Raw genomic sequence first — 72,089 nt, 5'->3', positions numbered from 1 at the left:
TTAAAAAAAAGTATTTAGGGAAATGAAGGCAATTAATGAAGACGATGACAGTTTAAGGTAATATCCAACTGGAGCACAATATCTTTTTCCTGCATTACTATGTGTTATAAACATCCCAATAATATGTCTTTCAACTAAACTCTCAGTAATTCACTATTTATGTATTGCCTGTAAACAGATTGTTGAAACATTAACATTTAATAAAGGTTTAACATTTTCAGATCATCTTACCTTTCCCATTTTGAGTAATGAGTTGATTTGCTCAAGCAAGTTGTGCTGTTACACTTAGGACAAAGGACCTTTATATACCATTAATCTTGCTGATGCTTACATCCACTGAAAGCAATGCTGAGCTGTTTTCTTTCTGCCACTAAGTAGAATGTATAGCTATTGTTTTCTTTATTGTGTTTGACACAATCATGCATTTCTATATGACTGCTGTTTGTATACTTGCTGGCACCTGCATTTCATTGCTCCTCTTATAGAGCTTTTCGATATCGTCACCAAACCTGTACTGAGCATGTTTGAATAGGGATATATTTCTCTATTCACTTACAGACACGTGTCAGGCTATTTTTTTAATTATTATTTTATTTTATCTTATTTCATAAAAATGTAGGCATTGGAACCAGTGGTTGCTGGTATTGTATAATAATCTTTTATTTTTCAATATAGAAACATACAAGTTACCTTTTACTGGATAACTTAATAATGCTCAACATTTATTGTAAAATTACTGTTTTAAAAGCACTAACAAAATCTTTTTATTTTTTTTATTCAATTTTTATATAGAATGTAGTTGTAATAGTTGAAATGTTAAAGTTTTAACAAATTGTGTGTAATCCACCAGTATGCTGGTAAATACAGATCAAGTCCAGAAAAAGGAAAAACATATTTTAAAAGTAATTTCATGCATTGCATAATATGCCAATGCCCCCTCTCTCTCTCTAATTTCTATAATGAAACTAGCCCAAAACAACCCAGAGTTCCACTCTTTGAGAAGTTCTGTGGTCTGCATTGGAATGGGGGGAGACAACCCCCCACAATTGCTCATATATTCAGCTAGTAGTGTTCAGGGCCAGATTCACATGTCTGAATTCTAAGGCATTCCCGTGTCCATGACATCACAGCACACAATGTCACCTGATTTTAAGAAAAATCTCAGGGAGTGACATAAGAGAAAAAAAAATATTTGTTTTTTGTGTACATATAGCAATGTGTGTATACTGTTAGAGCATGTATATAGCAGTGTGTATACTGTTAGTGTGTATATACCAGTATGTCACTAAGTGCGTGTATAGAATTCATCAACAAGTGAAGCCGTTTTTTTTTTATCACCACATTTTGATCTTAGAGCTGCTGTTTCTATTTTTGAATAATCTGGATAAAAAAATCCAAAAGTTAAAAAGGTTACTGCTGATATAAGTGAGGTGACCTCACTTATATCAGCAGTAACCTTTTTAACTTTTGGATTTTTTATATTTTTTGCAAGTTTTTATTATATTTTTTTATACTTTTCAATACAAATATTATTGGTTTTTTTTTATATTTATTTGATAATTTTTCTCTTAGAGAGGGATATGTAACCAGTATCTTACATTACCTACAGTTTTGATACAATTTACATGCAATGCTATAAAAGGGTTTTTCACCATTTAGTTGCTTAACCCCGGTTGTGTTCACATCTACTTTCCCTTTGGACTGCAACATGCTGCATTTGTATTCATTCAACTGTTGCAGTTTTTGGGAAGTATATGTTATAAATCAATGTTAGAATTGGATACCTTGTTTATTTAGTGTGTTATATGTCCCACCTAAGAGTTATTAAATATATCTAGGGTAATTATTTTGCATTGTTTTAGCTATTATTTTTTATTAAAGGTATATATCTTTTATAGGGACGTTTCTTTCCTCTAATTATTTGTGGAGCGCACATGCTATATATTTTTAGTTATTTTTCCTATTTGCCAAGTTGCTTGCTGGTATGTAGCTGCCCAAATTTATTATCTATCTTGGTTACTACCCCCTTGTTTACATGTATAGCATCATATCCTTGTTTAATAGTGTGTATAACAGTTTGTGCATACTGTGTTTAAATGTGTGTGCCAGTGTGTGTATATTGCGAGTGTGTTTCATTTTGTGTTTACTATGTCTGTGTGTGTGTATCATTGTTTGAATACAGATAGGTCTGTACCTTTAACCCCTTAAGGACAGAGCTTCAGAAGCTTGTCTTTCACTTAATGACAACGGCATTTTTTGCATTTTTTGCTGTTTGCGTTCAACTGCAATTAGCATTTTACTAATTTATTGCACCGACGCATATTATATACCGTTTTTAAAAGGACAGAAAGGGCTTTAATTTTATGTAACATATATATACATAAATGCTTATTTATTATTAAAAAAAAATACAGAAAAATGCAAAAAAAAATTAAAAATTTAGATTTTTTTGCAGTTTTTGCAATAATAATGTGTGCACAATTAGTGCAGGTTAAGGAAAGTAATTAAAAATAAATTCATTTAGTTGTTCTCATTTACAGAATATATAATGTGTCTGGGATTTTAAGTTTTGTTTGGTAGTTACAGGTCACAAAGCACAAGGAGTAAAATAAACTTTTAATGTGGAGCGATTTTAGAATTTGGTATGTTTGTCTTGTAAGCTTAATAGTCATAAAAGAAAACAAAATTGCCACACAAAAGTATATATTTATATAAAGTAGACACCCCAGGCTATTTACCTAAGGTTGTTTTGACACTTTCTACGTAGCAATTTTACCGCCAACCTCTGCTAAATATTGGAGTAAAATTGTATTTTTGGGGGGTTTTTGCACACAAACTTATAACAAAGAACTTCTCATGTGTATTTTGTAAAGTTGGTGTGTGCTTTTCCTGTACAAAGTTTTATTTTGTGTTCAGTTACTTCTGCTGAGTACAACGCTACCCCCATTGTATGTCTTTGGCACTATTTCGTGAAGCTACAGTGCCATATAGGAGACCTGTCCTTTTCAGTATTCACAGTAGAATTTTGAGAGACGGATTTAATGAGCCAGGGTATCTCATAAGGTGCATATTGTGCCTTAACATGCCCCCATTTTTTTACCATTACATGCCAAAGTATGTGGTAAAAAATAATTTTGTGCATTTTTTTTACATACAGATTGCATTTTTGCTGGGCATTTTGTATATTTCATATGTGCCACTAAGTTCAAAACCTCCAAATTATGCTCAGTTAAGTCTTCTGAGTAAAATGACATCCCCAATGAATGTCTTTGGCACTATTTTGTGAAGCTACAGTGCCATATTTGAGACCAAGCCATATCAGTTGTTACAGAACTTTGAATTTTGACGCTGGGCGTATGTGCAATTTCCAAGCATCTTCACAGGTTTTAAATTCAAACTACCCCACAAAGGCTTACCATTTCTTAAAGTAGACACCCCAGGGTATTTCAAAAGGCATATTTTGAACCTTAGCGTGGGATAATCTTTCCGATAGCTTGTACCAGGTGTAGTGGTAATAAGTGTTTTTCTGACACACAAAGTGAGTTTTTGACTTTTTGGCACACAAAGTGAGTTTGCACAGTATGTTTTGGAAACCTTATGTGTACTACCACTGTAATACTTCATATGTTGCTCAGCTATGTCTGCTGAGTACAAAAATACCCCCGTATGTACCTTTGCCAGGTATATGTGGACATCGGAGGGGCACATTTGGGACACAGCCATTCCATTTTTTTCAAACTTTAAATTTTTACGTTGTGCCCATGTCCCATTTTAGAGTATTTTACCAGGCTATATAATCCAAATACCCCACAAAGCCATACCATTTCTTAAAGAAGACATCCCAGGGTATTTCAAAAGGCATATTTTGAACCTTAGCGTGGGATCATTTTTCCACTAGCTTGTACCAGGTGTAGTGGTAATGAGCGTTATTAAATGTATTTTTTAACTTTTTAAAACTTTTTTCACTTTTTGAAACTATTTTTTAAACTTTTGTTTTGCTCATTAATTTTTTTAAAGTTTCCTAAACTTTCTTAAAACTTTTTTTTACAGATTTAAAATTTTTCTAAGCTTTTTTTTTTTTACCTTTAACCCCTAACTAGCAGTAAGCAGCACTAACCGTAAATTCCCCATTTTCCCATAACTCTCACCCACCCCACCTAGAAAAAAAATATTTAATTATACAATATTTAAATTAGTTAATTAAATAAATTGAACCCTTGAGGATTAAAAAATAAATAAAAGTTAATCGTCAGGGGTTAAAAAAAATTAGATCACAGTATAATACTGTGATCTGTGTTTTGATCACTGTAGGCAGTGATCGACTGTCAGGGAAGGGGTTAATTTTTATTTGGACTGGGTAAAGGGGTGTGCTTTTTTTCTTTTTTTTTAGTTAAACGTTATTAAAACTTTTTTTAACTTAATTTTTAACTTTTTAAAGCTTATTTTAAAACTTTTTAACGTTAACCCCTAGTTAGCCTAACACCAAATCCCCCAATTCCCCACTAACTTCCACCCTCCCCAGCTAGCTAAATATATAATTTTAAAATACTTAAATTAATTAATAAAATATATTTAACCCCTGAGGGTTAAAAAAAAAAGGAATTAACCCTCAGGGGTTAAAAAAAAATCAGATCATATTAAAATGTAATCCCTGCCAATTGATCACTGTAGTCAGTGATCAATTGGCATGGAAGGGGTTAATTTTTATTAAAATCGGTAAAGGGGGGTGGGATTTTAATTGTACTTTGTTTTTTTTACACCAGGGGGCAGGATCAGCACTGATCCGTCTCCCTGCACTTCACAGTGAACCCGGAAGTGCAGGGAGGCGGAGGTAAGTATACAGAGCACATGTGCTCGCTCTGACATGCTGTCAGAGCGGGCACATGTGCTGGGGCAGCACTATCGGATGCTCCCGGTCTGCCTCTAATACAGAGGCAGACCGGAGCACCATTAACCCCCCGATCGCCGCGGACCCCACGATCGCCGTGGATATTATGGCTCCATTTCTCTCATCACTCTTCTAGAGTCTGTTGAGAGAAAAATATTGGCCATTAAAATACTAGAACCAGCCAGGGAGCCCAAAATACCGGATGTGCCAATAATATACCGGCCATGTGACAACCCCATTGGGAAGGGTTAAATTACGGGTATGGAAAAAAATATGTTTACGGTATATGGAGTTTGAATGGGTATTTTCAAAGTACTCACTATTCCTTAGTTCTGTTTGCCTGCTAGTATTGATACATATAGAGCAAAGACTCATTTGCTTCACTCAGCACTGTCCTTGCTCCTCCTTTAAGGCACTTTTAGTGTGAGCAGTTGCTTGTGGGCAGATGAAAAAAAAAATACTTCCACTTCCTGTTCAGCCTTACACAAAGACACTAGAGAGGCTGAGATAGCAGTGTTACACCCTCCATAACAGTTCCTGCAGTTATCTCTCCCCATAAGCCCATTTGAGCTCCAAAAAGGCACTGCCACAACACAAATGTACCCAATTCCTGGTCATATACTGTAACTAAACCCCCAATATTTATTGCCTATGTGAGGTGTTTTTAAATAAAACAATTACATTCTGTGAGACTGGCAATTGCTGTTTAGTGATTGAGCGAGTGCGCTGGATTTTGTATTTTGTATGTTGTATAATTCGGGATTATTCTAGCTCCTAGTGACCGAATAATCTAAATTTTATTAAAGACAGGAGGCGAATATTTGCTTATCTTTCTTTACTGAAACTCCCAGCAGCAAAGAAACAGTTAACAGCAGTGTAAAAAAGTTTAACCAATCAGAGTGCATCACAGCAATATAAACTGTCATCAGGCTCCTCCCAATTCCTCTTTCTTGATGTAGCCGATCAGCTGTAGAGTCAACCATGTAAAAGTAGTCATTAAAACGATGAACAGGTAACGGTGAAGGTATCTTTAAGGATGAAGGTAGTGATCAACCCGCAGGTAGAGTCAAGGCAGAAGGCAAGCGATCTTCACACTAGGAGGAAGGAGAAACATCGTGAAAGTATGGTCTCTTTGGCAAAAGAAAAACCAAATAAATGCAGTGAACTGACTTCCAATTTAGTGCAAGCTCTAACTATGGTAATAACAGAGTGGTATAACAGTAAATGACCATCTAGAATTTAATGAACTAAATATAATATAAAAAACGGGTTATAATAATAACGACCTAATGAGGCTAGGTAGCGAAAGAGAGGATGTAAGTCATAGTTAGAAATTGGAGGTAGTACAGGATACTTACCTAGAAGGGTGGGAAGAGAAAACTAGGGTGGGAAATATTCGCCTCCTGTCTTTAATAAAATTTAGATTATTCGGTCACTAGGAGCTAGAATAATCCCGAATTTTATGGCAAGACAGGAGGCTTCATATTTGCTATTTTAACGCACAGATAGCAAGGACAGAGAAACGTGAGGAGAGTGTCTAAAATAAAAGGTACGGAAGGTGGATTCTCTAGACCAATCAGCGGAGGATAGAATTTCCGCTAAGGAACCTCTAGCTAAGAGTGCTGAAGAGGCGGCTGCGCCTCTAACTGAGTGAGCCCCGAAAGATGCATCAATGCCAGCCAGGGCTAGGAGCCATTTAATCCAGCGTGCAATGGTAGGGCACGAAACTGGTTTGTGAGGCCGTACATAGGATACCAGGAGGGGCCCGGTAGGTGCTCTGAGAAGGGTAGTGCGAGCGATATAGTGTCTTATGCACCGGGCTACGCATAGGAGTGGTCTCTCCGAGAAGTAAGGGTAGCTCACGGTAGATGAGTTGGTCTTAGTGCGTCTAGTGATGTGAAAGTGTACCCCCTCTGGTGTGAAATCGAGGGCGTGAAAGTCGAAAGCCCTGATGTCGGAAACTCTTCGGAAGGAGACCAAGCAGAGGAGGAGAGCTAATTTGGCTGATAATTGGCGTAGGGAAAGCGCTTCGTTGTCCGGCCAAGCTTCCAAGAACGTGAGCATGACGGCAACGTCCCAGAATTGATTATATTTGGGATTCGGGGGTCTAGCGATGCGGATGCCCCGCAAAAGTCTGCAGACAGACGGGTGTTTGCCCACCGAAGAGCCTTCTATAGGAACGTGCGCTGCAGAAATAGCAGACCGAAACACGTTAATGGTCCGGTAGGATTTACCCTGGTCGAATAGAGACGATAGGAAGTTAATAATATTAATTATAGGTGTTGAAAAGGGATCAAGGTTCCTTTCCAAGCACCAGCAACTCCATAGGCGCCATGCAGAGATGTAAGAGCGTCTGGTTCCTGGGGCCCATGAGTCCCAAAGGAGTCCCTGAGCAGTTGTCGAAAGGCCTGAGACATTCCACGATCCCCTGAAATGGTCCAAGCCACTAGTTGGAGATGGTCTTGGATCGCCAATGGGTGAAAGTTGCCTATCGAGTCTCTGAGGAGGTCGTGGGTGCAGGGTAGCAGCAGGGGAAAGTCCACTGACATTTCCAGTAGGTAAGGGTACCATGGTTGGGCCCGCCATAGCGGGGTCACTAGAGTTATCTTGACACCTTGAGTTCTGAGAAGTTGTAGCGTGCGTGGAATCATGGAGAATGGAGGGAACGCATATGCTCCTGACATCGGCCACTTCTGTAGGAAGGCATCGACTGCAAGGCACGCTGGGTCCGGTAACCAGCTGTAAAAAGCGTCTGTCTGCCTGTTGAGGCGAGATGCAAAGAGGTCCAGGTTGAATGGTCCCCGACAAATCTGGAGATGCTGAAATATTTGTGGGTTCAGTTGCCAATCGCTGGAGTCCCTCCAGTGGCGGGAGAACCAGTCTGCGACGAGGTTGTCTGTTCCCGGCAGATATTCCGCTCGCAGGGAGATATTCCTGTCTAGGCAGAACTGATATAATTCCTTGGTCAGGTCTGAGAGCATCTTTGATTTGGAACCTCCTAGATGATTCACGTAGCGGACTGCGGACACGTTGTCCATCTTCAGCACAACTGAACAGTTGTAGACATCTTTGGCGAAGCTGCGGATTGCAAATGAGCCTGCAATCAGTTCGAGGCAGTTGATGTGAAGTGCGCGTTCTGAGTGGGACCAGAGTCCTCCTGTAGAGGTTTCCGAGCAGGTTGCGCCCCATCCGAGCAAACTTGCATCTGATTCCAGGATGAAGTCTGGTTGGGATCCGAAAATGGCTCTTCCATTCCAGGCATCCATATGTTGTAGCCACCAATGGAGCTCGAGCCGGACCTCGTCCGTGAGTGTGATCTGTTGGTCGTAAGATGTCGACTGGTGTAGGTATTGGGTCTTTAACCGTTGCAGTGCCCGGTAGTGCAGTGGGGCAGGGAATATAGCCTGTATTGAGGCGGAGAGCAAGCCGATGGTGCGGGCTAGATCCCGTAGGCGAAGGTGTGGTGATATCAGTAACTTCCGAATGTCTCTTTTTATGGATTTTATTCTGGGTGCCGGAAGTTGAAGGACTGCTTGAACGGAGTCTATCTGGAATCCCAGGAATTGTATAGTCTGGGATGGTGTTAGAGATGATTTCTGGTGATTGATCACGAAGCCAAGATTCTGAAATAGGGCGGAGGTCATGTTTGTATGATGGAGGAGGGTTTCCTGGTCCTGTGCCATGAGAAGGATATCGTCCAGATAGATTATGGAGCGGATTCCTTGGGACCGCAGTAAGGCCATCACTGGTTTCATTAGTTTGGTAAAGCACCAGGGTGCGGAAGATAGGCCGAAGGGGAGGCAGGTGAACTGCCATAGTGTCTGTTCCCAACGAAACTGAAGGAGGCAGTGGTGTGCTGGTGTTACCGGCACCGTGAGGTATGCATCCTTTAGGTCGAAGCGAGAGAACCAATCTCCCTCGGAGAGTAGGTCTCTCAATAAATGGATCCCTTCCATTATGAATTGACGATATACGATGAAATTGTTCAGATCTTTCAGGTTGATGACTGGTCGTAGACCCCCTGATTTTTTCTTTACCAGAAACATGTTGCTTACGAAGACCTGTGGGCCCACAACTCGTTCGATCGCACCTTTGGTGCATAGATCGTTGAGTTCGCTCCGTAGAGTCGACTCGTCTAGCAAAGACATTTTTATTGGGGTAGGAAGGGAATTTTGAATTGGTTCGACTGAAAAATCCAGGTGGAACCCGGACACCGTTTGAAGGATCCAAGGATCCTGAGTTAGTTGAGACCACTGTTGGGAAAAAAGGGTTAACCGGCCTGCAATAGGAATAAGAGAATAAGGAAGGTCCATTACCTGTAGCAGAGCGACCGCGTAGGGAAGCGGATCCACGTCCTCGGATTGCTCCGCGAGAGGGAAAAAATTGTCTGTGTTGGAATCGGGTATTGCCCAAATTCCAGGTGTCTGAAGGTCGAGGCCTGTAGCCTGTGAAGGCGGCTCTGCCAGTCGCTCGGCCTCTATAGCGACCAGCTCTTCCAGAAAAACGCTGAGAGCGAAATACCTTGCGAATAGAGGATTGTGCCTTTGTCAGTGTTGTAAAAACAGAGACGTGTTTACTCAGTTCTTTTATGAACTTGTCTCCAAATAACATGCCTTGAGCTTCTGGACCAAGTTCTTTGGTGCCTAGTTCGGCAAGTTTAGCATCAATTTTATAAAGGACGGCTTTCCGCCGCTCTGTTGATATTGCCACATTGGCATTGCCTAAAAGGCATAAGGCCCTTTGTGCCCACTCTCGCACCATATGTGCGTCAAATGTGCCACCTGATAAAGCCTCGTCTGCAATAATGAAGATTTGTGTGAGCGGGCCCGCCACACCCGATTCCAACACAGACAATTTTTTCCCTCTCGCGGAGCAATCCGAGGACGTGGATCCGCTTCCCTACGCGGTCGCTCTGCTACAGGTAATGGACCTTCCTTATTCTCTTATTCCTATTGCAGGCCGGTTAACCCTTTTTTCCCAACAGTGGTCTCAACTAACTCAACTTGTCTTGAGCAGTTTTAAGACCCTGTTCTAGACCTTTACGGGGGTCTTTCCCTGACTTGGTTAGAAAGGTCACAAGGAAGGGGTCGAATTCTGGTGTATTGGCCACCTTGTCTGGGATGGTGGGGCGTGGGCATTCAGCCCTTAATTTGGCTCTCACCTCTTTTTCTAAAGGCCGACGGAGCCACATTCTACAGTATTTGGCAATGTGGTCTGGGGGTGTCCATTCGGCCGATCTAGGGTGCTTAATGCACCTGGGGTCAAATAGAGGGCGTCCAGAGGTGTCAAATAAGGTATCTATGGGGTCAGACTCCGATTGGAGTTCCTCTAGAGGTATGAGGGGTTCATTAGTTGCAGAATCGGATGGATAAAGGTCTCGGAATGTCTTATGAGGCGGGGCCTCAGTATCAGAGTGTTCTGCGTAGTATTCGTCTAATACTTGGAGGTTAAAATCAGAGGTAGAACCCTCAAAAGCGTCAAATTTATCATGTTTGGGTTTTGAATAGGGCACTTTAGGGTGTTTAGCGGGCGCTTTGCCTTTACCGGCGGTGGCGCTATCGCCCTTCCAAGGGCGTTTGCGAGGGGCTCCTTCATGTTCCGAAGTGTGAGAATCTTCGGAATCTGAGAGTTGGGTAATGGCCGCCGTAGGGGCTGGTATTGTCTGCTCGCTGAAAGCCGCTAAAGCTTTAGGAATAGATTCAGTGATGGCATTGAATAGCCAAGCCTTAAGTTCGGCAGAAACTGCTGGTTCTGGCACATCAGACATAATGTCAATAACAGTGGGGTCACCACAAAGAGAATGATATAATATACAATATATATATATAGTTAAAAGTTTTTTTTGTTTTTTTTTGTTTGTTTTTTAAATTTTTATTATTTTAATTATTTTTTAATTTTGGTATGCAGACAAACTAATTACAATGAGGCGGTGGACTTATACAGAAAGTAATTTTTGTAACAGTGGGGTTCATCCACAATATATCAATGGGGTTCACCCAGAGAGGAAGGACAATGAAATGTCCAAAATCAAATAACAGGTATGTGCCTGTGTCATCAAATAGGGATTACCCTGTATAGAGGCAGAAAAAAGGGGGTCACCCTTGAAAGGAAGGCTAGAGGGGGTCACCCTCTGAATAAAGGCTTGTGGGGGTCACCCTCAGTATCAAGCAAGGATTTTTTAAGTTGAAAAAACCTGTCAAGAAAAAGGGAAATTTTGAGTATGTAACCTTAATGATTTAAAATAAAATGTCTGGGGCTTTAAGGGATAAAAAGTACTTACCGAACAGCTGGGTCGTGTTCTGCAGTGGGAGCTGAAATGCGTGTGAACCGCCGCGCATAAAATTTCCGCAAGATGGCGCTGAGAGGAAGCCCGGGAAAAAGTAGTAGAAATGGCCGCGGAAAGAAAAGGGCGGGAAACGTCTCTATGGAGACGCAAGGCAACACACGAAGTGTGTGAGGGAAAAAAACTGAGCGGAGCGGACCGGCAAAATGCCGGGCGCTGCGGGGAAAGTGTGTCAGATAAACAGACAGTATAAGAATACAAGTATGGTAGAAAAAAATAAGAGAGGCAATTGTGATTATAGGTTGACTGGGGAGTCAGCCCATGTCACCTAAGCAGTGTGTAAAAGCACAGAGAGGCTGAGAAAAATACTAGAATAAGTAAATGAATAAATATATATAATATTAAAGCAATATACTCATATAAATATATATAAAAATTGAGCATAAATTAGGAGTATAATTAGAATAGACTCACCTGGGAGGCTAAGCAGCAAAGAAAGAGGAATTGGGAGGAGCCTGATGACAGTTTATATTGCTGTGATGCACTCTGATTGGTTAAACTTTTTTACACTGCTGTTAACTGTTTCTTTGCTGCTGGGAGTTTCAGTAAAGAAAGATAAGCAAATATGAAGCCTCCTGTCTTGCCATAAAATTTGGCCTCAGCAGCACCCTACAATGTATGCATGTTTAAGTGAGTGCAGACTTCTTGGTTTATTTATATATTTGGGATTCAGGCCAACTCCTTGGTTTTGCACCCCTCCGTGTCACAGGTGTCTCACTGCCAGCCCTATTTAGTCTTGACCTGCAGAGAGTCCTATGAGGATAGATTTCACAAGCAAGTGGATTAATCTCATAAGAGCAGGCATTAGGCTGCTAGAGCAGGAACTGCTGAGAATCGGGTACATTGATGTTGTGGCAGGCTTATGCAATGCACTGTTGTATGTAGCCCAAGGAAAACTAGGCATTTGCCTTGGGCAGCACTAACCAGAGGGTGGCAAAAAATGCTGCCCCCAAAAGCCCACTCGTGCTTCCCTGGTGTTTCCCCTGTCCCTGGGGTGAAGCTGTGTGTATGTATGTAAGAATGTATGCATGTATGTGTGTGTTTGTAAGTGAGTGTTTGTCAAATCAGTGAGAGTCGGTTTGTCATTGACTTTAAGTGTGTGTGTGTGTGTGTGTGTGCGACTATCAGTGTGTCTGTCAATGAGTGTCTGTCAGTGTTTGTGTATCTGTTAATGAGTGAGTGTGTGTCAGTGAATGTGTGTCAAATCAGTGAGTTTGTGTCTGTCAGTGGCGTCTATGTATTTGGCATTGAGTTACATAGCTGAAAAGAGACTTTCGTCCATCAATTTCAGCCTTCCTCACATTTGTTTTTTACTGTTGCTCAAAAGAAGCTAAAAAAGAAAACAGTTTGAAGAATTTCCAATTTTGCAACAAACTAGAAAAATTCATTCTTGACTCCAGAATGGCAACCTAGGTGAAGCGTTTTTAAATAAATCTGTGAGATTTGAAAACATTGTTTAGTGAATAAGCGAGTGTGCTGGATTGTGTATTTTGCATGTTGTATATATTGGCCCTTAAAGCACCCTATCATTTTATTCATGTTCAGGTGAGTGTAGCCTTAGCCATCTTTGGTTTCATTTACTTATATTTGCTAGTCCAGGCTAACTTCTTGGTTTTGCACCCCTCCCTGTCACAGGTGCCTCATTTCAGGATTCTATTCCTGCAGAGAGTCCCAGGAGGAAGTATTTTCCAAGTAAATGTATTAATCTCATAAGAGCAGGCATTAGGCTGCTAGAATAGGACATGCCAAGAATGGGGTACATTGACATTGTGGCAATCCTATGCAATATATGATCATATAATGTAACTAAACCCCCATTATTTTTTGCCAAGGTGAGGTGTTTTTAAATAAAACTATTACAATCTGTGAGATTTGAAAACATTGTTTAGTGAATAAGCGAGAGCGCTGGGCCAGTTGTCGAGGCTTTGCCTCAGCAACAAAGGAGAGATAGACAGGTTACAACCAGGCCAATGGGAACTCCTCTCCAGTTAGGAACAGTTTGTTACAGCTTTTTTCTATTCTTTGTTTCAGTTTGTTACAGCTTCTTACTGATCATATACAGTAATTTTTTCTTTTTTGTACAATGGGTGTCTCACGTCAGCTTACCGTAACACCTCCGGTGTTGGGACTGTTTTCCTACTGCCATGACCTAGTTCAAAGGCACACCTTACTGGATTGGGACTAGCAACATGATTTTTGGAAATTCTTACTCAAGCACATACATTGTCTTTACTTGTTGTGCACCAAGTGTCTCACACATGAAGGTTGGACGTCTCCTGGGGCTTGAGATCATTCACCTAACTTCCTAGGTTAAGCCAACATGCGCAGGAAAATAGATTTTGTCCAGGCACTCAAGATAAGTAAAGTAGCAGTGTGACGGGTCCCCTGAGCCCCAACTGAGCACACCCGTCCAAACAGCTTCTTCTCACCGCCAAACCACAGATGTCAGCCCTTTCACGAAGATCCAGTCACCTAACACCTCTCCCCCAAGAACAGAAGACACACACAGTTTGTCAAAACTTGCAATATCATTGGCATTGTTCTGTGTGATAAAATTGCACTTTTTAGAGTGGCTTTTTATTGTGACCAGCCTAAGGCACACCTGTGCAATAAGCATGCTGTCTAATCAGCATCTTAATATGCCACACCTGTGAGGTGGATGGATTATCTCGGCAAAGGAGAAGTGCTCACTCACACAGATTTAGACAGATTTGTGAACAATATTTGAGAGAAATAAGCCTTTTAGAAAAAATCTTAGATCTTTGAGTTCAGCTCATGAAAAATGGGGGCAAAAACAAAAGTGTTGCATTTATAATTTTGCTCAATGTAGATCAATAAACAAAAGGCAACTACAATATATATTTGTCATGATATCTAGTGACCCAACATGCAGTGAATATGATAATAGATTAGGTAACGATTACTGGTCCCTAGAATGGATGGGTTATACATTATTAGAATAGAGAATGGTCAGGGGCAAGCCAAGTCAGGGAAGCCAGAAATCAGGGAAGCGAAAAACCAATAGCCGAGTCAGGGAGAACAGAGCGGAGAATAGTCAGAGAAAAGCCGAGATCAAAGTTTCCAAAATATACACAGAAATACAATGCATTCTTGGGAACTGGAAACATAAACCACAACAGGGCAATTATTGATACCCTGAATGTCCTTTTCATATCTTACATCTTTAATTGATAGCCACACCCCTAAAACCTTTGAATTCAAATGTTGTGGCGGGCCGTGACGTTATCAGCATCATCACGTACATGCCGCGTCATAAAAAGGGCCATCAGAATTATTGGAAAAATGAGAGGGACTGTGGGCAGGGTCCCTCTTCCCTTCCTGGACCTCTCCAGGCAAGGTACAGTGACAATATTGCAATCATACATGCACACACACACCTGAAGATATATAAAATATGCCTAAACAAATTCACAACATTGGGATCTATACCCATATATGAATATTATATGAAGATGGAATTAAAACATAAGCAATTGCCCAAACGTTACCACTGACCATTTCAGTTTTTCAGTTAGAATTTTGATGGATGCATTAGATGGGCCTATGTCTCATTTTGGGACATTATAGCAGTTCAAATATCTGAATTACCCAACAGAGGCCATAATTTATGAAAGAAGATACTCTCGGGTATCACATAAAGTATAATATATGTTGTTCCGTAATGTGCCACCCTTTTTTTTTTACCAGTTTATGTTCACAATTGTGATATTTTTTTCTCTTAGCACTTATTAAATAAACATTGCATATTTTTCTGGGCATTTTGTAAGTATGATATGTGCCACTATGTTCAAGCCCCCATATTATACTCAGCTAAGTGTTCAGTGTGAAACAATAGCCCCAATGGATGCATTTGTCACTATCTTGTGAAGCTATAGAAACATATAAGAGACATGACTATTTATTTTGATACATGGATTTAATGAGTCTATGTTTCATTTTTTGGGGGCAATATAGCAGTTTGACTGTTCAAATTACCCTAAAAAGGACTATGGGTTGTAAAAGTAGACACTTCAGTGTATCTTGTATGGTGTATATAGTGCCTTAACAATTTTTTTCACAGATCTATGTCGAAGTTTGTGGTCATTCTCCCCCCCCCCCCTTTTTTTTTCAAATACCCATTGCATTTTGCTGGGCATGGGTCACTATGCTCAAACCCCCAAATTATGCTCATACGCCTCTAGTAAAGCAATATCCCCACCCCAATGTATGCCTTTGCCACTATCTTGTAAAGGCATAATGCGTTATGACAGACCTGACTATTTTACTTTTTGCAGTTAGAATTTTAATACATGGAATTGATGGATATAGGTCTCATTTTGGGACATTGTAGCAGTTTAACACTTCAAACTACCCCATAAATACATACCTTTTGCAAAACTAGACTCTGCGGGGCATGTCGCATGGCATCTATTAAGTAATATCTTACAAACATGTTTGCATCAATTTATTTTAAAATATATGGTATTAGAGGCTGGCAGTATCACTTGATACCTAGGGCTCCCCTATTACCATTGGTTGTTACCATTGAAACATTGGATGTCAGTAGCTAAACAATAATTTACTGACAGAAGAGAAGTAATTAATTATATGAAATGACCAATTTGCGCATTAATCAACTAAATTAATAATTATTTACTTCTGGAATAAAAGGGAATCATGACATGTGTAATATTTATATGAATACAAAAACACAGAAAGAAAAGAGGTTTCTTTACTTTATTTAATGGAAACCAATATTGAAGTTTTGTTTCACTTAGATTAATGGAAATGGTGAACTCTTCTAAAAGAGCCAATTTTTGGATTTGAAGCACCCCAGTCAGTATATCTTCTATACTCTCCAGGTCTCAAGTAATACTGACGTCCTCTATAGTTGGGCTCCTCATAGAACATCCAGTAACCATCAAACACATGGCAGGAGTGGATGTCATTGTAACGGAATCTCTCGTAGACATTGGGACAATCTTCAGTGACCTCCATCGTCTGACCTTTGAAATCTTCCCTTTCATAGATCTTCATTCTAAAGGACCCTTGGTGCTGTAAAAATAATGATAATGTCAGTTGTTATGTTATACTTCTTGACTTTTTCACACTTACAAATAAAAACATGATTTTGTGATTCTTGCTGAATGTAAGATCAAACAAAATTTCTCCTTTTCATTATAGGCTAGTCAATGCATTATAACTGGAAAATGGCCACAAATTAAATATTTAAAGGAAATCATATAACTGGAGGAAAAATACATTGAATATTTAAATAGTGCAGCTAGAAAAGAGGAGTAAATTATAAAGATTTATTTGTCCTGACCACAACAGGGCAATTATTGATACCCTGAATGTCCTTTTCATATCTTACATCTTTAATTGATAGCCACACCCCTAAAACCTTTGAATTCAAACGTTGTGGCGGGCCGTGACGTTATCAGCATCACCACGTACATGCCGCGTCATAAAAAGGGCCATCAGAATTATTGGAAAAATGAGAGGGACCGTGGGCAGGGTCCCTCTTCCCTTCCTGGACCTCTCCAGGCAAGGTACAGTGACAATATTGCAATCATACATGCACACACACACCATAATGTATGCATCATACACACACAGCACTGCATCTATACCATGCATCAGATGTGTTATACTGCAGTACAAACTTTGAATGTGAGCCCGGTATCAATGAGAAAGATGCTTCATGTGTAGACAATGATACCATAACTAATGCTGCTCTCTGCATGTGTTTTGATTAAATGGAGGCAAGGAACAGGTAATGAGCTGATTAGAACTGATTGGCTCCCAAAGAAGCTAGTAAGTATTTTTCCTTTTAATCCCAGTGCTCATATTGGACTTTCATCATTTTTATTCTCAGCCATGGCAAAACTTTCTTTCCTCCTCTAAGGGCAGTTGTTTGTGATTGTCCTGACACAAAACTCAGTGTGAATGCATACAAATCCCTATCTCATGGTGATCTGGAAGCAGGTGGGAAAATTCTATTTGTTGGTTTAGTCTTTGTAGTATAGGAATATGTTTAGGTGCTTTTTTTCATTGACTTATTATGGGCTTTTTTTTTTCCCTTTCCCTGTTTTTAAAGGAGCATCATAACTAACGACTACAAAAAAGTGGCCCCCAGCACTCAATCAAAAATAGATGCATCAGATTCCTGGAGAGTTCCTAGCTCCCAATTTTTCACACAAAATAGAACAAATAGGATAATGCACACTCAAAACTCTGAATTTGCAGACTTTTGAAAGGTTCAAAATGTACTGTGAAGAAATTATCTTTCAAGGAAATAAATGTGTGCATACTTTCCGAGGGAGACACACTCACCCAATGTGACAAAACCACAAAATAAATCATATATGACAATTTAAAAGCACCCCCTATAGACACGGAATTATTCCTTTTCCTGGGACATCAGAATGCAAGGAGTTAATAAATGCCGTAATTACCAAACTATTAGCTAGGCACAACTGATAGCTGGATAACACTACTGTTTATATTTGTAACTATTGAGATAATCTCATAAATAAAGTAATGCCTGGATTAGGCAATTAAACAGTCCATGTGTCAATAGTGACCATATATCTGAGAAGACAAAAAGTAAAGTCCATATAACTTTTTGGTATGGTTTTTCAAAAGTCAAAAAGCCAAATTCCTTGTCAAATTATTCCCGTCTGGAAACAATTCAGGAAAAATAGCTACTGAGGTTGCCTGTTAAGCTAAAAACACAAAATGAAATTACTAAAACATTCATAATACACCTGGTTTCAAAGAAATGTATTTATGTATATTGTTTTCATACATACATGGGGACTTAGACGGCATGATCTAACAGAATCATTAAATCCCATCCACTGCTGAAAATCAGGATATTCTCCTCTATTGAGATAGTACTGGTGTCCTCTGTAGTTGGGGAACTCATATAGAATCCAGTTCCCACTTTCCACACAAATGGAATTGCAGCGGCTGAAATATGAGGTCATATCAGGACATTCTGAGTTGCACTCATACGAGCGACCCTGAAAGTTCCGATCTTCATAGAAGATAATCTGTGAAAAAGTTTTACAATTTAATTAGATATTTGTCCAAGAACTGTGTCATCTTAGGCCTGGTAATGTAATCTCAGTTCATGTTTCTGTAGTTTCTAATAACTTTGCAGTCTATGACACTGCCTTGGGTCAAATAAAATAATAGATGCTGGTTAATTAATCATTTTTCAATCAAAAGTCAGTTGTTAACTGGCATTTATCATTGTTATTAGATGTTTTTATATTTGCAAACATATAAATGTCATATTTGTAATGTAACAAATTCAGTACAACGTGTATTACATTAATAGCTGTATTTATTTAAATCAAATATTTACTGGTTTATTATATACATTTATGGTGTATAGTTTATATCCTAAAATAAAAATCTAAGAAATACAAATAAAAAATAGCCCATCCATCAGAAAAGCTACATAAAATGTATCAAATATATAAATTATTCTGAAGAAATAGATACATACAATTTTTGTTCTGTTGTGTAAGGCAGTGTATTATAATATATTTTAAAATATATATTTAATTAATATACACAAAGTAATTGCTAAATTACTAAATCAGTAATTATATATTACAGTATATGCATATGTATTAAAGCTTATTAAAAGCAAAATTGATCTATAACAATAATGGTTGTTTTATCTTACCTTTCCCATTTTTTTTTTAGATACCGAGGCAACGACCTAGAAAATCAGTGCTGTGAATGGATGAAAGCTACAGGCCTTTATATGTACACGTCCTCCTGCTGATGTCTGCATACATAGAATATAAACCTGCCTGTTTTTTCTGTTGAGTAAGGACAATGTATAGCTTGTGTATACTGTTATTGTGCTAAAGATTATTCTGTATTTGTATGTTTCTTTTGTTTTGTAGTTGCGTATGCCTATTCCCATACTATAGAAACCTAGTTTTCCTTTGTAGTAAAACAAAAACACCCCATTTTACTTAATCTTCAGTCCAGAAAGAAGGTCTAAATAGGCACTAATCTAAAAGTGGATTTAACAAAAAAAGTACTATATGTTAATTCTTAAAGTGCCAAATACATAAAAAGTGTGAGGTGACATTTTAGTGCAATATAAATGCTATTTCATGCAGTTGACCTCACATTCAAAATATTAACACAAAAACTGCACACAAAAAAATAATAATAAAAAAAAAATATATATATATATATATATCTTGTAAGTTTCGTTATCACCTGAAAATGAAAAAGTAATACAAAAAAATAGTGCAATAAGGTTCCCTTAGATACCCTTAGATACCCTCTGTGCCACTCAAAATGCCAGACAGTGGGCGTATCAGCACATTTGTGAGCACTGGATCCAAAGTAATGTACAGACTCTTCAATTAATAAGGACAGCAGCATCACCAGACTCTAGTATCACAACTTGTATTTCCATAAAAAAGGCTTTCAAAAACAGCTGGTGTGCATAGCAGCAGCCAAGACCCGAGATATTTCATAATGTAGGATGCTTAAAAATGGCAAACGTAAACATGACAGAAAGCAGTATCAGACCGTGGCTCTTACTCTTGCCATCTCCCATAGATAGATATTTTGTATGTATAGATATTTAAGATTTTTCTTCAATTCATTTGATTTAAAGGCAATTAAAGGAACACTCCAAAAACCTAAAGCTCTTTAGCTTGCAGATATGCTTTATGTGTAAAGAGTGCATCCTCTTTTTTTAATTTAAAACACAGTGCAGATTTCAATAGTCACTGGAATTTTTATAAATAAGCCTTGTGTGGCGGATCGTCTGGTACCCTACATAGTTACATAGTTACATAGTTACATAGTTACATAGTTAGATAGCTGAAAAGAGACTTGCGTCCATCAAGTTCAGCCTTCCTCACAGCCTTCCTCACACCCAGTTTGAAGCACAATTTTGCAACAAGCTAGGACAAAAAATTCCTTCTTGACCCCAGAATGGCAGTCAGATTTATCCTTGAATCAAGCAGTTATTACCCTACATTGAAAGATTATATCCTTGAATATTCTGTCTTTGCAAGTATGCATCTAGTAGCTGTTTGAACATCTGTATGGACTCTGATAAAACCACTTCTTCAGGCAGAGAATTCCACATCCTGATTGTTCTTACAGTAAAAAAACCTTTCCTTTGCCTTAGACGAAATCTTCTTTCTTCCAGTCTAAACGCATGGCCTCGTGTCCTATGTAAAGTCAGGTTTGTGAATAGATTTCCACACAATGGTTTGTATTGGCCCCGAATATATTTGTATAATGTTATCATATCCCCTCTCAGGCGACGTTTTTCTAAACTAAATAGGTTTAAATTTGTTAACCTTTCTTCATAGCTGATATGTTCCATTCCTTTTATTAATTTTGTAGCCCGCCTCTGCACTTTTTCTAGTGCCATGATATCCTTCTTTAGAACAGGTGCCCAAAATTGCACAGCATATTCAATATGTGGTCTTACCAGTGATTTATAGGGAGGCAAAATGATATTCTCGTCCCGAGAATGAATGTCCTTTTTCATGCATGACAATACCTTACTGGCCTTGGCCACTGCTGATTGACATTGCACATTGTTGCATAGTTTGTTGTCTATAACAATTCCCAAGTCCTTTTCGTGTGTTGTTATCCCTAATTCGCTTCCATTAAGGGTATACGTTGCTTGTGTATTCTTTACGCCGAAGTGCATAACTTTGCATTTTTCAACATTAAATTTCATCTGCCATTTGAGTGCCCAGTCCTCCAGTCTATCTAAATCCATCTGCAGCAAAGTAATATCTTGCTCACATTGTATTATTTTACAAAGTTTTGTGTCATCTGCAAACACTGAAACATGACTTTCAATGCTGTCTTCAAGATCATTTATAAAAATGTTAAATAGAAGGGGTCCCAGAACAGACCCCTGAGGGACACCACTTGCCACCTCTGTCCAGCTTGAAAATTTACCATTAACGACAACTCTTTGTATTCTGTTTTTAAGCCAATGTTCTACCCAAGAACAAGCATTTTCATCGAGACCGATTTCCTTGAGTTTGAACACTAATCTTTTGTGTGGAACTGTATCAAATGCCTTGGCAAAATCCAAATAGATCACATCCACTGCAACACCCTGATCTATACTTCTACTTACTTCTTCGTAGAACGCAATCAAGTTAGTTTGACATGACCTGTGCTTCATAAAACCGTGCTGATTTTTGCTGATAACCATATTCTTCTCAAGGAATTCTTGAATATTATCCCTTAATAACCTTTCAAATATTTTACCAGCCACAGAAGTTAAGTTCACAGGTCTATAATTTCCAGGCAAGGATTTTGAACCCTTTTTGAATATAGGGACCACATCTGCCTTCCTCCAATCCTCCGGAACACTTCCTGAAAGAAAAGAATCTTGAAAGATTAAAAACAGAGGTTCACTTATTTCTACACTTAGTTCCTTAAGTACACGTGGATGGATACCGTCAGGCCCTGGAGCTTTGTTTATATTAACTTTCTTTAGTTGCTGCAGCACATTGTCTTGAGTTAACCAATTACAATTATTCTGCAAGTTTTTAGTAGCAATCATTTGCACATCTATTGCCATGGGTTCTTCTTTAATATATACGGAGGAGAAATAGTTATTTAGAATTCCTGCCTTTTCTTGGTCTTCATTAACTAACACCCCCGTTTCAGTTTTAAGTGTACCTATACTTTCATTTTTGGGTTTTTTGGAATTTATGTACTTAAAAAATGCTTTGGGGTTGGTTTTGCTCTCTTTAGCTATCATTTTTTTCATTTTGAAGTTTAGCAAGTTTAATTGCCTTTTTGCACGCATTATTTGCTTTCTTATATCTTTTATAAGATGCATCTGATTTGTCTGATTTAAATGCTTTAAATGCCCTTTTCTTATTTTTAATCTCTTGTTTTACTTCTCTACTAAGCCACATTGGTTTTAATTTGTTTCTTTTATACTTATTTCCCAATGGTACATACTGAGAAATGTACCTTTCTAATATTTGTTGGAAGATGATCCATTTATCCTCAGTGTTCTTTTCACTAAAGAGTTTATGCCAGTCAATATATTGTAAAGCTTCCCTTATCTTATTGAAATTGGCCTTTTTAAAATTATATGTTTTAGTATACCCCATGTGCTTTTGTTTTTTTGAGTTTATTTCAAAGGACACTATATTGTGATCACTATTTCCCAAGTGCTCACCTACTTGAATGTTGGTCAAAAGATCAACGTTGTTTGTTAAAACCAGGTCCAGACAAGCGTCCATTCTAGTTGGTGCTTGTACAAGTTGTGACATGAAGTTGTCATTTAACAAGTTTAAAAACCTAATTCCCTTTGCTGAGCTACTAGTCCCTATGTCCCAATTTATGTCTGGGTAATTAAAATCTCCAATAATTAAAGTGTTACCAAGATTTGCAGCTTTCTCAATTTGCTCAAACAGCTGTTGTTCCTCGTCAATATTAACATTAGGTGGTTTATAACATATCCCAACCAATAGTTGGTTTCCCTTCTTTTCCCCCAAGCAGATATTTACCCATAAAGCTTCCACATTTTCCTCATCGCATTCAATTTGCTTAAGATTTGGCTTTAAATCATGGTTGACATACAAACATACCCCACCACCCTTCTTGTTTTTCCTATCCTTCCTAAATAATGTGTACCCATTTAAGTTAACTGCCCAGTCATGTGTCTCATCCCACCATGTTTCAGTTATGCCTATTATATCATATTGTTTAGTGTATGCTAATGCCTCTAGTTCCCCCATTTTGTTATTTAGGCTCCTTGCATTAGTAAGCATACATTTAATATCATGCGTCTCTTGTTTATTTTGTGAATTACCAACATTACATAGCTTCTCTGTTCTGAGCTTGCCCCTCCCCCCGTCTCCACCCTCCTTATACTGTTCTAAAGCCCATCTCCTTTCTGTCCTATCTCCATTTTGTAGATTGCTATGACCCTCCCCCCCTACTACTAGTTTAAAATCTCCTCCAACCTTCTAGCCATCCTATCCCCCAGCACTGCAGACCCCCTTCCGTTTAGGTGCAATCCATCACTACTATATAGGTTGTACCCAATCGCAAAGTCGGCCCAGTGCTCTAAAAACCCAAAACCCTCCTTCCTGCACCAAGACTTCAGCCACGCATTAACCTCTCTAATCTCCCGCTGCCTTTCCACTGTAGCACGTGGCACAGGTAATATCTCAGAGAATACCACCTTGGAGGTCCTTTTCTTGAGTTTGCTACCTAATTCCCTGAAATCATTCTTTAGGACCTTCCATCTTCCTCTTACTTTGTCATTGGTACCAATATGGACCATGACCGCTGGGTCATCCCCAGCCCCTCCCAATAATCCATCCACTCTGTCAGCAACATGCCGGACCCGAGCACCCGGGAGACAGCAAACTGTCCGGTTGAGCCGATCAGAGTGGCAGATTGCCCTATCTGCTCTCCTAATGATAGAGTCCCCTACCACCACAACCTGTCTTGCCTTCCTTACATTTTGATCCCCACCCGTACTAGAGGGGCTGTCACCTCGGCTGTTAGAAGTAACAGCTTCCTCTAATACAGCTACTCCTGAGCTGATGCTCCCAACATCTTCCCTCAAACGGGCAAATCTGCTAGGTTGCACCAAATCAGGACTAGCTAGCCCTTTCCTCTTCCCTCCCCCCCTGCTTCCTCGCCCCACTGTCACCCAGCTACATGCCTGTTCCCCATCTGTCATATCTCCTCCCTCTCCACTACCTGTCCCCACTAAACTCTGCTCAGTCAGCAGCAGACTCCTCTCAAGATTGTCGATCTCCCTCAAAGTTGCGATTTGCTTCTCAAGATCTCCAATCTGAGCTTCCAGAGAAGCCACTCGCACTAACCATCACAGAGGTATGGACCATGGACGGGTACATCCAGGCATCCATACATGCAACAAGATGTGCATTGAGTTAAACTAACAATCTTGCTAACACTCATTTCCCCAGATACAGATGATAAAAAAAAATAAGTAAAAAATAAAATATATATATATATAAATAAAAAAAAATTAAAAATTACCTTGATAGTTTAAACTCCTGGTTTTTTAACTCCTACTTAATAGAGTCTGCTTCCAAATAATGTGAGCAAGCTCAGTGAGTTAGGGGTGTGCCTTTATAGGGATACAAATCCCACACAGGTGCAATTAATAAACACTCCCCCCAATCAATCAAGCAGCAGCAGCACAAAAGAGGGGGAAAAACCAGAACACCAGGAAAAAAAAACAAAAAAAAAAACAAAAACTTTTTTTTTTTTAAACTTTACAGACTGAACCAATTAAACAAAAATACAATACAAACCACTCTCCACAGTATACAAACCACTCCAAGCAACTCCTGGTTTTTTAACTCCTACTTGAAAGAGTCTACTTGATAGAGTCTGCTTCCAGATAATGTGAGCAAGCTCAGTGAGTTAGGGGTGTGCCTTTATAGGGATACAAATCCCACACAGGTGCAATTAATAAACACTCCCCCCAATCAATCAAGCACCCTGACTGAGTACCTCCGCCAAACACACTCTCTAACTACCGCTGGGACACAATCAGCACTCCAGCCCCTAGCCAGGATCTTGCCATCACTTCCCACACTGGAACAGGGTCCTGGATCCAGCTTCTAGTGATTATTAAAGCTCTCCTGCTGAGAGTATAGCTGTTTTAGCTGGTACACCCAAACACTAGTTAAGACTGAATGAAGGGTTTAAAGGAACTGGTTTATTATGTCCTAGTTGCCTGCTTTTATACACAGCCCCCAGCAGGAGGTCTCCATTCAACGCAAGACAAGCCTTTCCCATAAATCTCTGAGCCTAGGAGATAATTGCGTTAAAGGCCGGTATGCTAATTATCTTCCAGGAACAGATAGGCAAACATAAAATATAAAAACACCCCAAAACATCATAAAAACCTAAAATAACCCCACAAATAATACATCCCACAAATAGCCCTGATCTGAGCACCCAAGTTCTCCAAATAGCACTCAGATCTAGTGATGTCGCGAACACAAAATTTTCGGTTCGCGAACGGCGAACGGGAACTTACGCAAACGTTCGCGAACGGGCGAACCGCCATTGACTTCAATGGGCAGGCGAATTCTAAAACCCACAGGGACTGTTTCTGGCCACAAAAGTGATGGAAAAGTTGTTTGAAGGGGACTAACACCTTGAATGTGGCATGCCGGAGGGGGATCCATGGCAAAACTCCCACGGAAAATTACACAGTTGATGCAGAGTCTGGTTTTAATCCATAAAGGGCAGAAATCACCTAACATTCCTAAATCGCAATGGATATGGATTGACACCTGACATATGACATATTGACACCTTGACATATGGATTGACACCTTGACATATGGATTGACACATGTCCTCAGAGACCCTGATACACACTGACACAGAGCAGAATATGGACTGTTACCCTTATATTGGGTCACTTGGCAGGTATGGATTGACACCTGTCCTCAAAGCCCCTGATACACACTGACACAGAGCAGAATAGGGACTGTTCCCCCTACATAGGGTCACTTGGCAGATATGGATTGACACCTGTCCTCAAAGCCCCTGATACACACTGACACAGAGCAGAATAGAGACTGTTCCCCATCCTCAAAGCCCCTGATACACACTGACAAAGCAGAATAGATACTGTTCCCCCTGCATAGGGTCACTTGGCAGGTATGGATTGACACCTGTCCTCAAAGCCCCTGATACACACTGACACAGAGCAGAATAGAGACTGTTCCCCATCCTCAGAGACCATGATACACACTGACACAGAGCAGAATAGAGACTGTTCCCCCTACATAGGGTCACTTGGCAGATATTGATTGACACCTATCCTCAAAGCCCCTGATACACACTGACACAGAGTAGAATAGAGACTGGGGGTCTAGTCGTTCTCCTTCAGCACAGGTCGTTTTCCTTCAGCCTTTTTATATGAGGGTCCCTCAACAGGCACGACAGCATGAAAGACCCCATTTGCACAAGGTTGGATGCCGAGCTACTCATTTCCCGTTCCTCCTCCTCACACAGAGCAGAATAGGGACTCTACCCCATCCTCAAAGCCCCTGATACACACTGACAAAGAGCAGAATAGAGACTGTTCCCCGTCCTCAAAGCCCCTGATACACACTGACAAAGAGCAGAATAGAGACTGTTCCCCCTACATAGGGTCACTTGGCAGATATGGATTCACACCTGTCCTCAGAGACCATGATACACACTGACACACAGCAGAATAGGGATGTGGAATAGCACCTGGGGAGCTGGGGGGGTGCCGTTGATGTGGAGCAAGATGCAGCAGTAGAAGAGGACTCAGCCGAGGAGGTTATGGAAGAGGATGGAGTAGGAGGAGTAGAGTAGGTGGCAGCAGGCCTGCCTGCAAGTCGTGGTGGTGTCACCAACTCCTCTGCAGAGCCACACATTCCATGCTTGGCAGCCGTCAGCAGGTTTACCCAATGCGCAGTGTAGGTGATATACCTGCCCTGACCATGCTTTGCAGACCAGGTATCAGTGGTCAGATGGACCCTTGCCCAACACTGTGTGCCAGACATGCCATTACTTCCTTTTGCACAATCGAGTACAGGTTGGGGATTGCCTTTTTTGAAAAGAAATTTTGTCCGGGTACCTTCCACTGCGGTGTCCCAATAGCTACACATTTTTTGAACGCCTCAGACTCCACCAGCTTGTATGGTAAAAGCTGGCGGGCTAGGGGGGCGTGTCCTAACTACTGAAGCGAGAAGTCACCATGCTTACGCCAGGCATACCGTACGCAACATGCAGGAGGCAGAGGGAATCCTGGGGCAACTGGGTCTCCCCCCGGACTCGCTACTCACATCGAAGCCTCCAACAAACTCCACGCTCCCTCCATATTGGGGCAACGCCGAGGCTCCAACATTTGTCCCTGGAAACCTAGCCGGAACATCATGCACAACTTGAATGGAAACCGGGACTAACAGGTCAACCCTGCTTACGGAGACTCTCAGGTCATTGATCGTGTCAAGAGGAGGAGAACAACTTCAAAAATAGATTCCTGGCAAATTCCTAAAAAAAACATGCAAACATGAATCCGGAAAGTACAGAAAGTACAGTGCTTAATCGTATTGGTGTACTAATTTCCAGTATATCTAAAAATGTTTTACATATTTTCTGATTTTAATTGTCATGTGTATCTTTCGTATGCCCATGTGAAACATTTTACCATTTAGGGCTCGAGTGGGGTCATTTAAACAGATCATACCTCGAGTGCAGAGTGTGTTTAATCCGACTCGTTAATGTTAGTTATTCACTAAGCTTAAAGATGTTTTCGATTCAAGTTCTTGTGCCCCACAGTTCAAATTAACATTCAAATGACAATTCATGACAGATCACACAAGTGAATAGCCCTGCCAACGTCGTCTCAGAATTTTTTTGTTATCTAAGAAGAAATAGAAATGCATATCAACGAAAAATGCTGGCGGGCTAATAGTTCGGACAAGCCAACTGTCAGATGCTGGGCAAGGGGGTGACTTTGTGACATTGGCTTCTTACGCTCAAACATGTCCTTGACAGACACCTGACTGTGGGCAGATGAGCAGGAACTGCTCAAGGCGAGAGACGGAGTGGCGGATGGTTGAGAGGGGGCAAGGAGGACAGCAGTGGTTGACGTGGCTGAAGATGCTGGACCATGAGGAGGATGGCGGCTTTGAGTTTGTGTGCTGCTTGTACTCATGTGTTGATCCCATAGGCGTTTGTGATGTGCGATCATGTGCCTACGCAAAGCAGTTGTACCTAGGTGGTTGTTGGACTTCCCACGACTCAGTTTCTTTTGGCACAGGTTGCAAATGGCATCGCTGTTGTCAGAGGCAGACTGTCAGGGTGGCCGTCCGGTGCCCGGGACCCAGACACTTTCCAGGCAGCGGTGCACGACCGGGACCCAGTATGCCTGATGTTCAGAGTAGGAGTCACAGTGTGGAGGTGGATTAGCAGGGTCTGGTGCAGGGTAACCGCACGCCCCCTGGTGTTGAGCACCAGCGTTTGTGCAGCCACATACCAAGACCCTGAATCAGCTTCAGCGGATACCAGGAACTAGGAGCATGGAAATTAGCAGACCTCCCAGGAGCTGAATAGGGAGGCTCTGCAGCAAGATTGTATCCAGTACTAGAAACAAGGCAAGACTAGAGATAGGCACCAAACATGAAAACAAGACAGAACTAGTAGAACCCAGACCCAGAGAAGGATAGTAAGCTAAACCCAGAACATATACACAAGACATGAGGAAAACATGAACATAACTTGGGCAAGACTGGACAGGACTGTACATAGACTGGGTATACAAACTAAGACATGACAAGATAACATAGGCAAAACAAGATGAAAAATAACTAAGTACTACATATGGAAATCATGGGGGTTTAGTCACACTATATGATCATACATTGCATAAGCCTGCCAACAACGCCAATGTACCCCATATCTGGCAGGTCCTACACTGCCTAATGTATGCTAAAACAACCACAGATTCAGAACACATATATAGCACTTACCTGCAAGAAAGTGCAGAAGCTTTGAACAGCTACCTGCAGGAACTCTGTCACATAATGAAAGCTGGAAACATACGGGTGTGGCAAATAAAACAAAAATTTAAAGGAAACCTGGAGACTGGGAAATCCAGGGACGAACTATAGGAATGAACCCAGAAATCCCAGCATAAAGAAAACCAGACAGACTAGAAAACCAAGCAAACTAAGCAAGAACAGCAAAAAGAGTACTGGATACCAGAAGCCATTGCCAGACATCTTCACAGAACAGGGCAGGACGTTACACAGACACACAAAAAAATGCCACACTGCTGAGCTCTGCAATGACGGCATTCTGGTGGTGGACACAGCATGCGTTGATTGGCGTGCTGTCGGGCTGACCCCGGGTGCCGATGCATGCTGTCTGACTATGCCACTAGCTCCTTGCGACTACCTCCCCCTGCTTCCAACTCGTCTCCTCCTCCACTCTGTCTCCCCATCTGAACTTTCCCCCTGTTCTTCTTCTCTTCTAGCGGGCACCCACGTGACATCCATGGACACATCGTCATCATCAACTGCTTCACTTGTATCTGACAACTCAGCAAAGGAAGCAGCAGCGGGTACAATATCATCATCATCATCACACCGTACGTCCAATTGTGTAATGCTGCCTGCCTGAGACATAGACCAGATATGAGTGGCACTGTGCAGTGGCAGAGGTTGGCAGAGTACACGCTGTAGGCCTGACACACCCGCTTGAAGACAACTAACTGCTATTCAATCTATAACAGTGAAAAAAGTTTTTGGGTTTTAAATGCACGCTATTCTGACACCAGATATGAGTGGCAAATTACACTTGCTCAGGTTGGCAGAGCACACGCTGAAGGAAGGCCTGACACACCCGCTTTAAGGACACTGACTGCTATTAGCTTAAACTGGAAACCTTTTTTTCGTTGTAAAAGCATGCTACAGAGACACCAGATATGAGTGGCAACTGTCAAAGTACACTGGCAGGGGTCTGCAGGGCACACGCTGAAGGAAGGCCTGACACACCCGCTTTAAGGACACTGACTGCTATTAGCTAACACTGGAAAACTTTTTTTCTTTGTAAAAGCATGCTATAGAGACACCAGATATGAGTGGCAACTGTCAAAGTACACTGGCAGGGTTCTGCAGGGCACACGCTGAAGGAAGGCCTGACACACCCGCTTTAAGGACACTGACTGCTATTAGCTTACACTGGAAAACTTTTTTTCTTTGTAAAAGCACGCTATAGAGACACCAGATATGAGTGGCAACTGTCAAATTACACTGGCAGGGGCCTGCAGGGCACACGCTGAAGGAAGGCCTGACACACCCACTTTAAGGACACTGACTGCTATTAGCTTACACTGGAAAACTTTTTTTCTTTGTAAAAGCATGCTATAGAGACACCAGATATGAGTGGCAACTGTCAAAGTATACTGGCAGGGGTCTGCAGGGCACACGCTGAAGGCCTGAAACACCCGCTTTAAGGACACTGACTGCTATTAGCTTACACTGGAAAACTTGTTTTCTTTGTAAAAGCACGCTACAGAGACACCAGATATGAGTGGCAACTGTCAAAGTAAACTGGCAGGGGTCTGCAGGGCACACGCTGAAGGCCTGAAACACCCGCTTTAAGGACACTGACTGCTATTAGCTTAAACTGGAAAACTTTTTTTCTTTGTAAAAGCACGCTACAGAGACACCAGATATGAGTGGCAACTGTCAAAGTACACTGGCAGGGGTCTGCAGGGCACACGCTGAATGCCTGAAACACCCGCTTTAAGGACACTGACTGCTATTTGCTTAAACTGGAAAACTTTTTTTCTTTGTAAAAGCACGCTACAGAGACACCAGATATGAGTGCCAACTGTCAAAGTACACTGGCAGGGGTCTGCAGGGCACACGCTGAAGGAAGGCCTGACACACCCGCTTTAAGGACACTGACTGCTATTAGCTTACACTGGAAAACTTTTTTTCTTTGTAAAAGCACGCTATAGAGACACCAGATATGAGTGGCAACTGTCAAAGTACACTGGCAGGGGTCTGCAGGGCACATGCTGAAGGAAGGCCTGACACACCCGCTTTAAGGAGACTGACTGCTATTAGCTTACACTGGAAAACTTTTTTTCTTTGTAAAAGCACACTATAGAGACACCAGATATGAGTGGCAACTGTCAAAGTACACTGGCAGGGGTCTGCAGGGCACACTCTGAAGGCCTGAAACACCCGCTTTAAGGACACTGACTGCTATTAGCTTACACTGGAAAACTTTTTTTCTTTGTAAAAGCACGCTACAGAGACACCAGATATGAGTGGCAACTGTCAAAGTAAACTGGCAGGGGTCTGCCGGGCACACGCTGAAGGCCTGAAACACCCGCTTTAAGGACACTGACTGCTATTAGCTTAAACTGGAAAACTTTTTTTCTTTGTAAAAGCACACTACAGAGACACCAGATATGAGTGGCAACTGTCAAAGTACACTGGCAGGGGTCTGCAGGGCACACGCTGAAGGCCTGAAACACCCGCTTTAAGGACACTGACTGCTATTAGCTTAAACTGGAAAACTTTTTTCTTTGTAAAAGCACGCTACAAAGACACCAGATATGAGTGGCAACTGTCAAAGTACACTGGCAGGGGTCTGCAGGGCACATGCTGAAGGAAGGCCTGACACACCCGCTTTAAGGAGACTGACTGCTATTAGCTTACACTGGAAAACTTGTTTTCTTTGTAAAAGCACGCTATAGAGACACCAGATATGAGTGGCAACTGTCAAAGTACACTGGCAGGGGTCTGCAGGGCACACGCTGAAGGAAGGCCTGACACACCCGCTTTAAGGACACTGACTGCTATTAGCTTACACTGGAAAACTTTTTTTCTCTGTAAAAGCACGCTACAGAGACACCAGATATGAGTGGCAACTGTCAAAGTTCACTGGCAGGGGTCTGCAGGGCACACGCTGAAGGCCTGAAACACCCGCTTTAAGGACACTGACTGCTATTAGCTTACACTGGAAAACTTGTTTTCTTTGTAAAAGCACGCTATAGAGACACCAGATATGAGTGGCAACTGTCAAAGTACACTGGCAGGGGTCTGCAGGGCACACGCTGAAGGAAGGCCTGACACACCCGCTTTAAGGACACTGACTGCTATTAGCTTACACTGGAAAACTTTTTTTCTCTGTAAAAGCACGCTACAGAGACACCAGATATGAGTGGCAACTGTCAAAGTACACTGGCAGGGGTCTGCAGGGCACACGCTGAAGGCCTGAAACACCCGCTTTAAGGACACTGACTGCTATTAGCTTACACTGGAAAACTTTTTTTCTTTGTAAAAGCATGCTACAGAGACACCAGATATGAGTGGCAACTGTCAAAGTACACTGGCAGGGGTCTGCAGGGCACACGCTGAAGGCCTGAAACACCCGCTTTAAGGACACTGACTGCTATTAGCTGACACTGGAAAACTTTTTTTCTTTGTAAAAGTATGCTACAGAGACACCAGATATGAGTGGCAACTGTCAAAGTACACTGGCAGGGGTCTGCAGGGCACATGCTGAAGGCCTGATACACCCGCTTTAAGGACACTGACTGCTATTAGCTTACACTGGAAAACTTTTTTGCTTTGTAAAAGCATGCTACAGAGACACCAGATATGAGTGGTTGCACTGACTGGGCAAATGGGCACAGTATCCACTGTGAGCCTGACACAGAAGCTGGCAGGCAACTAACTGCTATTCAATCTATTACAGTGAAAAAATATATATTTTTTTTTAAATGTCAAGCATAAGCTATTGTGAAAACAGATATGAGTGGTGGCACTGGGCAAATGGGCACAGTATCCACTGAGCCTGACACAGAAGCTGGCAGACAACTAACTGCTCTTCTTCAATCTATTACAGTGAAAAACTTTTTTTGGTTTTAAATGCAAGCTTAAGCTATTGTGACACCAGCAGTGAGTGAGTGGTGGCACTGGGCAAATGGGCACAGTATGCACTTTGAGCCTGACACAGAAGCTGGCAGGCAGGCAGGCAACTGCAATTACATTACACAAAAAAAAAAAGCAGACTGATGTTCTAGCCCTAAAAAGGGCTTTTTTGGGGTGCTGTCCTTACAGCAGAGACCAGATGAGTCCTTCAGGATTGTAGTGGACACTGAATACCCTAGCCTAGCTATCCATTTCCCTATCTAATCAGCAGCAGCTTCACTTTCCCTCCTCTCACTAAGCATGCAGCTTCAGAATGAATCTAAAATGGATGCTGGGAGGGTCTGCTGCTGATTTGCTAGAATGTGTCTGCTGACCGTGAGGCACAGGGTCAAAGTTTGCTCAATGATGACAAATAGGGGGCGGATCAAACCGCCCATGTGTTCGCCCACGGCGGCGAACGCGAACACGCTATGTTCACCGTGAACTATTCGCAAGCGAACAGTTCGGTACATCACTAAAGTAAACCCATGTTGTCTCTGATCTTGAATTCCATGTGATTTTAGATATTCAACAATCCTATCCTTTAACATGGTTTCCCCACTACTGAAATAAGGCTTAATGGCCTATAGTTACCCGACTCCTCCCTACTACCTTTCTTGTGAATGGGCACAACATTCGCTAATTTCCAATCTTCTGGAATGACTCGTTTTAACAATGATTGGTTAAATAAATCTGTTAATGGTTTTGCTAGTACACCATTAAGCCCTTTAATAACTTTGGGTGTATTTTATCAGGTCCCATTGACTTATTTGTCTTTACTTTGACAGTTGGAATAGAACATCTTGCTCTGTAAACTTTCCTCCATTTTCATCTGTAAATATTGAACAAAAATATTAATTTACGCAGTCAGTTAGACCTTTATCCTTTTACACGTACCTTCCTTCTTTCTTTCTTTTTTAAAAAATCTTTCTTTAATTGAGACTTTAGGATTAGAGGGTACAGAATGAAAAGAAGGAGTTAGGGGGTTGACATTACGTATGGGTTACTCAGCTTAAAAAATCAAACTCTAAGAGTAAACAGTCTCATTTTGTTAAAGTACCGTATATACTCGAGTATAAGCCGACCCGAATATAAGCCGAGGCCAGTAACTTTACCCAAAAAAACTGGGAAAATGTATTGACTCGAGTATAAGACTAGGGTGGGAAATGCAGCAGCTACTGGTAAATTTCTAAATAAAATTAGATCCTAAAAAAATTATATTAATTGAATATTTATTTACAGTGTGTGTATATAATGAATGCAGTCTGTGTATGAATGCAGTGTGTGTATATAAGTGCAGTGTGTGTATGAATGCAGTGTGTGTGTATGAGTGCAGTGTGTGTGTATTAATGCAGTGTGTGTGTGTGTGTGTGTGTTGCAGAGCCTTGGTGGGGGGTGGGCATTTTTCTTATTATTTTTTAAAAATTATTTTAATAATATTTTTTTTGTTATATTATTTGTTATTTTCTTATTATTTTTAAAATATTATTATTAATATTTTATTATTTATATATATTTTTTTCCATCCCCCTCCCTGCTTGATACATGGCAGGGAGGGGGGCTCTCAATCCCTGGTGGTCCAGTGGCATTGGCAGTTCAGTGGAGGGGGCTGGCAGGAAGCACTTACCTCTCCTGCAGCTCCTGTCAGCTCCCTCCTCCTCCGCGCCGGTCCGGTCAGCACCCTGTCAGCTCACACTGTAAGTCTCGCGAGAGCCGCACTATGACACCCCGGCTCTCGCGAGACTTACACTGGGAGCTAACAGAGGTGCTGACCGGACCAGCGTGGAGGAGAAGGGAGCTGACAGGATCTGCAGGAGAGGTAAGTAAATGCTCTCTGCAGCCCCCACAGCCCCATTGTCTGTATTATGGCAATGTAAGTTGCCATAATACAGACATTGACTCGAGTGTGGCCTCGCCACGTCTCCTTGGAGGGGGCTGCTTGCCCGCCTCTTGCCTTTGGACTATGGACCAGACTTTATGTGAATGTGTTAACCCAGATAGCTATGCCATGGAGCCCATTCGTGTAGTTAAAGACTTCGGCTCCATGGCAATTGAATTGTGTGAATAGGATCTGCGCGCTATTCGGTAGTTTTGTGCGCTCAGATCCCAGCTATCTGGGGATATGTGAAATGTCTTTGTGTTATGTGTAAAAGGTGACTTTATGTATTTTAAAGTGTTTTACTGTCTTTGTGTCCCCATGTGCTCAATGGAGTCTGTCTCTGTCCTGGGAGGTAATTAGATTACTTCTACCTTGTCTCCAGGAGAGAGGGCTCTGTAAAACTGGTCTGAACCGGAAAAACAATCTGTCAGGGGTTTTAAAAGATACTTTACTAACTTTTGAACCCCTGGTCTGATTCATGCCATATATGTTGTTCCCCTGAATGGATTGATTGTGGATATGTATTTTTATGTGAATGTGATGTATGGTTTTAGAGTTATGAAAGTTGTGTAGAAAGTATGTTTTAACTGTATGTATAATTGAGTTTCCTCTCAGGATAAGGGGAGGGAATATGTGGGATGTAACTGTGATGTGATTGGTTGTTTTATACCTCCCTGTGGGTGGACCTGTATTTGTAACAACTGCAATAAAAACCAGGCTGGGTGTGCCAGCACCTCAGATTCTGCATGACGACCGATGTGTCGTCTCGTTTTTGGGGGAATTGGATTGTATGCTGACTGCCAGGAGTGTAAGCGGATTGTATGCTTTTCCTGTTCGGCTGATTCCAGGGTTCGTGTGTTTCCAGTTCGGGAGTTTCCAGAATTCGTACAGTTTGCAGTTCGGGAGATTGGTGCTTGCAGTAGTTGCTGGTCTAGGAAAAAGGGGATTATCGCCTAAAGATTTTTATCCCTTTTTGAGCAAAACGGTCCGTTACAGCGAGTATAAGTCGAGTTGGGGTTTTTCAGCACAAAAAATGTGCTGAACAACTCGACTTATACTCGAGTATATACGGTAACTTACAATAAGATTTATCTTAGAGGCATACATATTGATAATATTGCATGGCATGATGAGACAGTGCTCTCTCTTACTCATAAAAGTTAAACACAGTCAGGCTAGGTGCTTGAGCAGTCAACACATGCTTAATGTTAAAGAGGTACATGTTTAGTGTATCTACTGCGTGGGTTCACATAACAATGCTTAAACCCACCTTTACGGGACGCACAAAGCTTAGTGTATAGGGACTCATGGTTACAATGTGAGCGTAGTGACTTTAACGAAAAAAACTATTCAACTGAGGTTACAGCTCACAACTTGGATGTTATGATTACTGGCGGCCTGTGCCATTAAAAGGGTGAATGTGGTGTCACGCAGGTAGAACGCACAGTGAGCCCAGAATCTATTATATCAGACCCGGGTTATGTATGTTAACGTCCCTGGCACCTGGAGCACCCTTATATGCGCTAGACTGAGTGAGTAGAATAGTAGGTCTTTAATGTTGTATAGGGGATGGAATGTTGGTCAGTGTGCTTCTTACGGTTGAAAGACATACATGCTTGAATTATAGAGAGTCAGGTTCAGTATGAGTAGAGGAAATTATGATGCTGAACTGAAGTTAGATTCTCCTGAAATGGCACACTCTGGACCCAGTCCTCCGATCATGTTGTCAGCCGATCCCCTTGTTTGGCAGGCTGGAGGTGGATGCTAGTGAGTCTCGGAGAGTGAAGACAAGCTGTGGGCAGATAGAGGCCTCTTCCCAGCCCCAGGCTTGGTACAAGGTCAGCATTTGTTTCCTGTGGACCAGGGAGCTCCGGGAGACCAGATCTCTCCCAGTACAGTTGCCCTGAAAGGTCCTGTTCTTCCTCCGCTGCCAGTGGTGGACGGCCCTCCGCCGATGAATGCTCCTAGTGCTTACCGAGGGTTCCAAACAATTCTCCATACACCATAAGTACTGCAGACCCCACGAACCGCCACAGCTTGGTTGGAGTCTCGCCATCTCCTAACCACCCTGGACCTACGACAAGGCTCCAGGTTCTGGTGGGTGAACCTCTCTTCCTTCAGAGATTGTAGCAGGAACAGCTCTTACACGAGCTAGTGATTATCCAAGGGAGCATGGTGATCATAGCAATCCCTTGTAGTGATATAGCAATTACCACAAATAAGAGAAAAGATTCTAGATTGAGGGTAAAGAAGAACTGCTGCTTACGTTCATGTGAACAAGATGGCCACCACCTCTTCATTTTTCATAGGAATCGCGGCCACCCAGACAAACAATTAGAACACTGCAGTGAAAAACGTTCCAAGTTGTTAATAGGTGTTAACAAGCTCTCATGTGGTCTATGTTCGTGCGGTTGTTTGGTAAACGAACCATATAGTCCCAATTGCACGAACAGAGCCTGTTTAAAGTGTACTAACCAGTTCTATTGAAGGGGCCATAGTCCCAGGGTAAAAGGCTGGCAAGTAGTCCCCACCAAAAAACAGTGGCGAAATCACTTCTGCAATTGCTTGGGATATCCAGGCCTTCCAATCCTTTTGAGGGAATGTCTTTTACTGCTCTCTTCAGCAACCTCAGTTAGGCATTTGATGCATAAATTCAAACCTTCAGGTGCTATCTGCGCACACACCGATTACTCTTCTCCTTATATTTCCTTGGATACCTTTCCCAGCTTCTACTTGGGTTGTAACAACATAAAAAGGCCATGCATACTATGTGGGGGCCTAAAGTTTGCAGGGATCTTAATCCCCCCAGAAATAGGATATATTGGCTCACCTCAGGTTTCTGGATATAGAGTATCTGGAGGTAGAAGGAGATGTCATACTATAAAAGGTAAAAAGGAACAAAAAAAATTGAAAAAAAAGAAAAAATAAGAAGCCTAAAATTGAAAAAAGCGACTATGGAAGAAACTCACCTGGATGATAGTATTATATTGCTGGGCAGACACAAACGAAAACGAATTTTAAAATGAATACAACTGAAATTAAATGAACTGCACTTAGAATTATTTTAGCTAGTGAATTGACTAGACTTAGGCAAAGGAGTCCCTGAATTTATTAACCGAATGCATGCGCGTTCATAAGAACAAGACACCAATGCTTTTGCTCCAATTTTGCATGAACAGCCATAAAATCCCACGAACTGAGCCAGCCAGTATACTAAGAAAGCCTCTATTGAAAGGAGCCCATATAAAGTAAGACCCTATGAATTCGGTAGAAAAAAGGTATGAATAGATATGAATAGAGAGGACTAACATAGCAAATTACAGACACTCATAGTTGGGGGATAGAGAGTGACTTACACTTTTTATGCACTGTGATTAGAAAATTTCTTCTAGATGTAAATGTTCACAAAATATAGAAACTTCCACAAAACACTTAAAAGGACATAATAATAATCCCACAAAGCAGTTCAAATATCTAATTTTGAACCTACCCCAGTTAGTCCTATTCACAAACAGGCTGCTTACTGGGGGCTTCAGAACAAAGAGAGGCTTAACTTTGTCTGGAAGACCCATGGTACACATGGGAAGGTGGCCAAAAAATAAAAAGGTTAAAAATGTTAGGAAATTCCTGTCTGTCTGAGGACAGAAAAAAAGACTGGTGTGTGAAGAGATGAGGGACCCTTTATACCCTTTGGTCTCATTTGAATTCTAGTTCCTGTCCTGTTCTGGTCCTGAGGGTGGAGCTACCTGTAGTGGAGCTCCATGTACCTTGACTGGGTGCCTCCGTTAGCGGGGTTGCTTCCTAGCTGGGATCAAGGAAACCGGGTAGGGAAACTAGCTCTCTTAGTCCTTACAAGGATTTCCCCATTGCATCTCCCTGCAAGCTGGAACAGCAGACACAGTGGTTAAATCTTACTGCCCTTTAGTAACCAAACGCCACACAGTTCTGGAGGTTAAATCCCTGCAAAAAGTGGGACGATCGGATGTACAGAGCCTGAGAAATCATTTTATAAAGTCTGGGACTCACGGCTCTGTACATCCCTGAAAAGAGTTCCATGAAGTTGTTTAGTTGAGTCTGGCAAATTCAAACTATGCGCCTAAACCAAGCAACAACCAATCAGCTGAAAGGTGCGAAACCAAATCGCGCAATCAGCTAGCCGGGAGGAGAGGAGTTTTGACAACCAATCAGGCGAAAGGGTGCGTTTGAAGTGTACTAACCAGTTCTATTACACCAATCGGCACTCGGGGAGGAGAGGGGTTTCACTGCTCAATCAGAAGAAAGGACGCAAAACCTGGTTTCACCAATTGGCAGTAGGGGAGGAGAGGGGTTTCGCCGCCCAATCAGGAGAAAGGACATAAAATCCCCATTTGAATGGGCGCTCCTTCTCTGACTGGTCGCCTGCGCCCTGCAGCGACAAATCAGCGCTCACTTGGGCCAATGTACCAGGAGAGTGGAACAGAAAGGTCACAGCAAACAAGACCCAGTGGAGCGCTAATCTAAATAACTTGACTCACCCTTATATTAAGGGGTATGCAATACGAGAAAATCTAAAGGGAAAAAAATATAATGGAAACAATAGTGTAGTATATCTGGACTTCGTATTCTTAGAGAGAAGAGCTGTATATATAACAAACTCACATGGTTCAGAGCCTGAGAGGGATAGGCTCAGATCATAAACGCAGAGGTATTTTAAAGCAAATACCAAGCTTCTTCAATAACTGTATGGTAATCCTCAAAGAAAGGGAGAGAAAGGGAACAATGGACCAGAGTCCTAGTGTGTTATCTTCAACCCAATGTGGCAGTAAAACAAGTACAAGTGCTTGCTCACCTTTGAGAGAGCCAATCCAAACTGGACTCTCAGTGTAATGGGTAATGTGCCTTTAAGAGGGCACTACTCTTCTTTGTTTGCATGAGAATAGATGCAGGTCGTAGGCTCATATAAACAATATAAAACTAATTTATTGTAAAACACTTACATAAAATACAAAATAAAAGTCCCATAAAATAATGGTGAAGAGATGAGTCCTCGTCCGAGACACATTTCGCCTTGTAGAAAGGCTTTTTCAATCGGTATCCTGCTTGTATAATCCCACCGGTTTAAATAGCCAGAAAGTCCTTTCCTATTGGTGCTTGTTGTCTTCCGGATCACCAAATAAGGAGAGGGGTGTTCCCATCATCTGTTGTAAATGTTCATAATTCCGGAAGTGACGTATCATACTTGCCGCAACGTCACTTCCGTTTTGTTCGTAACCGCCATTTTTATTATTGGCAAACATGTAGTCTTCAAGCATATTTCCATAGCATTTGTATGCTCGGTATTGCATATAAAATGTGGACATAGAAGAGAAGGAAAGGGGGGGTCAATGTAATATCTTAACTCCATGGACATTAAAATCCAAAATAAATAGAAACAAAGAGATGTCACTTCATTATAACGAACAGCAGTTCATATTCTCTATGTAAGGCAACTTGTCCTATTCACCTTATGTGTAGGGTACATGAATACATAACTAAGTAGATAGGTGGTGGTCAAAGGGCCCAGGCAGGCACATGAACACCGGTAAAGATTCTGTGATTCTACCCTTGGCGAACAGAAAATAAAAAACACCTTTATTGTAGGGTATAAATTCCCTGAGAAAATAAAGGAAACTTATAACTAATAACCACATCTAACAAAAAAAGGGGGAGATAGTGCTATATCAATATGAGATAGGAGTGGATAGTATGGTAGTTCGTGATAATGTCATCAGACCCTTAGGATATAGTTATGATCTGCATGCGGGGTGACTGATGCATATTGATCATGGTCTAAGGATCTTGTATAGAATGGTGGACGTTGTCCCCTGTATAGAGAACCCTTGCTTAGTCTATGATAGGTGAGGGGATTATTGCATTTGGAATGCCTCAGTGTTGACAACAAAGTGTCAATTGTACTTGATGACTCCCAAAATCCTATCCGTACGTAATGGATTACCCGACAGGGGAGTATCTAGACCACACACTCTGTAGACTTGTTAATAATAGACTTATCTAGAGCTTACTGTCGGACAATATATGACCGTTTATGACAGATAACGCCTAGAAGAAAGTCTATCCCAATTCACCTAGCAGTGAGACTGATCGTGAGTCGCTTAATTTAGTGGGATAAGAGGTTACTGCTGTATGGACACCTAGAGCGTTGCTAGACTGTCCATTTAATACCGGCAGACCCTCTGGATCCTCTTTGGAATAAGCGTGGAGCAGACCGTACTCCTATTCAGTAGCCTCTAAGCAGAGCAGTGTCGGTGAGCTGCGGTACACTGTAGTAAACAGATAGACGCTGCAGGACAGATATAAAGTCTATTTGTCGTACTATTCATCAGGTGTACAACATATTGAGGAATCTGTAATATAGTCTTTACAGCCTATGTCTACACCGCTGAACCCTAAGGGTTACTGCTGCTCACACTGTTGCAAAGTACGCTAAATACAAAGTATCATGCTGAACTGACTGCTAGAACTGAGAGTAGTAAATAACTGACTATTAGAACTCCAAAAAACTCCAACCTAGTAGAAACTTAAACTTCTCTGTAAATCTCCTGTTTATCTCAAGAATCTCCCCCCACCTAGTGAACACACAAAAGTGCTAGTGAAAAAATAATAAAAGCATAACCTAACGCACGTTTCGGCGCTATGCAAGCGCCTTTCTCAAAGGTCTTTTACCTTTGAGAAAGGCGCTTGCATAGCGCCGAAACGTGCGTTAGGTTATGCTTTTATTCTTTTTTTATTTTTTTTTTTATTTTTCTCCCCCTTTTTTCGTTAGATGTGGTTATTAGTTATAAGTTTCCTTTATTTTCTCAGGGAATTTATACCCTACAATAAAGGTGTTTTTTTATTTTCTGTTCGCCAAGGGTAGAATCACAGAATCTTTACCGGTGTTCATGTGCCTGCCTGGGCCCTTTGACCACCACCTATCTACTTAGTTATCTTATACTGAAGGGTTATCCCCTACCAAAGATTCTGTGGACACATTTAGATCCTGCTTGTCGGGTATCTTACCATTTGCTATTTACATGAATACATAAAAGAGTCTTCAATAGCATTACTCCCTTAAAGAGACACACATCTAATTAATGATTTTACAAAATATAGAGATAAACTCAGGCTCGTATGGTCCATATGGAGCAATTTGCCCTATCAACCATATGTATGGGGTACATAAGTACACAAATTAATCTTTAATGAAGTTATTACCTTAAAGAGGTACATGACCGATTAATTATAAGTAAAATGCATAGATAGATTAAATTACAAGCATCTTGGTTCATCACAGTGAAAACAATGTGCAAAGGCTGAGAGGAAAGGGAAAAAAAAAAGGAAATATATAATTTATAAAAAATGACAAAGTTCAAAATCATAATTAAGACCTCTAGGATGTAGAGTGTCTAATTCAAAAATCCATTTCATCTCAGCCTTGCTTATTTTTCTCACCAAATCATCACCTCTCCAGTCTGTAACAACTTTCTGAATGCCTATAAATTGCATACCTTTTGGATCACTATTATGTGTGTTTTTAAAATGAAGTGATACATTTGCATGTTATTGTGTTAAGGTTTGGAGGTACCTACACGTGTGTGAGCTGCTTAGTGGAATCAGGTTCTTCACTGTACTATATTCTGAGCGCCTACATAGCACGGTTTATTTGTTATTACTTCAATGTACCAGGAGAATGGCGAGCGTGGAAAACACTGGGAAGCTCTGTAATAATCTTTCCACTTCTCTAAAAGTTGTCAGCCTTGCTAGTTTTTTTTCCTATTATTTGCTTTTAAAGTCTATTGAAAATAATAACTACTATGTTTTATGCAATTAAATTCTTGCTCCACAAACAAAATTCCTCTTATGGCTTTGCAAAACGCAGTAGGCGCTATAGACTTGCTACTCTTACTAGAGGAGATGACATATAGTGGCAACCAAACTTAAGGGCTCCTCTAACCCCTACCTAGAGTCAGACCTTGCAAAACCCAAGTTATGTATTACGATCCACACAAAATTAAGCCCTGTGCTCAGCCTCCCACTACTCCTGGGTGGCAGCAATGACATCAGCCCTAATACATACAACAAATGCCATAGAAAAGAGTTACTTGCGCACTATCCCAAATCTCTTTTTAAAAAAAGTGGAGGTATTTTAGTATCACTCCAATGGTAATTCAAGTGTAAGCTTACCTACTACATCAAGACAAAACCTTTTAGGTGAGTCCTACACTAACCATTCACCTTGCTGCTTTCAGCTGTAAGGTAAAATCTTAGTGATGCAAGTAACTTTTTTCTTTGGTTTTTATTGTATGTTTTGTGATGTACTGGTTAAAAAGCATTGTCTCTATGTGCTTCTTGTGTGAGATTCTACTTGTTTATGACCATGTTTTTACTGTATCCTGGTACTGCACGTTTTGAGATTGATAACCATTGTCAAGATGTTGCCTATTCTCGACTTCACTTTTCTCTAATTATTCAGTATGATATACCAGTTATCCTCAGATGATATATACTGGAAACAAGATTGATAATTGCAGGTGTTTGTACATTAGTTATAAACTGAAATTGAAACATTTCAGTATACATCTGTAAATCTCCTGTACAATGCTATGGGTCTATCATTTTTTTTATTATTATAAAAAAGCATAGACACAAAGGCAAACTTTTTAGATTTTATTAGATACTCATTTTAAAAAAAGACATCTGTCTTTTAATTTAGAATAGATGGTGGACACGTCTAAATGACCCAATTTTGGAATTCATGGCTCCCCAGTCAGTATATCTTTTGTACTCTCCAGGTCTCAGGTAATACTGACGTCCCTTGTAGTTGGGCTCTTCATAGAACATCCAGTGACCATCAGATACATTACATGAGTGGATGTCATTGTAACGGAATCTCTCGTAGACCTGAGGACAGTCTTCAGAGAACTCCATCATTTGACCTTTGAAATCTCCTTTTTCATAGATCCTAAGTTTATATGGACCATGGTGCTGGGAAAAAAAAAACAACAAAAAATTAAATTTGTTTAATGCAAATTAAAAAAAAAAAACTTTTCTATTCATTATCTTATAAAGTTGTTCTTAAAATTCTCAATATTGATAAGTAATAAAAACATAGGTCCCTCTTATATAATTGGCACAATAATGCAACAGGTTTTTTTGTGTGTTGATTCTGGTTTGTAACTTTAATGTTGGGAGTCTGATCTTAACCCCTTAAGGACAGAGGCAATTGTTCCGGTTCTGAACCAAAACTAATACTAGAAGTTGAACCTTATGTCTGTTCAACCATAATATACCTCTTTCATATTACGTACACCCACACTTATTATAGATCATTTTGTTCAGGAGAAATAGGGCTTTCATTTGACATCATGAATTTATATATGAAACATAATTTAATACAGGTGTCATGGGTTTTGGAAAGTTACAGGGTCAAATATAGGGCTTGCAAATTAAATTATCTGATGTATGTGCTGTGCTGTTATAAATTATGGTATTTTTAATATATAAATATAATTTTATTCTAAGAGTGATTTTATATATATATTTTGATATATAAAATTATATATGATCATTTTATTAATTATATATTGGTTGACCTGCCTGTCTACTGAGGCATTACCTGTGCAGCCAACAGGGGCAGGCTGGGAAGGGGGGCAGGGAGGCAATTGCCCCCCAGGCCGCCCTAAACCCAGGGGCCAGGGCTGCCCACATCCAGCAAAAAAGGAAAATCTGAATCCCCTGCCTCTGGCCCTGGCCCTGCCTCTGGCTGGGGACTCGGATTTTTCAACTTACCTCACTCTTCCTGTAGCCTGCAGCCAGTGGAGTCAGCCGGCCTCTCCTGATGATGTCAGGAGTAGGGGGCATGACTTTTACTGCTCTTCTCCCAGGACCGCTGGGGAGTCTGGGAGAAGAGCAGAGGAAGCCACGCCCCCTCCTCCTGACATCATCAGGAGAGGCCGGCCGACTCCACTGACTGCAGGCTCCAGACTTCACTGACTGTTGCTGTATGCTGGCTGCTGCCCACCCCTCCCTGGCTTAAGGTAAGACTCGGGGAGGGGGAAATACACTTTAGGTTTTTTTTTATTCCCCTCCTCAGCCCTGCCCCCCCTTCCTCCCTCCTCAGCCCTGCCCCCTCTCTTCCCCCCCTCCTCAGCACCTGTCTCCTCCTCAGCCCTGCCCCCTCTCTTCCCCCCTCCTCAGCACCTGTCCCCTCCTCAGCACCTGTCCCCTCCTCAGCCCTGCCCCCTCTCTTCCCCCCTCCTCAGCACCTGTCCCCTCCTCAGCACCTGTCCCCTCTCTTCCCCCCTCCTCAGCCCCTGTCCCCTCCTCAGCCCTGCCCCCTCTCTTCCCCCCTCCTCAGCCCTGCCCCCCTCCTCTTCCCTCCTCCTCAGCCCCTGCCCCCTCTCTTCCCCCCTCCTCAGCCCTGCCCCCCTCCTCAGCCCTGCCCCCTCTCTCCCCCCCTCCTCAGCCCTGCCCCCCCTCCTCAGCCCCTGTCCCCGCCTCAGCCCCTGTCCCCTCCTCAGCCCCTACTCCCCCTCCTCAGCCCCATGTCCCCTCCTCAGCCCTGCCCCCCTCCTCAGCCCCTGCCCCCCTACTCAGCCCCAGTCCCCCTCCTCAGCCCCCTCCCCCCTCCTCAATCCCTGTCCTCAGCCATCCCCTGTCCCTTAGTCAGGCACTGGTCCCTTAGTAAGGCTCTGTCCCACCCTTTCCCTGCTCCTTTTTCCCCCTATCAGCTCCTGCCCCCTTTCTCAGCCCCATGCCTCCCACTACAGCCCCATAACATCCCCACTACAGCTCCTCTTCCCGCAATTGCAACCCATATCACCCACACCACAACCCCTTTCCTAAATTGTAGCCATCAACCTACTTAAGCCCCTATCCCCCCTACATTTCCTAAACCCCCCAATTACAGTTTATACCGTCCACTACAGCCCCTGTCCCCCCACTACAGCCCTGTCCCTTTACCCAGCCACTGTCTACTGGTTTTAAAAGTGTAAAGTTTGGGTGTTTGTGTGTGTCAGTATGTCTGTGTGTGTGTGTGCGTGCCAGTATGTCTGTGTGTGCGTGCAAGTATGTCTCTGTGTGTGCCAGTTTGTGTGTGTATGTCAGCCAGTATGCCTGTGTGTGTGTGTGTGTCAGTATGCCTATGACAGTGTGTCTTTCTGTGTGTGTCTGTGTGCCTGTCAGTGAGTGTGTGCGTGTGCCTGTTAGTGAGTTTGTGTTTTTTAGTGTGCGCCAAATCAGCAAGTGTGTGTGTGCTTGTCATTGAGTGTCTGTTTAGGTGACTGCTACCCCCACCCCCTCTTTCAATCACATGGGAAAGGTGTTTTTACTCTCCTCTTGGTGCAATGGGCCACTTGACTGGATTTGCCCCCCAGGCCATAGGCTGCCAGCCCTCCCCTGGCAGCCAATACATGACTCAGATCGACTGGATTGGCTGCAATTGGACTGCCTCAGTTGTCAGGGAGCTACGGTAAGTATATGGGTCAAGGATAGGCAAGACTGTTAGGGTGTGCTATGTTGCCCTAATTGCATTAAAGACCTCCTTTTGTAGGACAGCATAGCATGCCCTAACGTAGAGATTGGGTTACAGCAGAAGCATTTTTTTTCCCCTTTCAATCTTTTCTTACTTAGACCCTTGTACCTTAATGATTATACTCTATCTTTCCTTTTGCCTTTATTTCTATCTTTTATTTCTATTCATTATCCTTTCTTCTTTACTCTGGATCTCAATAGCTGTGCACTGCCATTTTGTTCTGATCTGTCTATGATACCTGCAGTGTGCCTTTCTGTGGGATTGTTTAAAATTATTCCTTGTAGATAAATTAGCACAGCAACTGAAATTGATCAGTGCTTAAGGTTTGCCATTTATCAAATTTTGCCAAAGATCCTGCTTCTTAAATTGAGTCCCTATTTTTTTCTTTTATAATACAAAACATTTGAGAAGAATAACAACCAACAATACATAAATACAAACAGGATTATTCATTGAAATGAAAACTTTCAAAATAAATTTCAAATTTAAGGTCAAAATAGCCGAGCTGGAAAACTTCTACAAGTCAGCTAGTCTTTTAGTTCCTTTACATTGGCATTAAATTTGAAATTCACTTTGAATTCGATTTGAATTCCCAACAATTCTCACTTTAGTGAATAAACCTGAAAGTGAACAAGAATGCGAAAAAAAAGGATTACTGTGAATACAGAATTCTGCAAAGTGATGGTACCACTTTAACAATAGTTATTTTAACATTAATTCAACGTGTCTCATAATTTATATTTTTAACAATGACTTGATCATATATTTTTTTATTTAGGTGCAATTCTTACTTGAGGTGTCAAGCGGCAGGATCTAATGGAGTCATTGTAGCCCATCCATTGGTGGAAGTCAGGATATTCTCCGCGCCATAGGTAATATTGATGTCCCTTGTAATTAGGGTGCTCATAGAGTATCCAGTTTCCATTTTCCACTCTAATAGAGTTACAGCGATTGAAATATGATGACATATCAGAACAGTCAGAGCTGCACTCATAGCAGCGTCCTTGGAAGTTTCTGTCCTCGTAGAAGAAAATCTAAAAGCAATTATATTAACCGTGTGAGTGTCTCAAAGTCACTATTTAGTAGATATATCCCCAAAGAAAACATGTATGTATTTTTCAGCAATTTTTCTTTGGATGTATATGGAAAGGTAGCTTGTAAAAATGGCAGATCTGGTGTTTACAGCCTTTGTGGGCTCTACTCTTTGTCCCGAGCACAGACTTTCAGCCTAGGGAGGCAGATCCTGTAAAAACCAAAGATAAGTGGTAGTCACAAAATACTTTAATTAAAAACAAAGTAAAAATAGTGTATTTTTACTTTGTTTTTAATTAAAGTATTTTGTGACTACCACTTATCTTTGGTTAGTACATTTACTTTATAAGTTGCTGTTTTATCCTGGCTGATTTTTTTTAAACAAGATCCAGTACTTCAAAAGAAATCCCTGGTGGGGATTATTCCACCCACGCTTGGTTCATAGAGCAGTGTGGCTGCTCTGAACACTGTAAGTACGTTTCTTTTTTATTCCACTGTCATTTTATATATGGAAAACACTATGGGCCCTCTCTTGTGATTTTATTTTCATAAGACCGGCACTGCAATCATCATTAGAGGAATATCCTACACGTGGGGAGTTAAAATACCACTGTATGCTGTTTTACTCAGAGCTGGTCATAGCTCTTTAAATTGTAAGTTGGCACTCTTAGGACCTCAGTGTTGTCTGTTGTTGCAGTATTACCAAAGTTATTGCACCATTGGGTTTTTCCATCTTTTATATATTTTATATGCTGACGTCTGTCTGGGATGGTGTAAAGAATCTTGTGAAAACACCTCCAATTGTCCGGCAATATCCTACATGTGGGGAGTACTAAATACCACTGTATGCTGTTTTACCTAGAGCTGGGCTTAGCTCTTTAAATTGTAAGTTTGCACTTCTCCACGTCTGTGTTGTTCGTGATCCTTTCCGCATTACGGTTTTGCACTATTGGTCTCCCCTCTCTGCTTTTGTATTCCATATTCGACTACTGAGATCCCAAAGAAAGAACCTAAGAACACTCACTCAAGGTCCACATTGTACCTAAAGACTTTTTCATCTCCCTTTATTTTATTTAGCGCACCCTATTTGTTGTCTTTTGTTCTCTCCATTCTTTGAAGGGTTTGAGGGTTACCCTTCCTTTCAGGTGTGCAGCTCTATCCCCCCTTGTGATCAGTACTGTAGCGCTGTTCCCCTCCCTTTCTATTTACTACATTGCGATTTATTAGCCGGTGAGCTCTAGCCAAGTTTGCTTGCCACTAATGGAGCTGGAAGAAAACCTGCCCAGCAGCCCGGTTGACAGATGCAGAGGTGTTTCAGTGCCCATATATAAATGTATCAATTTCTATTAAAATCAGCACTTTAATCCATTTTAAAAATGGCAGACTCCAGATACATAAAGCACCTCAGCAAACTGAAGCTCTTAAAAATTACATAGTTAGATAAAGAGACTTGCATCCATTAATGTCAGCCTTTCTTACCTGGTTTTGCTGTTGATCCAAAAGAAGACAAAACAAAAGTCTTGAATCACTTTCTAATTTTGCTACAAACTATGAAAACTTTCCTTTTTCATCCCAGAATTGCAAATAAGAAATAAGTTATCCCATATATTAAAAATGATTTCCCTGTAATTATATATTTACAAGTGTTCATCCAGTTGCTATTTAAACATCTAGATAAAACAACCTCTTTAGGCAGAGAATTCCACATCCGTATTGTTCTTACTGTAAAGAATACTTATCTTTATGTGTTTGAAATGTTCCTTCAATTTCTATAAAGTTCAATTTTTTGGGGGGGTCTTAATATTAGAGATATTTAATGGTAAATTGACAATGTGGATGATTAGGCCTTCGTAAGATCGGATGCAATAGGGATAGTAATATTGTTGCTGTGTTACATATAACTAAATATTCAAGTATTTCCCTTTTTTGAGGTTTAACTTTTCAGAACTTATCATCTAATTTGACCAACATTATCATCTATTCATCTGTACAAAATCTATACATATTTTTCCTTTTCATATTGAATTTTGACTACTATATACTGTCATACTATAGTAAATTATAATATTAAAAACATACAGAATTGCATAAAAAAATGTATATTAGGAAAAGTTAACAAACCATTCACATACCTTTCCCATGTTGAATGTGATTTAGATGTGACAGTTCAGTGCCTGCTGACTAGTGAACATGACATAGCCTTTATATAGGCCATATAATGCTGATGCCTGTGTACTGTACATTTAAATAGATTGTGATATTTCTGTCTACTAAGAAGAATGTATAGCTTTTATTTGGTCATGTGGTTCTGTAGTTTTACTAAAAGCTTTGGTTCATTGTTATACGTATAGAAATAAAGAATTGCCTGAATAAGCTAATGTATTTATAAACTGTTTGTTCCCTGCAGTATTAATTGAACGGTTTACAAAGACCATTGTGTAAAATATGATACATATATTTTTAATATAGTAAATAGTTTAATAGTTGAATTTCATTTTGTTGACATTCAATAAAAAAATGTTTGCAACACTGCATGTAAAAAAATTAAAATAAAACAGAGATACCGGTATCTAGAACATTGTTGTTGCAGTAGATGCTTTTTCAAAACATTGCTTGTATCATTAGTTATCTTGACATTTTATTAATAACTATTATTAGAAAATGTTTCATTGGAAGGAAGTATATGACTACACATCGGCACTTTGCGGAAAAGCTTTTGACATATTTATAACTTCACTGTGTGAGTGTATGCACGTGTATCTATATTGCCACAGCTGGTGATGGACAGCTTTTATGAACCCAAAAACATTTATACCAAACAACTTACCGGAAATACTCCAAAATGTTTACAGCATCATTCATTCATGTGCAAATTGTTAGGAATAAAAATAATTGAAAGATAATTTGTCTGTTTTGCCAGAAATGTAAATGTTTACTTCTAGATAATTTTGAGTTTCCAGCAATTCCCACATTGGCAAATAATTCTGTATGATTGTGTTAAATAAAATGTGTTAGTACTACAATTTCTTAATTGCCCCAATAGACTTACCTAGAATTATAATGGAAAAAAGGAAAATAATAGGCGCTCACTATAGTAATCAGGCAACAGTATACAGAAACAAGGATTCCCCAACCTTGTGAGTTATAGAGAAGCAAGAAAGAGGGCGTATACCGCGCCTAGTAGTTTATATATGAAAAAAATACATACATGTATCCTTGAATATTCCAATTAATCGTAACCTCGGAAAAGAATTAAGATAAAAAATAATAGTGCGATACAGTAAATTTTATCTTAAAAACAAATAATTAATAGCTATGTACAGTCACCTCACATTGAGATGAGCTATAAAAGAGCTCTGCTGTGGAGACGGGGATTGTACCGTCCAAGCGCTCCACAGCAGAGCTCTGTTATAGCTCATCTCAATGTGAGTGGACTGTACATAGCTATTAATTATTTGTTTTTAAGATAAAATTTACTGTATTGCACTATTATTTTTTATCTTAATTATTTTCTGAGGTAACGATTAATTGGAATATTCAAGGATACATGTATGTATTTTTTTCATATATAAACTACTAGGCGCGGTATACGCCCTCTTTCTTGCTTCTAGAATTATAATGGATTCTAGAGATGTCGTGAACATAAAATTTTCCGTTCGCGAACGTCGAACGCAAATTTCCGCAAATGTTCGCGAACGGGCGAACCGGGCGAACCGCCATAGACTTCAATAGGCAGGCGAATTTTAAAACCCACAGGGACTCTTTCTGGCCACAATAGTGATGAAAAAGTTGTTTCAAGGCGACTAACACCTGGACTGTGGCATGCCGGAAGGGGATCTATGGCAAAACTCCCATGGAAAATTACATAGTTGATGCAGAGTCTGGTTTTAATCCATAAAGGGCATAAATCACCTAACATTCCTAAATTGTTTGGAATAACGTGCTTTAAAATATCAGGTATGATGTTGTATCGATCAGGTAGTGTAAGGGTTACGCCCGCTTCACAGTGACCGACCAAACTCCCCATTTAACCACAGCAAACAACCGCAAACTGTCCATTTGCACAACCGCAAACTCCCCATTTGCACAAGGTTGGATACCAAGCTAGCCATGTCCTGTTCCTTGTCCTCACTGATGTCATTAAAGGTCTCTTCCTCCACCCAGCCACGTACAACACCAAGGGTCCCCGAAAGGTGACAACAAGCCCCCTGGGACGCCTGCTGTGTTTTGTCTTCCACCTCCTCAAAGCCACCTTCCTCCTCTGAATCCTCTTCTTCAGACTCCTCTCTCTGCGTTGCCTCTCTCTGCATTATTATAAGGTGTGTTAAGTAGTACTATTCCTATCAGTTTAATCCCTGTTACGTCCCCTATCAGGGGACGTGTATATGGCATCGATTTTAGGAACCGGGAGATGGAAAAAGATGCTTGGTTGGTCCTCCTACTTCAAATTTGGGGCACTGCGTGTGTAATCTAATGTGCCACCAGATAGGAGTGGTGTGTTAAGTAGTACTATTCTTATCAGTTTAATCCCTGTTACGACCCCCTCATCCGGCCTTTTTTAGTCGAATGTATCACCCACTGTCAGTCCCTTTGGAATCCATCCCTCATTCATCTTAATAAAGGTGAGGTAATCTAGAATTTTTTGACCTAGGCAACTTCTCTTCTCAGTGACAATACCTCCTGCTGCACTGAAGCTCCTTTCTGACAGGACACTTGAAGTGGGGCAGGCCAGAAGTTCTATCGCAAATTGGGATAGCTCAGGCCACAGGTCAAGCCTGCACACCCAGTAGTCAAGGGGTTTATTGCTCCTCAGAGTGTTGATATCTGCAGTTAAGGCGAGGTAGTCTGCTACCTGTCAGCCGAGACGTTCTCTGAGGGTGGACACCGAAGGGCTATGGCGATGTGTAGGACTTAAAAAGCTCCGCATGTCCTCCATCAACAACACGTCTGTAAAGCATCCTGTCCTTGCCGGCGTGGTCGTGGGAGGAGGAGGATTACTTTCACCTCTTCCCCTTTTAGATTCCCGTTGTGCTGTGACATCACCCTTGTACGCTGTGTAAAGCATACTTTTTAATTGATTTTGGAACTGCTGCATCCTTTCCGAATTCCGGTAATTCGGTAACATTTCAGGCACTTTCTGCTTATACCGGGGGTCTAGTGGCATAGACACCCTGTACAGGTCGTTCTCCTTCAGCCTTTTTATATGAGGGTCCCTCAACAGGCACGCCAGCATGAAAGACCCCATTTGCACAAGGTTGGATGCCGAGCTACTCATGTCCCGTTCCTCGTCCTCAGTGATCTCACTGAAAGTATGTTCTTCCCCCTAGCCACGTACAACACCACGGGTACCAGATAGGTGACAACGAGCACCCTGGGATGCCTGTTGTGGTTGGTCTTCCTCCTCCTCCTCAAAGCCACATTCCTCCTCTGACTCCTCTTCCTCACAATCCTCTTCCAGCGTTGCCGCAGGTCCAGCAAGCGATGCTGATAAGGCTGTTTCTGGTGGTGATGGTGACCACAACTCTTCCTCTTCCTCTTCACACTCATCTACGGCCTGATCCAGCACTCTTCGCAGGGCATGCTCCAGGAAGAAAACAAATGGTAAGATATCGCTGATGGGGCCTTCGGTGCGACTGACTAGGTTTGTCACCTCCTCAAAAGGACGCATTAGCCTACAGGCATTGCGCATGAGCGTCCAGTAACGTGGCAAAAAAATTCCAAGCTCCGCAGAGGCTGTCCTAGCACCCCGGTCATACAAATAGTCGTTAACGGCTTTTTCTTGTTGGAGCAGGCGGTCGAACATTAGGAGTGTTGAATTCCAACGTGTCGGGCTGTCACAAATCAAGCGCCTCACTGGCATGTTGTTTCACCGCTGGATATCTGAAAAGTGCGCCATGGCCGTTTAGGAATGCCTGAACTGGCTACACACCTTCCTGGCCTGCTCCAGGACGTCCTGTAAGCCTGGGTACTTATGCACAAAGCGTTGTACGATCAGATTACACACATGTGCCATGCACATGTGTCAACTTGCCCAAATTCAATGCCGCCAACAAATTTCTTCCGTTGTCACAAACCACTTTGCCGATCTCCAGTTGGTGCGGAGTCAGCAACTGATCCACCTGTGCGTTGAGGGAGGACAGGAGTGCAGGTCCGGTGTGACTCTCTGCTTTCAGGCAAGTCAACCCCAAGACGGCGTGACACTGCCGTATCCGCGATGTGGAATAGTACCTGGGGAGCTGGGGGGGTGCAGCAGCAGAAGAGGACTCAGCCGAGGAGGTTATAGAAGTGGATGGAGTAGGAGGAGTAGAGGAGGTGGCAGCAGGCCTTCCTGCAAGTCGTAGCGGTGTCACCAACTCCTCTGCAGAGCCACGCATTCCATGCTTGGCAGCCGTCAGCAGGTTTACCCAATGCAGGTGTAGTTGATATACCTGCCCTGACCATGCTTTTCAGACCAGGTATCAGTGGTCAGATGGACCCTTGCCCCAACACTGTGTGCCAGACATGCCATTACTTCCTTTTGCACAATCGAGTACATGTTGGGGATTGCCTTTTGTGCAAAGAAATTTCGGCCGGGTATCCTTCCACTGCGTTGTCCCAATAGCTACAAAGTTTTGGAATGCCTCAGACTCCACCAGCTTGTATGGTAAAAGCTGGCGGGCTAAGAGTTTAGACAAGCCAGCTGTCGGATGCCGGGCAAGGGGGTGACTTTGTGACATTGGCTTCTTACACTCAAACATGTCCTTGACAGACACTTGACTGTGGGCAGATGAGCAGGAACTGCTCAAGGCGAGAGACGGAGTGGCGGATGGTTGAGAGGGGGCAAGGAGGACAGCAGTGGTTGACTTTGCTAAAGATGCTGGACCAGGAAGGATGGCGGCTTTGAGTTTGTGTGCTGCTTGTACTCATGTGTTGATCCCATAGGCGTTTGTGATGTGCGATCATGTGCCTTCGCAAAGCAGTTGTACTTAGGTGGGTGTTGACTCAGTTTCTTTTGGCACAGGTTGCAAATGGCATTGCTGTTGTCAGAGGCAGACACACAAAAAAAAATGCCACACTGCTGAGTTCTGCAATGACGGCATTTTGGTGGTGGCAACAGCATGCGTTGATTGGCGTGCTGTCTGGCTGACCCCGGGTGCCGATGCATGATGTCTGACTGTGCCACTAGCTTCTTGCGACGACCTCCCCCTGCTTCCAACTCGTCTCCTCCTCCTCTCTGTCTCCCCATCTTAACTTTCCCCCTGTTCTTCTTCTCTTCTAGCGGGCACCCACGTGACATCCACGGACGCATCGTCATCATCAACCACTTCACTTGTATCTGACAACTCAGCAAAGGAAGCAGCAGCGGGTACAACATCATCATCATCACACCGTACGTCCATGTGTGTAATGCTGCCTGACTGAGACATATCCTTGTTATCTACATCCTCTGTCAATAATGGTTGCTCATCACTCATTTCTTCCAACTGATGTGTAAATAACTCCTCTGACAGATCAATTGAAGTGGCTGTGGTGCTAGTGTTGGTGGTGGCGGCAGGCGGGGGAGTGGTAACTTGAGAGGTGCCTGAAGCTAAGCTGGGGGAGGATTGTGCGTCAAGGTTCCGAGCAGAAGCTGTAGAAGATTGGGTGTCCTGTGTTAGGCAGTCAACTATGTCCTCAGAACTTTTCGAGTTCAGGGTACGTGGCCTCTGAACACTGTGCATTATTCTAGGGTCAAAGGGAATCACAGCACCACGACCACGACGGCCCCTGCAGGGTGGCCTGCCTCTGCCTGTCATATTTTTTTCGATTAGTGGTACTATGCGTGCAAGCTACTGTGACAACAGATATGAGTGGCACTGTGCACTGGCAGAAGTTGGCAAAGTAGACGCTGTAGGACTGACACACGCTTGCAGTCAACTAACTGCTATTCAATCTATTACAGTCAAAATTGGATATATTTTTTTAAATGTACACTACTGTTAGACCAGATATGAGTTGCACTGGTGTGACACTGTGCCCTGGCAGGCCCTGAAACGCACACGTGTGAAGGAAACTGACTGCTATTATTTCACAGTCAAATTTCTAGGTTTTTTTTTAATGCACACTACTGTTACACCAGATATGAGTTGCACTGGTGTGACACTGTGCCCTGGCAGGCCCTGAAACGCACACGCGTGAAGGAAACTGACTGCTATTATTTCACAGTCAAAAAAGTTTTTTTTTTTTTGTTTTTTTAAATGTACACTACTGTTACACCAGATATGAGTTGCACTGGTGTGACACTGTGCCCTGGCAGGCCCTGAAACGCACACATGTGAAGGAAACTGACTGCTATTTTTTCACAGTCAAAAAAGTGTTTTTTTTTTCTTTTAAATGTACACTACTGTTACACCAGATATGAGTTGCACTGGTGTGGCACTGTGCCCTGGCAGGCCCTGAAACGCACACGTGTGAAGGAAACTGATTGCTATTTTTTCACAGTCAAAAAAGTGTTTTTTTTTCTTTTAAATGTACACTACTGTTACACCAGATATGAGTTGCACTGGTGTGACACTGTGCCCTGGCAGGCCCTGAAACGCACACGTGTGAAGGAAACTGACTGCTATTATTTCACAGTCAAAAAAGTGTTTTGTTTTTTTTAAATGTAAACTACTGTTACACCAGATATGAGTTGCACTGGTGTGACACTGTGCCCTGGCAGGCCCTGAAACGCACACGTGTGAAGGAAACTGACTACTATTATTTCACAGTCAAAAAAGTGTTTGGGTTTTTTTAAATGTACACTACTGTTATACCAGATATGAGTTGCACTGGTGTGACACTGTGCCCTGGCAGGCCCTGAAATGCGTACGTGTGAAGGAAATTGACTGCTATTATTTCACAGTCAAAAAAGTGTTGTTGTTTTTTTTAAATGTACACTACTGTTACAGCAGATATGAGTTGCACTGGTGTGACACTGTGCCCTGGCAGGCCCTGAAACGCACACGTGTGAAGGAAACTGACTGCTATTATATTACAGTCAAGAAAGTTTTTTTTTTTAAATGCAAGCTATTGTGACACCAGATATGAGTGGTGGCACTGGGCAAGTGGGCACAGTATACGCTGTGAGCCTGACACACACGCTGGCAGGCAGGCAACTGCAATTAGATTACACAGGGAAAAAAAAAAAAGACTGATGTTCTAGCCCTAAAAAGGGCTTTTTTGGGTGCAGTCCTTACAGCAGAGATCAGATGAGTCCTTCAGGACTGTAGTGGACACTGAATACACTAGCCTAGCTATCGATTTCCCTATTAAATCAGCAGCAGCTACACTGTCCCTCCTCTCACTAAGAATGCAGCTTCCGAATGAATCTAAAATGGATGCTGTCCAGGAGGTGGGAGGGTCTGGGCGGGAGGGTCTGCTGCTAATTGGCTGGAATGTGTCTGATGACTGTGAGGTACAGGGTCAAAGTTTATTCAATGATGACAAATAGGGGGCGGACCGAACATCGCATATGTGTGTTTGTATATGGGAGTGTCATGCATTTAACCATTGTTGTTACTGGTTTGTGACTTGGTGCTGCTACTTCACACATAAGGTCTGATATTTTGAGACAGAATAGTCTCTCAAACAGTCAAAAAGCATCTAAAGTCTCCTTGCCACGACATGCAATTGTGCACATGTGTTAAATGTGTTGCATTATTGCTGCTCAGACATTTTGAATAAATAAGGATGAAAGACTATATAACTTTTTTATTTTGTGAGGACACAGTTCATCAGTCGACAAACTGAATTTATACTCTAAGCCCCAAAAAATCATGACAAAACAGGCACACACATTTTTTAATTACACCTTATGAAATGTAAGACTGTAGATTAACTCTGTATAATCCTGACTAATATATATATATTTATATATATATGTAGAAAGGCCATTAGGCCTGAATTTGTGGGAGGAGTAAGTCCCCTACTTAAACTCCCAGCCCCTACTTACCTCTGATGTTCGAGTTCAAGTGTTCCTTGATCTACTTCCGGTTCGCATGTCGTCAGGTTCGCGTCACTTCCGGTCCGGGTGTCTGGGGTTTTGGCTGCACGGCTGAAATCCTACGGTACTTCGGCGGTCCGGCTTGCTGGCTAGCTAACTGTGAGTTTAAAAAATGCGTTAAGTTCCGGTCCCCACCACACCGCACTGTGGTCTTAGCGGGGGGCCGGAACGCACATATCGGCAATTACTACCGGGGACAATCCACGGTCCCCTCACGTCGGCATATAGGTGGCTCTTTCGTTCACCCGTCTGGGGGGTCCTACACCTCCCCTCACCCCCTCACGGATCTAAATATTACGGTACAAACGTTAAGCTAGATATCAGTATACATATAAATCCTTTTGGGGGATTATCTCATGCTGGTACAAAGGCTATACTTTCATACTATGTGGGAAAGGGATGCCACATTTTTTTTATTTATTTTTTACTATAAACAAGACATTGGTTGCTAAAATTTCATTCATACTTTCCATTGTATTTTCTTGTATCAGTTCACATACCCAGTTTTTGGCTGTTATCGCCACATGTTTTCTATGGTATTTTCTGAGAAAAGAAGCGAACTAGTAGAGCCACATTAGATACACACCTGAGTGGGGGGTAACCCCAAATAGAAATAGAAAGGACAAGAGATTATGTATCTAATGTTTAAAGTAAAGTATATACATAGCAGCTAGGAGTAGCGAAACGCGCGCGTCAGAGGATTAGCGTGCACTGCACTTTTGGATCCATGGTGTAGTGCGCAGATCGCTAGGAGTAGCGAAACGCGCGCGTCAGAGGATTACCGTGCACTGCACTTTTGGATCCATGGTGTAGTGCGCAGATCGGCGACCGCACTCTTTGATTCAACCTAATTATTTGCAACCAATGATCTTTATTTTATTTTCATCTACGATACTTACTGTTTTTAGCGATAGATATTCTGGTGGTTGGGGTTAGGTGCCCTTGAAGGCACGGGACACATTACTAAAGAGGGTTGTTAGATTTTCAACAGCCTTCAGAACACATAGTGCGTTATTTCGTATGGACACTTTGTAACTTTGTCCACTATGACTTTGTCCCCCTCCCCCTCCCTTGTATTGTCTAGCTGTACACCATTTGTATAACTATCAGTTCTTACTGCTGGCAGATGTTTGGTATACTCACTTAACGCTCTGTATGTCAGTTCAAACGTCAGTCCAATCACTTAGTGTATCATTTCCCTGCTACTATCTATCTTTATATCTATCTACTAAATCGATATGTGGCAGTAATATGGAGACTACGTCCAACTTATCAAATATTAGACTGCCGTTTTGAACAGGACTACCTTACAGATTATCTAGCTACCAGACTAAGATTATATTTTCAATTTACCCCGTAACAGTGACGGTTCTCTCGTCCTTTGGGTTACCAACATTTTAGTGATTTGCTGACAGTTGCCGGTCATACTGATTGTAGGCAAGAACATAGAGGTTATTTACATTAAATATCACACTGTTATTAGACAGACTCGGTATTTATCGTCAGAATAGTCTACTAAGGCATCAATGTGGAAGGTCTGTATAAGATTTTTTGCAGTGAATAACTGAAATCTGATGAGACAGACAATCACCAAGCTATTTGATTGGTGTCTGTTTCTTTTCAGTCCAACAGCATTACCCACTTGCCTCTACTGATAGTTACTTGTTGGCTACATTGGTTTGCATTCATTAATTACACTGGCACTGATCTTGTACCAGATTTTTTAATTCACAATTTTTTGAGGTTTATTGTATAGCACTGATCGATTTTTTCCTTTATTATTTAGTAATGTCTAATAAAACTGTATTATTTTTGCTTACTTGATAACAACTGGTATACTCAATAAGTTTCCCGCTGGCCATATTGTTATCCCTTGGATGTATATACCATTTGATAACAACGGTTATACTCAATAAGTTTCCCGCTGGCCATATTGTTATCCTGTGGATGTATATACTTTACTTTAAACATTAGATACATCATCTCTTGTCCTTTCTATGGTATTTTCTGTTTATTCTGTATAATATGTAGCTTCCCTGCACTAAACTCTAGCAGCAGCTACTATCATACTTACTTGGAAGTGTTACCACGAAAATCACTATTCACACAATAATATACTATGCCTTTACATGCAAATTAATCAAAACTCTGTTAAAAAAATTATTTAAATCTCCACAGATCATACTTTTGTCATATATTTCGGCTAAATTGAGTTTAACTCAGTTCGGCCCTGAGTTTTGTTCTTTAACCCAGGTATAGTATTTATTTTACTTTAGTTTCTGTTTTGGCAAAAAACTCAGACAGCCATCACTTTACATTTGTCAACTCACGCTGCGCTCATACGTCACGCCCACTCAGATTTACATCTGTCTCAAACCCTTAGGCTTCTACTACGATAGCATCAACAGCTTTGCCTTGTCTAAATCAGAGAAAACCTGGTTCTTGTCCCTTGTATCCAGGTATAGTTTTTCTTTAATCTTCAGTATTTTACTTCAGTTTCCGTTTCAAGGCCGCAGACAGCCTTCACGGTCCATTTTGCCACTCTCTCGTATCACCCGTCCATGCCCCCCCATGTAATTCATGATGCGCTCATACGCCACGCTCACACAGATCTACATCTGTCTCAAACCCCTTAGGCTTCTGCTATGATATCACCAACCGCTGGGCCTCTCTTCCATATATACTTGAAGGTCAAGTCCACGGGTATAATCACTATCAAGGTTAGTATCCTACCATCACATAATTCGCCAATTTATCCCATAGATGGTACGTGAACTGGCTCACAGGGTCTGGACTTCAGACCTAGCTCACCGAGGCATTTACAAACCATCTCCCAACCTCAAAACGGAGGTATGGCCCTACGCCCAAATCATAGTTAAAGGCCTCATTCGCTCTTCTACAGGGCCGTAGTCAGGGCCTCACTTTTCACGGCCACACGTTTTGAACCTTTTAAATGTCATCGAGAGGCCAACATCCCACCACCACATCTGTGGCAATGTAGTTCACTTCGCCCAAATCATAGATAGAGCCTCTCACCGCCACTTAGCATTAGTAGGGCCTCATCCGTCACTAGTCTAAGTTAAGTTTTTCGCTTCGGCAGTAACCTTACAGTCCAGTTCACCTGAGGAATTCCCCCTCTCCCCCCCACCCCTTGAAATAATTTTCTCAGACGCCCCTAATAAATCCAACTCATTTAATTCATTTCTAGAATGTCGCAAGATACATCTCCCATGGATGAGTAGCCTCATGAGGATATAATATCCATTCCTATCAGACCAGAGTCTCAAGGAGTATCTCTCGCCCCTTTTACCCCTACGTCTTTGAGAGCATGGGCTATACCTACAATTACAACCGAACTCAGGCTTAGGGGAATCCCCTTTCCTGCTATGGCCCAAAAGGCAGAATTATACAGACTTTTGACCAACAAAGCCCCTGAGCCTAGGCCAGGCACTAGCTCTCAAAGTCAACCTTCTGGCACTGGCACAGCCACCCAGGACACCCTTATGGCAATCCTGGCCAACCTGCAGACCTTAAACAGCAGGTTAAGCAAGGTGGAAAGTGCCATTGGACCTCTATCTCCATAAAGTGGTGGATTTGGGCGTTAAGTACGGGGGCTCATCTTTTTATGATTACCATAAATCGATATCAGCGAAAGCGGCGACACATCTGAAACAGTTTAATGTAAGAATTAACTGGTGTCAGATGGATACAGAACTATTCTTCGCTGGTCTGAGGCCCCCGTCCTGTGCCATATGCAATTCCTCAACCCACTTGGTCGATTTGTGCCCTTCTATGGCTGATTCATCCACCCCCACTCCCACCCCTCAATCCACTTCCACTCCTCACCTTAAACAGGAAGGTGGACAGCGGGATAAACTGGGTAGGCCCATCTCCTTTTTAGGGAAAGCGCAGGTGTGCAACAACTTCAATGCAGGTTCCTGCAGCTTCAGCGCCTGTAGATTGTTGCACTTCTGCTCTATCTGCTTCAGGGCACACACTAAGACCATGTGCCCGGCCAGGTTGTCCCCTAGCAAGTGACTAACCGACGTTAATATCGACAACCTGGCTTTTTACTTAAAAACCCATCCAAGTAAACATCTAGTGGAGTATTTGATAACAGGATTCACCCAGGGCTTTCTCACAGGTCTCGTGGCCATTCCCTCGGGGACACTGGAATGCCCCAACCTCCTATCAGCCTGCCTAGACCCAGAGGCCACGGACGTTCTCCTCTCCACAGAAATAGCACAAGGTTTCATGATCGGCCCCTTCACCTCCTCACCGTTTTCCTCCTGGTGCACTAACCCTATTGGCATAGCTGTACACAAATATTCAAATAAAAAGCGCATGATTATTGATTTATCGGCACCGCACTCTTCTTTTGTTCCTAGCATCAACGCACTCATTCCCTCAGACGAATTCTCACTACAATACGTAAAAATAGACGACGCTATACAAACCATCATTTCAACTGGTAGCAATGCCTGGCTTAGTAAAACAGACATTACCAACGCATTCAAATTACTGCCCATGCACCCATCACTTTGGCACTTGCACGGTGTTAAATGGCGAAACAGGTACTATTTTTCCACGCGACTCACTTTTGGGTCCAGAAGCAGCCCTAAACTGTTCGATATTTTTGCAGAAACTCTATGCTGGCTGCTTCTGAACATTATTAGGTGTCACGCCGCCATTCACTACTTGGATGACTTCCTCATAATAGAACCAAGCACACGCACACCCACCGATATCCTCAGCACCTCTGCACTTTTTTCCACCCTCGGGGTACCTTTGTCTCCCTCTAAAACAATTGGCCCCACCTCTAAACTTACTTTCTTGGGGATAGAGCTAGACTCTGGTACCTTCCGCGCCAGCCTTCCCCCTGAAAAAGTGGTCCGCCTGAGAGGGGAAATAGATATGTTCCTGCGGAATTATGTATGCACCTGGAAAGAACTTCAGTCCTTATTGGGGTCCCTGAATTTCGCGATGTGCATCGTTCCACAGGGTAGATCTTTTGTGTCCAGGCTCCTTTGTCTGCTTCATGGGGTACCGGATGCCTGCCCAATCACATTGGACCAGCACGTCAAAGCTGACCTACTCATGTGGGGGAACTTCTTGACTGAATGGAACAGTATCTCCATGTTTATTCCCCCTCTCTCCGACTCCTCACCCTGCATTTACACTGACGCTGCAGCCAACACGGGTTGCGCAGCTATATTTGGTAATCACTGGTTTAGGGGTCACTGGCCAGCTGAGATGGATGCCTTGCCGGGGTTTAGAGAAACTTCAGCTCTGTTTGAAATTTACCCCATAGTGGCGGCCGCACCCACTTGGGGTCACCTCTGGTCTGGCAAGGCAGTAAAATGCTATTTCGACAACTCGGCTTGTGGTATCATTAACAAAGGGCGCTCTTCCTCTCTTACCATCAAAATTCACCACGCATGTTAGAATCCTATTGGGAAAATTGGGTTACAACCCAGCTTCATTCTCCGGGCATTCATTTTGCATAGGAGCTGCTTCATCAGCTTCTAGTACTAACACCCCGGTCCACATTATAAAGAGACTGGGTCGCTGGAAGTCCTCTATATACAATACGTACATTCCACGACCAGAAAGAGAACTTCGCCAAGCCTTCAGGAATTTAGTAATGTAAACAAATGCAATAAAGTGTGTTTTTTCGAACTTCGCTTTGCCCTCTTTTATTTACAGGCCCACTCGGACGTTGGTTTCAGCACACCACAACCAACTTTTATCTCTGACATTATCCATTACATATTAAATTCCGAGCACAAGTAGAAAGGCCATTAGGCCTGAATTTGTGGGAGGAGTAAGTCCCCTACTTAAACTCCCAGCCCCTACTCACCTCTGACGTTCGAGTTCAAGTGTTCCCCACCCACCAGGCCCACTCAGATGTTGGTTTCGGCACACCACAACCAACTTTTATCTCTGACATTATCCATTACATATTAAATTCCGAGCACAAATATATTTATATATATATATATATATATATATATAATAAATACACAAGATCCAGCGCACTCTCCTATCTACTAAACAGCAACTTCAATGTTGACAGATTTTATTAGTTTGTAAAAGTTTTTTAAAAACACCTAATCTAGGCAAAAAAATGGGGATTTAGTTACATTATATGATCATACATTGCATAAGCCTGCCACAACGTCAATGTACCCCATCTTTGGCAGGTCCTACTCTCACAGTCTAATGTCTGCTTTTATGAGATTAACCACTTACTTGGGAAAAAATTCCATCTGAGGCTCTCTGCAGTACAAGGCTAAATAGGGACCTGAGATGAGGCACCTGTAACAGGGAGGGGTGCAGAACCAAGGAGTTGGCTAGACTCCCAAATATATATAGGAAACATGGGGGGATGGTTGCACTCACCTAAACATGCTTAAATGGGGTGCTGCTGGGGGCCATATTATACAATAAATACACAAGATCCAGCGCACTCTCCTATCTACTAAACAGCAACTTCAATGTTGACAGATTTTATTAGTTTGTAAAAGTTTTTTTTAAAAACACCTAATCTAGGCAAAAAAATGGGGATTTAGTTACATTATATGATCATACATTGCATAAGTCTGCCACAACGTCAATGTACCCCATCTTTGGCAGGTCCTACTCTCACAGTCTAATGTCTGCTTTTATGAGATTAACCACTTACTTGGGAAAAAATTCCATCTGAGGCTCTCTGCAGTACAAGGCTAAATAGGGACCTGAGATGAGGCACCTGTAACAGGGAGGGGTGCAGAACCAAGGAGTTGGCTAGACTCCCAAATATATATAGGAAACATGGGGGGATGGTTGCACTCACCTAAACATGCTTAAATGGGGTGCTGCTGGGGGCCATATTATACAATAAATACACAAGATCCAGCGCACTCTCCTATCTACTAAACAGCAACTTCAATGTTGACAGATTTTATTAGTTTGTAAAAGTTTTTTTTAAAAACACCTAATCTAGGCAAAAAAATGGGGATTTAGTTACATTATATGATCATACATTGCATAAGCCTGCCACAACGTCAATGTACCCCATCTTTGGCAGGTCCTACTCTCACAGTCTAATGTCTGCTTTTATGAGATTAACCACTTACTTGGGAAAAAATTCCATCTGAGGCTCTCTGCAGTACAAGGCTAAATAGGGACCTGAGATGAGGCACCTGTAACAGGGAGGGGTGCAGAACCAAGGAGTTGGCTAGACTCCCAAATATATATAGGAAACATGGGGGGATGGTTGCACTCACCTAAACATGCTTAAATGGGGTGCTGCTGGGGGCCATATTATACAATAAATACACAAGATCCAGCGCACTCTCCTATCTACTAAACAGCAACTTCAATGTTGACAGATTTTATTAGTTTGTAAAAGTTTTTTTTAAAAACACCTAATCTAGGCAAAAAAATGGGGATTTAGTTACATTATATGATCATACATTGCATAAGCCTGCCACAACGTCAATGTACCCCCATCTTTGGCAGGTCCTACTCTCACAGTCTAATGTCTGCTTTTATGAGATTAACCACTTACTTGGGAAAAAATTCCATCTGAGGCTCTCTGCAGTACAAGGCTAAATAGGGACCTGAGATGAGGCACCTGTAACAGGGAGGGGTGCAGAACCAAGGAGTTGGCTAGACTCCCAAATATATATAGGAAACATGGGGGGATGGTTGCACTCACCTAAACATGCTTAAATGGGGTGCTGCTGGGGGCCATATTATACAATAAACAATACACAAGATCTAGCGCACTCTCCTATCCACTAAACAGCAACTTCAATGTTGACAGATTTTATTAGTTTGTAAAAGTTTTTTTTAAAAACACCTAATCTAGGCAAAAAAATGGGGATTTAGTTACATGAAGTACATAACCACTCCTAATCCCGTTCATCTCACACCCTCCAAACTCATCTGCCCTCACTCTGCCACACTCACCCTGTCACATTAACCCCCCTTAAACCTGTCACACTCATCCCTCCTACCTTGCCACAATTGCCCTGACACACTTACCACACTCCCTCATCAAACCATGTCATACTCCCTGTTCCTCATTCTCTCTCACAACCCCCCTGTCCATTGTGAGGGGGGAGGTGGGGGGGGGGAGGTAGTTTTACAAACTAATAAAATCTGTCAACATTGAAGTTGCTGTTTAGTAGATAGGAGAGTGCGCTGGATCTTGTGTATTTATTGTATAATATGGCCCCCAGCAGCACCCCATTTAAGCATGTTTAGGTGAGTGCAACCATCCCCCCATGTTTCCTATATATATTTGGGAGTCTAGCCAACTCCTTGGTTCTGCACCCCTCCCTGTTACAGGTGCCTCATCTCAGGTCCCTATTTAGCCTTGTACTGCAGAGAGCCTCAGATGGAATTTTTTCCCAAGTAAGTGGTTAATCTCATAAAAGCAGACATTAGACTGTGAGAGTAGGACCTGCCAAAGATGGGGTACATTGACGTTGTGGCAGGCTTATGCAATGTATGATCATATAATGTAACTAAATCCCCATTTTTTTGCCTAGATTAGGTGTTTTTAAAAAAAACTTTTACAAACTAATAAAATCTGTCAACATTGAAGTTGCTGTTTAGTAGATAGGAGAGTGCGCTGGATCTTGTGTATTTATTGTATAATATGGCCCCCAGCAGCACCCCATTTAAGCATGTTTAGGTGAGTGCAACCATCCCCCCATGTTTCCTATATATATTTGGGAGTCTAGCCAACTCCTTGGTTCTGCACCCCTCCCTGTTACAGGTGCCTCATCTCAGGTCCCTATTTAGCCTTGTACTGCAGAGAGCCTCAGATGGAATTTTTTCCCAAGTAAGTGGTTAATCTCATAAAAGCAGACATTAGACTGTGAGAGTAGGACCTGCCAAAGATGGGGTACATTGACGTTGTGGCAGGCTTATGCAATGTATGATCATATAATGTAACTAAATCCCCATTTTTTTGCCTAGATTAGGTGTTTTTAAAAAAAACTTTTACAAACTAATAAAATCTGTCAACATTGAAGTTGCTGTTTAGTAGATAGGAGAGTGCGCTGGATCTTGTGTATTTATTGTATAATATGGCCCCCAGCAGCACCCCATTTAAGCATGTTTAGGTGAGTGCAACCATCCCCCCATGTTTCCTATATATATATATATATATATATATATATATATATATAAAATATAACTTGTACGTTCAGAATAGAAGTTTACAGTAAACTAGTTGAGGCCCCATTGTCATTGCAGGTAGTGCTACCTAAAATGACACAATTGAGGAACTCTCACTCCCTTTTCAGTTACCGTTTTCAGTAGAACATGATTGTAACAAGATGATTCCTCTCTCTACCTATTTTCTCTGTTAGATTTTTTTCAGTTAATGTGCTATTCATGAAAGCTTTGTGGTTACACAATTAAATTGTAATAATGAGCACAATAAAGTAAACATGTTGCTTTAAAATATATTTTTTATTGCTTGAAAATTTAAGATCAGTAAAACCATTTAAGTATTTTAAACATTCTAATAGAGATATTGCACTCTTCTGAATGAGCCAACTCTTGAGTTCACGGCTCCCCAGTCACTATATTTTCTGTATTCTCCAGGTCTCAGGTAATATTGACGTCCCTTGTAGTTGGGCTCCTCATAGAAAACCCAGTGACCATCAAGCACATTACAGGAATTTAGATCATGGTAACGGAATTGCTCATAAACATGAGGGCAGTCTTCAGTAAACTCCATCATCTGACCTCTGAAGTCTTCTTTCTCATAGATCCTCATCCTGAATGGACCTCGGTGCTTCAAAAGTAAAATGTATGAAATTTTAAATTGTTATATCTTAAAATTATTCTTTTTTAAAATGCAAATTCTCACTGTTGCGAAGCCACAATTCCAATGTTTTTCATGATGATACAATTTGTGTAGGACATTGTTCTTGAAGTGCCAAATCATGAAATGCTTATTTTAATAAACTGTACCTGACTGCAAAGGTGATAATTATTTTAAAGTATATAAAGCAATATACATGCATATTTTTGGATAATAGACATTTAGAGGAAATTGTAGGTATTAGCAGTAGAAAGAGGGAAGTGCTCATGCCATTGTACAGAACACTGGTGAGACCTCACTTGGAGTATTGTACGCAGTACTGGAGACCGTATCTTCAGAAGGATATTGATACCTTGGAGAGAGTTCAGAGAAGGGCTACTAAACTGGTTCATGGATTGCAGGATAAAACTTACCAGGAAAAGTTAAAGGATCTTAACATGTATAGCTTGGAGGAAAGACGAGACAGGGGGGATATGATAGAAACATTTAAATACATAAAGGGAATCAACACAGTAAAGGAGGAGACTATATTTAAAGGAAGAAAAACTACCACAACAAGAGGACATAGTCTTAAATTAGAGGGACAAAGGTTTAAAAATAATATCAGGAAGTATTACTTTACTGAGAGGGTAGTGGATGCATGGAATAGCCTTCCAGCTGAAGTGGTAGAGGTTAACACAGTAAAGGAGTTTAAGCATGCGTGGGATAGGCATCAGGCTATCCTAACTATAAGATAAGGCCAGAGACTAATGAAAGTATTTAGAAAATTGGTCAGACTAGATGGGCCAAATGGTTCTTATCTGCCGTCACATTCTATGTTTCTATGTTTCTATGTTTCTAATTACAGAAGGATAATTGCTAGATGGTATATATGGTGCATGCTGGCAAATTGTTATTTTCTACACTAAGCACTAATTCAAGTTATTTTATGTTCAAGGTGAAAATATCTTAGGAAACCTGCAAGCTATGGCTTTTAAAATATATCATATCTGTAAGATTTTAGGAATGATATAATATTCCATGAATTAATATGATTAGCTTGATTTAATATTCAGAGATAGTGGGCTATACCCACTGTCATTATCCCAGCAAGGAGAGCAAGACAGGTATAAAACCTGGCATGTTTCTGCTATTTCGCTTTGTAGTTTTGTTTTTGTCTTGTCTTTCTACAAAGCCACCAACGTATAACTGGCAATGGCTATGTCTATTGATTGCTCGTTGTGTGCAAAGATTTTGATTTGTGTGGTTTTCTTGCGGTGTTGTATACAGAAGATATCAGCTCTAAAAGTCATATTGTACATGCATAAAAATAATTAAATTCTTACTTGAGGAGTCAGGTGGACTGATCTCACAGAGTCATTAAAACCCAACCATTGCTGAAAATTGGGATATTCTCCCCTTCTAAGGTAATACTGGTTTCCTTTGTAGCTTGGGTGCTCATAGAGAATCCAGTTTCCACTTTCAACTCGAACAGAGTTGCAACGACTAAAGTATGAAGACAAATCAGAGCAGTCTGCGCTGCACTCATAAGAGCGCCCTTGAAAGTTTCTGTCTTCGTAGAAGATAATCTGTAAATATAATTAGGGTAATTACAATGTAATCCTATATTCAAGAGCAAGTCACATTAATACTACATTTCTAAAGTTATTTCCAATTATATAATGTCAATAAAAAGATAAACCCACAAAAAGGGGTATCTTGCAAGCATCAAATTACTTTTTAAATCTGAAATTGAAATTAGACCATTTCTGAAGTTTCTCATAGTTTACACGTGTCTTAATTATACAGGATTGCAAATATATGTAATGACAACGTTTAAATAATACTAATGCTTTTAATAGCAAATGCAATTTTTATTATTTGTAATTTATTTTATAATGCAGTAATGCCACTGTGTAGTCTTAATTGTTATTTATTAGTTAAAAGTAATTATGTCATTTGCATTTAAAAACAAAACTGAACTGAAATATGCATTTTAATAAAAGGAAACATAAATAGTTATTCTGAAATTCTTGCTAGAGATTATCACGTTTCAGAGTTCAAAATTTTGTATTACCTTTCCCATTTTGATCAATGCTTTAACAAATGCTCAGTGTGGCTTGTTAAAAACAGACCTGCCTTATATACACCTTACAGTGCTGACGTTTGCATACATTGAGCGTGATGTCAATTGATTTTTGTGTTTACTATGGTAAATGTATGTCTCTTTTGTTCATTGTCTTTTAGACTATTCTGTGTTTGAGTCCATTGTATATATTTGCTTACTATGAATTAAATGAAAAAAGGCATTCACAACAACCCTGCAATAGACTCCAGCTAATATATCTTTAGTACAAAACTGTTTTTTTGCACATTTGTCTATTTATTTCTCTGACATTTCCTACTATTAGGTAATCTTTTCCAAATAGTAAACATTTTAATTACGGGTTTTTTCACAGTAGTAACCCGCGATCTATCCATATGTTAAACCTGCTCTGGTTCATGATAAGGTTTTTCTTTCTGCTGCTAACTAGTGATGTCGCGAACATAAAATTTTCGGTTCGCTGACAGCGAACGCGAACTTCCGCAAATGTTCGCGAACCGGGCAAACCGCCATAGACTTCAATGGGCAGGCAAATTTTAAAACCCACAGGGGCTCTTTCTGGCCACAATAGTGATGGAAAAATTGTTTCAAGGGGACTAACACCTGGACTGTGGCATGCCAGAGGGGGATCCATGGCAAAACTCCCATGGAAAATTACACAGTTGATGCAGAGTCTGGTTTTAATCCATAAAGGGCATAAATCACCTAACATTCCTAAATCACAATGGATATGGATTGACACCTGACATATGACATATTGACACCTTGACATATGGATTGACACCTGTCCTCAGAGACCCTGATACACACTGACACATAGTAGAATAGGGACTGTTCCCCCTACATAGGGTCACTTGGCAGATATGGATTGACACCTGTCCTCAGGCACCCTGATACACACTGACACAGAGCAGAATAGGGACTGTTCTCCCTACATAGGGTCACTTGGCAGATATGTATTGACACCTGTCCTCAGAGACCCTGATACACACTGACACAGAGCAGAATAGGGACTGTTCCTCCTACATAGGGTCACTTGGCAGATATGGATTGACACCTGTCCTCAGGGACCATGATACACACTGACACAGAGCAGAATAGGGACTGTTCCCCCCTACATAGGGTCACTTGGCAGATATGTATTGACACCTGTCCTCAGAGACCCTGATACACACTGACACAGAGCAGAATAGGGACTGTTCCCCCTACATAGGGTCACTTGGCAGATATGGATTGACACCTGTCCTCAGGGACCCTGATACACACTGACACAGAGCAGAATATGGACTGTTCCCCCTACATAGGGTCACTTGGCAGATATGGATTGACACCGTCCTCAGGGACCCTGATACACACTGACACAGAGCAGAATAGGGACTGTTCCCCCTACATAGGGTCACTTGGCAGATATGTATTGACACCTGTCCTCAGAGACCCTGATACACACTGACACAGAGCAGAATAGGGACTGTTCCCCCTACATAGGGTCACTTGGCAGATATGGATTTACACCTGTCCTCAGGGACCCTGATACACACTGACACAGAGCAGAATAGGGACTGTTCCTCCTACATAGGGTCACTTGGCAGATATGGATTGACACCTGTCCTCAGAGACCCTGATACACACTGACACAGAGCAAAATAGGGAATATTCACTAAATGCCAAACATTGTTATACAGGGGAATATTCAGTAAATAAGGATAAGAGGGGGGGGACCTACTGCCCTCCCCCCCCGGCTCACAATGGGGGGGACCTATTGTCCTCCCGCCCGCCCCCACCTGTGAGCGGTGGGTGGGGGCCATAAAAATAATGAGTGGGGGACCTACTGTATGATTTTGTATCGACCAGGTAGTGTAAGGATTAAGCCCGCTTCACAGTGACAGACCAAACTCCCCGTTTAACGCACCGCAAACAACCGCAAACAGTCCATTTGCACAACCGCATACTCCCCATTTGCACAAGGTTGGATACCAAGCTAGCCATGTCCTGTTCCTTGTCCTCACTGATGTCATTGAAGGTCTCTTCCTCCACCCAGCCACGTACAACACCAAGGGTCCCCGAAAGGTGACAACAAGCCCCCTGGGACGCCTGCTGTGTTTGGTCTTCCACCTCCTCAAAGCCACCTTCCTCTTCTGACTCCTCTTCTTAAGACTTCTCTCTCTGCGTTGCCTCTCTCTGCATTATTATAAGGTGTGTTAAGTAGTACTATTCTGATCAGTTTTATCCCTGTTACGAGTAGAGGACTATTTCCTTGTTTCGCCAAACCCCTTCAAAGATGGAAAAAGTGGTATGAGTGGAAGAAACAAGGAAATGTGGTCAGGTGGTGGTGCCAGCCCCACCGAGGGCTTGTACCCAGGTCTGCTAATAAACTGAAAAAAGAAAAAAATTCCCAAGAAGGAGATCTAAAACTGGCATAGGAAAAGGTTAGACAACTATAATAAAGTGATACCTACAAATCCTAGTGAGCATAGGTGTATAATAGAAAGAGAAAGGGAAAGCAGAGTAATGCTTCCTTTTGTTAAAGTAAATTGAGTAATGGACAAAAGTCTTTATTGTATCATTTATAAATAACAAAGGGATACTATACTCATTCCCCTATAGTGGCTAATTGTGTAATAATGGTAATACTATTACCTATTATATAATATTGCCTGGGGCAAGCAGATTCCCTCTAAATACATGGGTATAGGCAGAGAGTATGGAGTGATGCTGTCATAAAAAGTGTCAATAAGGTGATATAAAGTTAAATGTATCACAGACACACAGCCACCCTTTCTCTTAGCTAATTTCCAGAAATGCTGGATAGGTAGAAGGGCTATAAAGACTCAGAGAGGTCTAAGAAGAATCCTCTAAACTAGCCCTAATCTCTTTAAACACCTTCAAGGGTGTTCTAAGCTAAAGCTCAATCTAAACGTTTAGATGACTGCCTGATTTCCCATCACAGATGCTGGCTAGGAATAACA

The 72,089-nt window shown here is 41.6% G+C and overlaps 4 protein-coding genes across 4 annotated transcripts in view; all 4 read right to left on the bottom strand.

The window, feature by feature from the left end:
* Positions 1–266, bottom strand: part of LOC134571626 (gamma-crystallin-3-like) — a 1,467-nt gene extending 1,201 nt beyond the window's left edge. Inside the window, exon 1 of the mRNA XM_063430095.1 lies at positions 232–266. Within this exon, the coding sequence (XP_063286165.1) occupies positions 232–240 (9 nt within the window). The 5' untranslated portion in view covers positions 241–266. The remainder of the gene's footprint in view (positions 1–231) is intronic.
* A 15,689-nt stretch (positions 267–15,955) lies between these two features.
* LOC134570788 (gamma-crystallin-3-like) lies at positions 15,956–19,015 on the bottom strand. Its single transcript, XM_063428761.1, has 3 exons — positions 18,934–19,015; positions 18,047–18,289; positions 15,956–16,286 (listed from the first exon to the last, which is right to left on the bottom strand). Exons 1-3 carry the CDS (start codon positions 18,940–18,942, stop codon positions 16,011–16,013), a joined length of 528 nt encoding a protein of 175 aa, XP_063284831.1. The 5' UTR covers positions 18,943–19,015; the 3' UTR covers positions 15,956–16,010.
* Positions 19,016–43,297: 24,282 nt separating this feature from the next.
* On the bottom strand, positions 43,298–49,430 carry LOC134570787 (gamma-crystallin-2-like). Its single transcript, XM_063428760.1, has 3 exons — positions 49,341–49,430; positions 46,968–47,210; positions 43,298–43,628 (listed from the first exon to the last, which is right to left on the bottom strand). Exons 1-3 carry the CDS (start codon positions 49,347–49,349, stop codon positions 43,353–43,355), a joined length of 528 nt encoding a protein of 175 aa, XP_063284830.1. The 5' UTR covers positions 49,350–49,430; the 3' UTR covers positions 43,298–43,352.
* A 17,231-nt stretch (positions 49,431–66,661) lies between these two features.
* Positions 66,662–69,126, bottom strand: LOC134570786 (gamma-crystallin 1-like). Its single transcript, XM_063428759.1, has 3 exons — positions 69,097–69,126; positions 68,366–68,608; positions 66,662–67,010 (listed from the first exon to the last, which is right to left on the bottom strand). Exons 1-3 carry the CDS (start codon positions 69,103–69,105, stop codon positions 66,735–66,737), a joined length of 528 nt encoding a protein of 175 aa, XP_063284829.1. The 5' UTR covers positions 69,106–69,126; the 3' UTR covers positions 66,662–66,734.
* Between the last annotated feature and the right edge of the window lie 2,963 nt (positions 69,127–72,089).

This window comes from Pelobates fuscus, chromosome 8 (genome assembly GCF_036172605.1).
Source record: "Pelobates fuscus isolate aPelFus1 chromosome 8, aPelFus1.pri, whole genome shotgun sequence".
NCBI classification, from domain to species: Eukaryota; Metazoa; Chordata; class Amphibia; order Anura; family Pelobatidae; genus Pelobates; species Pelobates fuscus.
The sequence above is the reverse complement of the archived record's forward strand: the minus strand, read 5'-3'. Positions and strand labels throughout refer to the sequence as shown.

Excerpts from the sequence above, each read along its gene's own strand:
- LOC134570787 (XM_063428760.1), bottom strand. Across the intron at positions 43,629-46,967 it reads CCTGCCGCTTGACACCTCAA|CACCATGGTCCATATAAACT; the intron begins GTAAGAATTGCA and ends TTTTTTTCCCAG.
- LOC134570786 (XM_063428759.1), bottom strand. Across the intron at positions 67,011-68,365 it reads CAGTCCACCTGACTCCTCAA|CACCGAGGTCCATTCAGGAT; the intron begins GTAAGAATTTAA and ends TTACTTTTGAAG.
- LOC134570788 (XM_063428761.1), bottom strand. Across the intron at positions 16,287-18,046 it reads CATGCCGTCTAAGTCCCCAT|CACCAAGGGTCCTTTAGAAT; the intron begins GTATGTATGAAA and ends TTATTTTTACAG.